We start from the raw sequence: 72089 nt of genomic DNA on the forward strand, positions 1-72089 counted from the left end.
TCCAGGCACTGATCCAGGGGGAAGTGCTAGAGCTTCCCCAGTGGGTCACCCACCCACACCCCCGCGGTAGGGAGGGCAGTGGCCCTCGGTCATCTAATGACACCAGTGTCCACCGCACGCTAACATCATTAAAGGCCACCAGGCTCGGTGGAAGCAAATGGCAAAGGAGAAAGAGGTAAGTTTCTCCTTCGGCCGCAGCAGTGGGGTTGTCCAAAAGGTGCATCGGGGAAATGAAAGACTTTACCTTTCCCTCAATGTCTCTTTTCAGCACAGCATACCAAGTGAGGTATAATTTTTATTGGGAGACTTGGGGGAATGCTGACTGAAAGGAAGTTTGTGTCTCCCCTCAGATTCCAGAACTTTGCATCACCAAAATGTGAGGGAAAAGTGGTTTTAGACAAATCTTGAGGTTTGCAAAGGATTCTGGGTGACAGAACTTGGTGAGAACCCTACACGTGACCCCACTCTGGATTCCCTAGGTGTCTAGTTCTGAAAAGTGTGTGAGTTTGCTATGTTTCCCTAAGTGCCGGCTGAGCTGGAGGCCAAAATCCACAACTAGGTACTTTGCAAAAAACGCGTCCGATTTCATTAGGAACAGGTGATGTGTGCACATTGAGTTTTGGGGCATTTCTTCTCCCTGGCACTAGGCCTACCCACACAAGAGAGGTACCATTTTTGTCAGGAGACTTGGGGAAATGCTGGGTGGAAGGAAATGTGTGGCTCCCCTCCGATTCCAGAACTTTTCAGCACCAAAATGTGAGGAAAAGGTGTTTTCTTAAACACACTTTGAGATTTTCAAAGGATTCTGGTTGACAGAACCTGGTGAGAACCCCACTAGTCACCCATTTCTGGATTCCCCTAGATGTATAGTTTTGAAAAATATGCAGGTTTGGTAGATTTCCCTAAGTGTCGGCTGAGCTATAGGCCAAGATACTCAGCTAGGCACTTTGCAAAAAACACATCCATTTTCATTTCCTGTCACGGGCACTAGGTCTACTCACACAAGTGAGGTACCACTTTTATCAGGAGTCTTGGGGTAATGCTGAGTGGAAGGATGTTTGTGGCTCCCCTCCGGTTCCAGAACTTTGCATCGTTGAATTGTAAGGAAAAAAGTGTTTTTTAGACATATTTTGAGGTTTGCAGAGGATTATGTGTAACAGAACATGGTGAGAGCCCCACAAGTCACCCCATCCAGGATTTCTCTAGGTGTCTAGTTTTCAAAAATGTACAGGTTTGGTAGGTTTTCCTAAGTGCTAACTGAGCTACAGCCCAAAATCCACAGCTAGGCACTTTCCAAAAAACACACCATTGAAAAATGTGATGTGTCCATGATGCGTTTTGGGTCGTTTTCTGTCGCGGGCACTAGGCCTACTCACACAAGTGAGGTACCATTTTTATTGAGAGACTTGGGAGAACATAGAATATAAGAAGAACAAGTATTATTGTAAATTGTCTTTCTCTACATTTTGCCTTCCAAATGTAAGACTGTGTGTAAGAAAGAAGTAATTTAAAAAAATGCCCTGTAATTCACATGCTAATATTCTGGATCCCCGAATTCAGAGATGTGAAAATAACCACTGCTTCTAAACTTCTTATATTGTGCCCATTTTAGAAATACAAAGGTTTCCTCAATGCCTATTTTTCACTCTTTATATTTTACCTAACAAATTGCTGTATACCCTGTATAAAATGAAAACCCATTGCAAGGTTCAGCTCACTTATTGGCTCTGGGTACCTTGGGTTCTTGATGAACCTACAAGCCCTATATATACCCACAACCAGAAGGGTCCAGCAGACGTAACAGTATATTGCTTTCAAAAATCTGCCATAGCTGGAAAAAGTTACTGGATAAAACGTACACAAAAATGGCTATTTTTTCAATGCAATGTCAATATTGTTTTATTTCAACTCCTACTTTCTGTAGGAAAACCTTGAAGGATCTACACAAATGACCCCTTGCTAAGTTCAGAATTTCTTCTACATTTCAGAAGCGTTTAGCCGCCTTGGATCCAACATTGGTTTCACTCCCATTTCTGTCACTAACTGAAATGAGGCTGAAATCACAAAAAATAGTAAAAATGGGGTATGTCTCAGTAAAATGCCAAAACTGTGTTGAAAAATGTGGTTTTCTGATTCAAGCCTGCCTGTTCCTGAAAGCTGGGAAGATGGTGATTATAGAACTGCAAACCCTTTGTTGCTGCCATTTGCAGGAAAAAAAACATATGCTTTCTTCAGCAGCACTTTTTTCAAATTTTTCCCCCCAAAAACACATTTTTAGATGTATTTTTGCTAATTACTTGATCTCCTCCAGAGGAACCCACAAACTCTGGGTACCTTTAGAATCCCCAGGATGTTGGAAAAAATGATGCAAATTTGGCATGGATAGCATACGTGGGCAAAAAGTGTTGAGGGTCTAAGTGCAAACGATCTCAAATAGCCAAAAAAAGGCTTGGCACAGGAGGGGGAAAAAGCCTGGCAACGGATGGGTTATAAAAACCTTTTAATTTTTGTATTATTTCTTACTATCATCTACAGAATAAATTGTTTATAATGCTATATATAACAACATTTCTATATTGTTTCATTTTATGATACTCTGCTCCACAATATGTTTGACACAATATTTTGGTAGTTTACTTAAAAGGTATGTAAAAGCAATACCTGTCGAAGGTAGCGTGAAAGGGCAGTCTGTAGGCCTAAGCCCCGGATACTAGTGCTGCCACAATATGAACCATTAATTTAATGTATTTTCAAAATTGTTTATTTATTGATTTTATATTGATTAAATTACATATTTATGTAATTACACATTTATTTATGTATATATATATTTATATATTTTATTTACATTACTTGTTTAAAAGATACATTTTAATTGTATTGTTATTTTTTCTATCATATACCAAAAAAATAGCTTATAATGCTAGATATAAAAACATTTATATTGTCTCCTTTTTTGATGATATTCTGTTCCACAATATTTTTGACACAATATTTTGGTAGTTTACTTAAAATGTATTTAAATGCAATATTTCTGTGGATGAGATTTTTGACACAATATTATGGTTCACAATATTTTGCCATGCAACCACAATGCCTCCAAAATAGAATACAAACTATTGAAATGAGGCTCTTTATAACAGATGGATATGTAAGAGAGAATTTGAATTCCTTAATAAAAGTGAAGGGAGGAGGCCCCTTATTTATATACTACTGAAAATCCACAAAAATACAGAGAATCCCCCAGGGACGCCAATCGTTTCTGCATGTGGCTCAATTTTGGAACCATTAGCTCAATATATAGATATCTTCCTCAAACCTTTTGTAGTTCAAACTCAGGCATATGTCCAGTATTCGATGGACATTATTAATAAAGTTGAAGGCTTACCTTTCAATAAATATAATCAGTTCTTGGTGACTTTTGATATTGAAGCTCTCTACACCAATATTCCTCAGGATGAGGCCATTGAGGTGATCAGATCGGTTTTAGATAAGAGATTACCTCTGATCAACATCCCCAAAGAATTTGTGATTGCTCTAGCCACACTCTGTTTGAAACATAATTTTTCTATCTACAAGCAGACCATGTATTTACAAATCAAGGGACTGGCAATGAGTTGCAGCTTTGCACCGGAGATAGCTAACCTTGCGATGGATTTCTTTGAAACCAAATGGGTGTATGAAATTTCAAACCCCTTTAGAAATAACATCATAAAATAGCTTAGATGTATAGATGACAATTTGATGATTTGGGAAAAAGATAGAACAGCCCTAACAGCCTTTCATAAATGGTTAAACCAACGTACGCTAGGCTTTAGGTTCACGATGAACTGTGATGCGAAGAAAATCAATTTCTTAGACTTCTGGATTATATCAAATGGGGGCTCTCTAGAAGTAAGCCTATATAAGAAACCTACTGAGCGCAACACTTTGTTGCATTTTTCTTGTAGCCATCCTAGAACTTTGAAAGAAAACTTACCTTATGGCCAGTTTCTTTGTATCAGAAGGAATTGCACCAATAAGGATGACTATTTTGAAAATGCGACTGAATTGGTGAAGAGTTAGAAGAGGCTACCCTAAAAAACTGGTGAAAGCCGAATCTAAAAGGGCATGGTTCACACCCAGAGAATCTTTATTAACACCCAGACTATGAATGAAAGAGAAACCCTTGACTTGTGTTATAACAGATAGTCCCAAAACAAATAAAATAAGATCTATTATTGAAAGAAACTGAAGGATTTGAACCAGATCGGACATTGAGAAACCACTCTTTGCTTTTAAACAAGCACAACATTTACACGAATATTGTGTTAAAGCAGCTTACCCTGTGGAAAAGAGAAAAGATCTCAAAATTATGCTTCAGCTCCCTTCATTAAGGGGCCATTATAAATGTAAAAACTGTATGGCATGTCAATTTACAAGTGAAACTAAAGAAATAATGTTGAATGGACAAACACATTATCAAACGTGTTTTGCTAATTGTAATACCAAAAATGTGATCCATTGAATTAAATATCCATGTGAGCTGATATACATTGGAGAAACATCACAGCCAGTTAAAACCAGAATTCTGGAACATAGACCAAGAATCAAATGTGCAATAAGAGGAGTGTCAATGGTGGAACATTACAGTAAACTCAATCACAAGCCAGATGACATATGGTGGACAGTGCTTCAGGTAGTACATGCTAAACAAGATGGACGACCTATATCCACTAATCTGGTCAGAATGGAGGCCAGACTAATTGAAAAATGTGGAACAGCAAGATGTGGCCTAAATGATTTGGATGAAATGCAGGCCTTGATCTAGAAGGACTTTTTAAATTATATTTATTTACAATATATAAGTGTATGGTGTATTTAGTATGGTGTATCTTAAAGATTTGTCATAGTAATTTTACTTTGGAACTATGTCTTATATCTTTACTAGAATGATAGAACACACTGTAAAAACAAGACAACTCCTTTGTTTTCTTGAGAGTACAAGTTTACAAGAGGAATTTGGGGTTGCAAGAAGTATAGTCTCTAGAGGCATTTTAATATTCTGCAACACTTTAAAGGATCAGATGATAGAAGATAATAAGAATTTTGACGATTGAGGCTGACAATAATTAAAACTTTGCAGTTACTTTGTTTTCAAAAAGGGCTGTTTTTTTCATTAAAAGCACATAGAAAGAAGAGACAGTGGTTGCGCTAAATAGAGAAAGGGTTTTTCCTCCCTTAAGATGGCCACCATAAAAAAACATGAAGGGGAAGGGGAGCGGTTCCGACATGAACGGAGACCACTAGAGGGGCCCCAGATTATACATTTGAAGTACCAGAGGTGTCCTAGGATAATGCGTGTTTTATGGAATCGCGTCCATGAGGAGCTGTGATGTGGCCTTTAGGTTAGTTATGGCAGTATTTTGCAAAATTCAATACAAGTGGATAAGTGCTTAATAGTCCCCAACAACTTTGGGATTGTGAACATGAACGCCTTGGCGTTTATCAAGAGGAAAGCAATTGTTTTAACTTTGTTTCCGCACTTGGTTTGCTCTTTAGGAAAGAGATGATCATGAGGGGAGTGGCCAAGATGGCGGCCACGACGGATGCCTGATATGTAGGCTCCGTCTCGGGCCCACCAAAAATCCTGGCGGCGCCTCCGGAGACGCTTCTGGAGGTTGGGCGCTGTCCCCCGAGCTCTGGGGTTCTAGCGGCGTCCCGCAGAAGACTCGGCGAGCGGCTCCCGGTGGCTTGCGGGACGCGCGCGGCCTCTCCATTGAAGGATCCCCGGCTCTCGTGTAGTGAGAAGAAGCGGTGTGCGGGGCTATCCGCTCGGCAGCGCCTGGGCCGATCGGCCCCAACGAGACACAGCAGGGTGCAGTGAGTGGGCAGAAGGGGCTGCTGGGGGGGGACACTGCTTTGCCGGCCCCCACCTGGTCTCTCGCTTCCTCCTCCTCCCCTCCCCCTCCCTATTGTGCAGATGCCGCGCAACGCTCCTAGGGGAGCCGCGCAGCACCATTAAAGACCCGGGCCCGGGATAGCGGGCTTTGGAGGCCCTTTTGAGGATACCTGGAACGCAGGGGATGGCTGAGGAGGGCCCCCCATGTGAATAAGCTCAGGAACCTGCTGTGGAGAGGTGCCAGCCCTTGCCTGGGCTGAAGGGCCGCTTATACAAGATGGTTCTTGGGGCCTAAGATGGTCACAGTTGGCCCACACTGTGATCACACAGAAGCCCCCCCTCTTGGAGTGCGGAGGGGTGGAGGAGATCAGCGGAGAGTTAGTGGGGCCGAGGACCCTTATTCAACACACCCCCTAGAATGCAAATACTGACCCGGGGACTCAGACCCAAAGGTGGAGTACCAGGCTGCAGAGACTGTGGGTTAGGTCTTGGCAAGTGCTGAATTAACTACACGAGCGAGCAGCCTGTCGGTGTTGTTGGCTTTTGCTCTGGCGGCCGCTGCTGTCTAAGGTGAACAGAGTGAGGGCGGCAAAGTTCAGCAGGAATACTGTTGCAGCAGGAACGCCCCAAAATCGCAGCAACTTTTCTTACCGGGCACCCGGTAGACCTGCACAGGGAGTGCCCCTTAGTCGACCCAAAGGAACAGACCCCCTTTGGAAATCAAGGTGCATTATTCACAGTAAAACACTCAATCAAATACAACAGAGTATCGCCAAACAGCGATCATGGCAGGGAAATCCAAAGCAGCCAAAGCCCAGGAGCGGTCCACGCTCTGGATAACATCAGGTGAACAGCAAACAACGCCCAGCCCGTCGTCCCTGGAGTCCACGTTGCAAGCCCACTCAACTCCATTTGAGAAAATCCTGCAGGGGATAAAGGATACCAAATCCTCACAAGCGAACAGAATTGATACAGTGTCCCAGGATCTTAATCTGTTAAGAGTGGATCACCGTAATTTGACGGATAGAGTTTGTACAGTGGAAGATACACTGAGCGGTCTCAACCCACTAGCACTAGAAAATCAAAAACAGATTTGTTGCTTGGAATCCGAGGTGAAGGTCCTGTGGCGCCGGACAGAAGAGGTGGAGGGCAGATCCCGATGCAATAATGTCCTCTTCTTGGGGTTTCCCGAAAGATCAGAAGGTCAAAACTCAGAACTATTTTTGGAACAATGGCAATGAAGTAATGCTGGGTAACCCGTCAAAGTTTTTCTCAGTGGAAAGAGTACACAGAGTACCGGGGAGACAGCCGGCGCCGGGGATGCAGCCTAGGCCACTAATAGCCAGATTTCTGAATTACAGGGACAGAGACGCAATACTGCAACACTTTCGTAACAAAGGCCCCATCCAGTATGAGGGCTCATTTATCACTGCTTACCCGGACTTCACTCAAGAAGTACAGAGACAATGTAACTCCTTTCTGAAAATTAAACAACTACTTCGGGAACACAACATCAAGTATGCTCTAATGTTCCCTGCTAAATTACGAGTGATATCAGAGGATAAAACGCATATTTTTCCCACTCCGGAAGACGCATGGACATGGTTGCATGCCAAGGGGCTGGCACAACCCCAGGAGGGCACGGGAGATGACGGGGAATGGATCACACCACCAGATCAAAGGAAAACCAGGAAACGCTCTAAATCACAACCCTCTGTAAAACAAGCGGCAGCCAAGAGGGCAAAGGTACTGCAAGAGACGTCCTTGCACACTCAAAACTCCTTCGGCGCGCTGCGCACTAATGCAAGTGACCACACAGACTCAGACTCAGTGAGCTCCGACTCGATGATACTAGAGGCGCTAAGAGGTCCGAAGGTAACACCCAGATCAGCGGATGCACTGTGATCGCAGTAAAGGGTTGGGGTGAAGTGATCTTATCCCTCATTGGTCACCACCGTGCTATCACGGAATACTGGTGCGGAAGGTCCAGACAGCACAAGTGGGACACGACCATTGCATATAAGTAACGAATGGCTGTCTCATTCAAGGGATAGCTGAGTAAGATATATCTCTGCACATGAGGTGCTGTTGGGGCCGGCGTGTTCTGGAGGCGCTGACATATGTAAACTCTTTTTGGATTTTCTATTATTTGGCCCAAGGTGGTGGCCCCTTTTAAGGGTCACCTCCAATTGCTATTATGCCTCCCAGAAGGTATCCGCATGGATACAGCTTTTTTCTATTAGTAGTGCAATGTCGATTTTGTTTATTCAAGTTCAGCATTGCTGTGGGGGAATAGTTGGGGTGGGGGATGAGGGGGATTGTAGATATTTATGTTTTTTAGGTCTTTTCAAACAACAAAACAGATTGATGCAGCTGCCAGTTAATGTTACAAGCAAGGAATGGGGGAAAATAATGGAGGGCGCGTTGGTGGTTCAATCCGGGGTACATGTGCAAAGTTGGTACAAAAGCACATGGGGCAGATTTCAAACCACGTCATGCACAAATACAACATAATTACGTGGAACGTGCGGAGAATGGCGACGCAGGGTAAAAGATATTGGCCCTCATTACAACCCTGGCGGTCGGTGTTAAAGCGGCGGTAAGACCGCCAACAGGCCGGCGGAAAAAAAATGGAATCACGACCATGGCGGAAACTGCCAACATAGACAGCCACTTTAACACTCCGACCGCCACGGCGGTACAAACAAACAGCATGGCGGTCACCGCCAACAGACAGGCGGAGGACAATGTACCACCCACAGTATCACAACCTACCAATCCGCCACCTTTTCAGGGGCGGATTCACCGCGAACAAAAACACGGTGGAAACAGGACTTCGAAGGGAAAACGCTCACCTCTACACACCCCATAAGGAATCCGGACGCCATGGAAACCGAGCTCCAGATCCTGCCAGCCCTTACCTTCTTGCTCCTCTACCAGGAGCACGAACGCCGGCGGCGAAGACCACGGTGAGTACTGCACCTACGACACAGGGGAGGGAAAAAACAGAGACACACACACGCAACACCCCCACCCTCACCCACTACAACACACACACTAATACAGCATGATACATTACAGTTGCAGCCCCCAACCCCCCCCGGAAGAATGCAAAGACAAAAGGAAATTAGTGTAACCATTGTAATATATTAAAATCCAGTACGCAAACATATATATACACTATAAAAAAATATATACACCAAGAATAGTAGTCCAGGTAGTGCTCCATTGAAGTCCGCTACATGCCCACTGTTCAATCCTGGGGAGTGCAAAGCCACAGTCTCTCAAGTCTCTACAGTGGGTGGGTTGCCCTCTGTTCCATCCTGGGGAGTCCATAGCCACAGACTCTCAAGTCTCTACAGTGGGTGGGTTGCCCACTGTTCCATCCTGGGGAGTGCAAAGCCACAGTCTCTCAAGTGGATAACAGTCTCCACTGGTTCTGGAGGGGGCATGGTGCCCAGAGTGCTTCATCCTGCCAAGGACTGAGGTAGTGGATGCCTTACTCCATTGGTTCTGGAGGGGGCCTTGTGCCCAGAGTGCTTCATCCTGCCAAGGACTGAGGTAGTGGATGTATCTCTCCACTGGTTCTGGAGGGGGCCTTGTGCCCAGAGCACTTCATCCTGTCAAGGACTGAGGTAGTGGATGTATCTCTCCACTGGTTCTGGAGGGGGTCTTGTGCCCAGAGTGCTTCATCCTGCTCGTGACAGACTCAGTAGCGTCAGTGCCCTTGGCGCTCATGGGCCAGCGGTGCTTGTTGCGGCTGTGTCCTTGGCAGCGGTGCTTGTGGCAGCAGTGTCCTGTTCAGCGGTGCTTGTGGCAGTGGTGTCCTTGGCAGTGGTGCTTGTGGTGGCAGTGTCCGGTTCAGCGGTGCTTGTGGCGGCAGTGTCCTGTTCAGCGGTGCTTGTGGCGGCTGGGGTCCTTGGGAGTGACTCAGCTGCTGGCGGTTCTGTCTGGCCCAGTGGGGCTGGTGCTGGCGGTCCTTTATGGCCCAGCGGGGCTGGTGCTGGCGGTCCCTTATGGCCCAGCGGGGCTGGTGCTGGCGGTCCTTTATGGCCCAGCGGGGCTGGTGCTGGTGGTCCTTTATTGCCCAGCGGGGCTGGTGCTGGCGGTCCTGTCCTGGGCAGCTGGGCTGGTGCTGGCGGTGGCCTCCTGGGCAGCAGGGCTGGTGCTGGCGGTGGCCTCCTGGGCAGCGGGGATGATGGCGGTGGCCTCCTGGGCAGCGGGGATGATGGCGGTGGCCTCCTGGGCAGCAGGGCTGGTGCTGGCGGTGGCCGCCTGGGCATTGGGGATGATGGTGGTGGCCTCCAGGGCAGCGGAGATGATGGCGGTGGCCTCCTTGGCAGCGGGGATGGCGGTGGCCTCCTGGGCAGCGAGGATGATGCCGGTCTTCTCCGCCGTGCTGCTCTTCCCAGACTTGCTGAGTTTCTTGTGCCCCTTCCCCACCTAGGAAGGTTTCGCAGCTGACTCCACACTCCCACCTGTACACGTGGGAGTGGCTTTGGTGGCTGGAGACTTCCTCCTCTCCCACCGGGCACTGGCCAACTTTTGATGCTTAACAGGTGGGGGACTGTCCGTGCTGTGGCTCCGTGCCATACTGGCTGCCCGGTGCACTCCAGATTCCGGTGACTACAGGCACCATTGGTCCCGGAGATGTTGTGGCTGAGGTGCTAGGTTTGGACCTGGAGAGTCGGGCCCTAGGAGACTGACGGGGTGGGGGAGGTGAGGGAAAGAGGTCAAGGGTGGACAGGAAAAGTTTCTTGGGAACACTGGGACGGGTAGCTGGAGGGGGTTTGGGAGTAGAGGGAGAGGTTGTGGTTGTAGGAGGTGTTCGTTTGGTGACTTTGGGTGAAGGTGCATGCGCTGTAGGCTGTCGTGAGGTGGATGGCTGTTGGGTGGGTGTGTGGCTGTGTTTGTGTATCTTGGGATGTGGCGTCACAGTCACACTGGAAGAGGACCCTGGGGACGTGCGAATGGTAGTAGGGGTGGTGACTGCACCTGAGCGGGGTGTGGTGGTGTGTGTGCTGGTGATGGAAGTAGTGGCTGTAGATGTAGTGCATGCAGGTGTGAGTGTAGACGAGACTGGGAGGGAGGAGAGAGACGAGGAGGAGAGGGACACAGTGGAGGCAGTGTATGTTGGTGTGTCTGCATGTGTGTGATGCTTGCGGGAGTGCCTGTGGGATGTGTGGTGCTTATGTTTGCCTGAGTTTCCCTTGTGTGTTGATGTTTGTGCATGCTGGTCTAAAGGTGTGCTTGGGATAGGCTGAGGTAGAGGGGATTGGGTCTGGGTGGAGGAAGTTGGAGGGGGGAGGCTAGAGACAAGGACAATAGCTGCCATCAGTGCTGAGGCCAGAGTCTGAAAAGCTCGCTGAAGGGCCGCCTGACCAGAATGAATGCCCTCCAGGAATGCATTTGTTTGTTCCAACTGCCTTTCTACACCCCGGATGGCATTCAAAATGGTAGACTGCCCCACAGTGAGGGACCTGAGGAGGTCAATAGCCCCCTCACTGAGGGCAGCAGGGGTGACTGGGGCAGGGCCTGAGGTGCCTGGGGCAAAGGTGATGCCCACCCTCCTTGGTGAGCGGGCACGGGGCAATGGCTGAGGGGCTGCTGGGTGGACGGTGCTGGTAGGGGGGGTGGTGGCTGTACCTGAACATGCGGGGGTAACAGATGTGGCCGCCACCACAAGGGAGCTCCCATCAGAGGACAAGTCCGTATCACTGGTGTCAGCTCCTGTCCCCGCCGTGGAGCTCCCCTCGCCCTCTGCCCCACTGGTGAATTCCGAGTCTGTAGTCTCGCCCTCCAGGGCTATGTGGGATGCAGCTCCCTCCTGCTCCGGTGCCACTGCTCCTCCGCGTGATGATGCTAATGCACACAAGAACAGGGAGACCACAAAAAGGGGGGGAATGACAAAGAAAGACATGTTGAGTGCATGCATTACCGCTACCGTTGGCGGACACGACAGACACAGAAGCCCCCTGCACTACGCCGTGCACTTAGGGTCCACTGTTCAATCCCTGGGACATGGCCTACAAAACTGTGGCTGACATCTGCACACATGGATGTCACAGGAGCCTGACTAGGTGTACTTGGCACTGTACACAGGTGGGGTGGGGTGGGGTGCCACAGGGTCTGCCAGAACAAGGGGATCTAACTAGCACACTCGCCCTGGACTAGGGAAACCCACAGCCCACCTCCCCCACTCAGACACCTCCACTACATGCTGAATCAGCTGAATGGAAGTGTACTCACCCCCTTGTGGCTGCTGTGATGCCCTCAAGCGCCCATCTAACTCCGGGTTCGCCACCGCTAGGATCCTGAACATCAGGGGGATCATGGTGCGATGGGCACCCCTCCCACATTGGGAGGCCATCCCCAGCTGGGCCTCGGCCGTCTTCTTGCTCCAGCGGCGAATGTCCTCCCATCTCTTGCGGCAGTGGGTGCTCCATCTGTGATAGACCCACAGGGTCCGGACGTCCTTGGCGATGTGACGCCAAACATCCTTCTTCTGGTGGGTGCTGACCTACTGGAATTGTACAGGGAAAAAAGGGAAGTTATTACCAACTGCAGTGTCACAGTTATTGGCCCCCATCCCTACCCTTGCCATGTGGCACATCCACTCACCGTCGTTTCATGCACGCCTCAATCTCCCCCCCCATCTTTCATCCACCCCACTCCACACAGGCATAGCCCATACAGCCCATACAGCATGCTCCCAGTGTACTTACCTGTTTATCTGGAGGACCATAAAGTAGCGTATACTGGGGGAGGACCCCATCCACGAGTTTCTCCAACTCCTCTGATGTGAAGGCAGGGGCCCTTTTCCCAGCTGCACAAGCCATTGTCTCTTCCAGACAGAGGTCACAGCAGCACTTGCAGTGTAGGTCCTCTCCTGTCGAAGATCAGGTATCGAGTGATTGAACAGCTAGAAAATGGCGGTCACGTCTGCGGCGTTGCGTACCGTCACCACCGGCGTACATCGTCATTGGCTCCTGGACCCATAGGGTCCAATGTTAAGCAATGCAGAATTGCGCTGCGGTCTTCGACCGCCTACCGCAACGGCCAGCGTAGTTACCTCACATCTCATTGTCCCACTTTACAGGTCAGGCAGCCGCCATTTCAGGGGCCCACATGGCTTAATTTTTAACTGCGTCACATATACCTAGGCCTTACCTGAACACTCATACAGGCCAAATTTCAGATTATGATTTGTGTTCTGTGTAAGCTGTGGGTACGTACCTCTGAGTTGGTTGACTCTGTGCTCGATGTTGTCCTTCATAGGCACCGTCCGCTGGGACATGTGAGGAGATGGCGGCATCCTCCCGTGTACAGACCGCTGGTGGACCTGTCGACAATGGAGGAAAGACATGTGATCATCACCTACAGGCTTGATCGTGCCACAATCCTGGAACTGTGTGCCCAGCTGGAGCCAGACCTGATGTCAGCTATCCGCCATCCCATAGGAATCCCCCCTCTACTGCAGGTGCTGTCAGTACTCCATTTCCTTGCAAGTGGGTCATTTCAAACAACAGTGGCCATAGCATCAGGGATGTCCCAGCATATGTTTTCCAACGTGTTGTCCAGAGTGATGTCTGCCCTTCTGAAACACATGCAGAGCTACATCGTTTTCCCTCAGGTGGAGGATTTGCCTACAGTTAAAGGTGACTTCTATGCCCTGGGACATATCCCCAACATCATAGGTGCCACTGATGGGACACATGTGGCTTTGGTAGCCCCCCGCAGGAGTGAACAGGTGTACAGAAACCGGAATAGTTATCATTCCATGAATGTGCAAATGGTGTGTTTGGCAGACCAGTACATCTCCCATGTGAATGCCAAATTCCCTGGCTCAGTGCATGACGCTTACATCCTGTGGAATAGCAGCATCCCTTATGTGATGGGTCAACTCCAGAGGCACTGTGTGTGGCTATTAGGTGAGCACCTGGTAGCAAGTCAGTGGGAATGGTTGTCTGGGTCTGGGAATATCCCTACAGGTTAGTGTGTGTCTAACAGTTGCCCTCATCATTTGCAGGTGACTCTGGTTACCCCATCCTGTCATAGCTACTGACCCCAGTGCGGAATCCCAGGACAAGGGCAGAGGAACTCTACAATGAGGCCCATGGGCGGACTCGGAGGATTATAGAGCGGACCTTCGGCCTCCTGAAGGCGAGGTTCAGGTGCCTCCATATGACAGGTGGATCCCTATTCTACTCAACAAAGAAGGTGTGCCAGATCATCGTGGCCTGCTGTATGCTTCACAACTTCGCTTTGCGACGACAGGTGCCTTTTCTGCAGGAGGATGGTCCAGATGGTGGTGTTGTGGCAGCTGTGGAGCCTGTGGACAGTGAAGACGAGGAAGCAGAAGAAGAGGACATCGACAACAGGAACTTGATTATCCTGCAATACTTCCAGTGAGACACAGGTAAGAATACAAACCTGCCTACTACATGTACTTTAACACTACTACCTCTCTACTGTCTGTCGTTTTCACCCAGTGTATGGTCACTGAGTTGTCACTTTCCCTTACGATTTCACAGATGTGGGTCCCACTGTGTGACATCTGCTTTGTTTCCTCATGGACTAGAGCTGTGTGACATAGGTATGTTGACATTACAATTGAAAGAGCATTTTGTCAGTGTAATTGCTAATACACTATTTCGAAATCACAGACAGACTCCAGATTGTTTTGTGCTTTAAGGGTGTTTATTTCAGTGCTCAATATTGGAGGGGGTTGTAAAATGGTGAGGGGTGATGGTGGAGGAATGTCCATGGAGAGTCCAGTCTATTAGTCTCACAGGTGCATTGCCCAAATGGCATAGGAAGAGGAGCTGGGGCAGTTTGAGGATGTACAGGGTGACAAGGTGGGACAGAAGGATGACATTCAGGGTGGTCTAGTTTCTTGGCGGGGGTCTTGGCATCGTTCTCTGTCTTTGTCCTGGATCTCAGGGACCGTTTGCGGGGTGGTTCTCCCTCTGCAGGGGGTGGGGTGCTGGTGTGGTGGTCCTGTGGCGGTGACTCCTGTCCACTAGCGCCAGCGGAGGTGGTGGGCAGTTCATCGTCCAGGCTAGTGTCAGGGGCCCCTTGTTGTGCCACAGTGTCCCTCCTGGTGTTGAGGACTTCCTTCAGCACCCCTACGATGGTGTCCAGGGTGGAACTGATGGATCTGAGTTCCTCCCTGAAGCCCAAATACTGTTCCTCCTGCAGGTGCTAGGTCTCCTGAAACTTGGCCAGTACCATTCCCATCATCTCCTGGGAATGGTGGTAGGCTCCCATGATGTTGGAGAGGGCCTCGTGGAGAATGGGTTCCCTTGGTCTGTCCTCCCCCTGTCGCACAGCAGCCTTCCCAGTTCCCCTGTGTTCCTGGGCCACTGTCCCCTGGACCGTGTGCCCACTGCCACTGCCCCCAGGTCCCTGTTGTTGTTGGGGTGGTGGGTGAGCCTGGGTTCCCTGTAGTGGTGGACACACTGCTGATTGACGTGTCCTGGGGACAGAGGTATCGGCCCACTAGGGGGGTGCTGTGCTGGTGTTTCCAGAGGGGGGAAGCTCTGTGGAGGCCTGTGACTGTGTCAGGGGAACCGACTGTCCAGATGTCCCCGATGGGCCGGGCTGGTCATCTAGATCCAGTTGGACAGAGCTGCTGTCATCACTGTGGGCCTCTTCTGTTGGTGGTGTGGACATGTGTGGACCCTCCTGTCCGGTGACGTTGGGTAGGGGTCCTGCAGGGGTATAAAAGGATGTTTATTACATCTGTGTGTGCCATGGTGTGCAATGGGTGGGTGACCGTGTACCCCAGTGCTTGCATTCCTGTGTGGGTCCTTGTGTGATGGTGGTTTAGGGGGGTGTAATGGTATGTGTAGTGGCCATGCTTTGGTGATGGTTGTCCATGGTTTGTTGTTGCATGCAGGGCTTGGTGTTAGGATGTATGGTTTGTGATGTTGGGACATTTGTGAGGAGTTGGAGTGATGGGAGTGAGGGTGAGGGTGGGGGTATGTGAATACATGCAAGTATGGTGGGGGATGTAATAGTTAAGATTTGACTTACCAGAGTCCATTCCTCCATCTACTCCTGCGAGGCCCTCAGGATGCAGAATCGCCAAGACTTGCTCCTCCCATGTTGTTAGTTGTGGGGGAGGAGGTGGGGGTCCGCCTCCAGTCCTCTGTACCGCGATGTGGTGTCTTGAGACCACAGAACGCACTTTTCCCTGTAGGTCGTTCCACCTCTTCCTGATGTCCTCCCTATTTCTTGGGTGCTGTCCCACTACATTGACCCTGTCCACTATTCTGCGCCATAGCTCCATCTTCCTAGCTATGGAGGTGTGCTGCACCTGTGATCCGAATAGCTGTGGCTCTACCCGGACGATTTCCTCCACCATGACCCTGAGCTCCTCCTCAGAGAACCTAGGGTGTCTTTGCCGTGCCATGGGGTGGTGTGGGTGATGTGTGTAGTGATAAGTGGGGTGATATTTAGTGGTGTGTTGTGTGAGGTGCGTGGAAGTTATGTGGGTGATGATATTGTGTGCCTGTGGATGCTTGGTAGTTGTTTGTAGTGTCTCTCTCTGGCCTTCTCTCGGTAATTTTGTCATAGGGGTTTGTGGGTGATGTGGGTGTGTGTTTTATATTGTAATGGGTGTGTGGGAGTGTTGTGTGTATGTGTATCAGGTGTGTGTATTTCGAATTGTCAAATATGGAAGTGTTTTGCAAATGTGTGTGTATTTTGAGCGCGGCAGTGTGTACCGCCAATGGAATACCACGGTTGAAAGACCGCCGCATGGATTCATGTGTCGTGATAGTGTGGGCGTATTTCTGTCGGCGTGACGGTGGAGGTTTTGTTTTCGCCAGTTTATCACTGACCTTTGGTGTGGTGGACTTGTGTGGGTGTCTGAATTTTGGCAGATTCCGAGCAGTGGGTCATAATGACGGTGGCGGAATTCCGCTGCCGCAGCGGTGTGTTGGCGGTCTTCTGCACGGCGGTAAACGGCTTTTTCCGCCAATGTTGTAATGACCCCCATTGTGTGCACGCCCTTCTTAAGCACCAGGGGATACACATTGCCATCCTGCAAGAGACACACTTACTAGAGGCCGATCTGAAAGTATTAAGGGGGCGCTGGGGAGGACAGATTATAGGCACATCATACTCGAACTACGCCAGGGGGGTACTGGTGTGGATAGCCCAGGGGGTACCGTTCGTTCAACACACACACAGAATAGATCAAGGGGGCAGATATGTGGTACTGGAGGGGCAGCTGGATGGCAGACAACTCACGTTAATCGGGATCTACGCCCCTAATAGTGCATTGCCTGAATTTTTGTGTACTCTGTCACTGGCCTTGCTAGTCAACACTGAGGCACCAGCTGTGAGGGGAGGGGATTTCAATAGCACACCGGACATGACACTTAATCGTTCCACCCCGCCCCCGAGAGGACTACCACACAGGAACACTACCGGTCCACTGCTGACATGGGCAGGGGACTTGAGACTACATGATCTCTGATGCACGAGCCACCGAACACGAGAATATTCGTTTTATTCCATACCCCACAAAGTGCACACTAGGATAGACATTATATGGGGCATCCACGAAATATGCTCACTAGTTAAGGACGTGGGATACCTAGCTAAAACATTATCTGATCACTCCCCGCTTCGATTAACGCTGCAGTGGGGAAGAAGAAGATCCACAATCCCTACTTGGCACCTGCAGGGGGAGGCCCTCCTAGACCAGGCTTTCAGGGTGGAATTAAATACAACGATAAGGAATTACTGGGAAATTAACAATGGCTCCACAGATACAAGAGCAACGGAGTGGGATGCACACAAAGTCATTGTTTGGGGGCATTGTGTGTCTGCCAGCTGGGGGGTCAGGCGCACACTGCATGTTGAAGTCACCACATTGGAAAAGGAGTTGAGAAAGCTGGAAATCGCAGTGGCACACAATGGGGCATCGCAGAGAGAACTTGGGAACATACGCTTAAAATATAAGGAGGCACATTTAACACTTCTCCGCCACGACTACAATTATTATTTAATGCGATTACAGACAGAGGAGATAGATCTGGGAGACTGCTGGCATAGCTACTCCGAGAGGATCGCCAGCAAGCTCCTATAGGGGCTATACAACAGGCAGATGGAACTATGGCCACTAGTCAGGAAGCAATCAACAAAGCGTTTGAGAAGTACTATACAGGTTTATTTAAGGGACGGGCACAATGCACTGTCCAGCAACTGGGGACCTTTCGAAGGGGAGAGAACTTAACACAATTGTCACAAGCAGATAAAGAGACATTGGAGGCTCCCCTGACAATGGCAGAGCTAGAAGCGGCCATGGCACAGACGTCTAGAAATAAAGCGCCCGGAATGGATGGCTTGCCAATAGAATATTATACTATTTATTCAAAATATTTGAAATCACATTTGCTGGAGGTGTTCGAAGAGGCATGGTCTCATAAATTACTCCCATACTCACAGCGAGAAGCATTAATAGTGGTCCTGCCTAAACAGGGCAGCGATCCTACAGATGTTAAGTCATACAGACCACTCTCGTTACTAAACCTAGACTGCAAAATACTGGGCAAAATCCTGGCAAACAGATTAGCTACCATAATACACACCTTAGTACAGAGGTCTTCAAACTGGGGGGCGGGCCCCCCCCACTAGGGGGGCCTCAAGTGATCCCAGGGGGGTGCCAGACTCTGGCCAAAAGAAGCATTACACAGATCTCAGGCCTTTTCTTTAACAGAGACATGTTATTGCATTTTTAAAAAGGCAACAGTACTTAACTGCAATGTTCAAATAGGTCTAGACATATTTAAACATTGCCATCTTTATAAAATAATTGTGAAAAATTTGAGGGGGGCCCCAATGATTTTTATTTTGCAGCTGGGGGGGCAAAGCATTAAAAAGTTTGGAGAGCGCTGCCTTAGTACATGAGGACCAGAACGGCTTCATTATAAAACGCAACACATTCTTGAAGATTCGCAGACTGCTGAGTATAACGGGGGATACTCCACCAGAGGCACATGATAATGTGGCAATGTCACTGGACATTGAGAAAGCATTCGATACACTGGGGTGGGACTACCTATTCGCAACGATGCAAAGTATGAGATTCGGACCTAGCTATATAGGCTGGGTGCAGACATTATACGCAGAAACCAGGGCCAGAATGAAGACAGGAGGCTTCATATCAGAAAGCTTCCCTATTGAGAGGGGCACCAGGCAGGGCTGCCCACTATCTCCTTTATTGTTTGCCATAGCGATGGAACCACTGGCAACCAGGTTGTGCGCGGAGGGGGAGCATTGGGGAGTGCTCAGTGCAGGAACTCGCCATATAGTTTCGCTATATGCGGATGATGCGCTGATATACGTGAGAAGGGGAAATCAAACCATACCGTTGGTGATATCCCTATTAAAGGAATTTGGAGGGATATTGGGATTGAAGGTGAACTGGGATACGTAGTGTGTGTTCCCACTGACCAAATGGCCCACTGAGAAAAGGGAGTCAGCACAAGTAGGGCGCTTGAAATGGTGCTTTGACACCTTCAAGTACCTAGGAGTTCATATATACCACAAGCCTGACGACTTGAGGGACGCCAACTTGGGGCGCGCACTGAACTCTATAAAGGGGTCTGTTCGTTTCTGGTGTGCTCTGTCACTATCGGCACTAGGCAGAGTGGCAATAGCGAATATGTTACTACTCCCCCGACTTCTATTCTTTTTTGTGGCATTGCCGGTCATAGTGCCTAAAAGTTTCTTCTGTGAATTAAATGCAGCCCTACTGAGACCTATATGGGGAGGGGTTAGGACTCGAGTGGCTCTAGCCACACTACAGCACCCACTAAGTGAGGGCGGACTGGGAGCCCCAAACTTTGAATTGTACTTTGCCTTTGCACAGCTGCAGTGGATCCTAAACTGGATACATAGACCCGAATCGGCTGAAACTACATGGATCATGAAACAGCTATGTGGCAAACCACTGCTCACATGGCTGTTAAATACCTTGGTTAAAGGGTCAGCCAATAATCCATTAATGATAGCCGCACACGAATGCTGGACAAGGTACGTTCAAAAGGGTCGAACGGGGATTCCATACTCCCCCCTCATCCCACTGGGACAAATCCCAGGAAGGGGGAACATAGCTGGCATGTATTCCGCTGCAGCTTGGGCAGAGGAGGGCATACTAACGGTGGGAGGCTGCTTTGAGGAAGGAAAGCTAATGTCGTTTGAATCTATGAGAGACCTCACCTCAGTGGGAACGGGTCAATTTATGGCATATTATTCTATATGCCATTTAATCAAGAAGGCGTGGACATCGGGGGACCAGGAACCTATTACTTCCCTAGCGTTGCACCACATGTTGTCATATGACAATCAAAACAAAGTTATAACAAATACATATAAAGTCTTAAACCCATTCCCCGTAAATGGATTAGAAAACGTTAGAACACGATGGAACACTGTGTCACCGAACCAACTGACAGCGGAAGAATGGTCCCAAGCCCTAAATCATACCCGCAGTGTGTCAAGAAACCCTAGGTTTCGATACACTAAGGCCCATATTTATACTTTTTGACGCTAAACTGCGCTAACGCAGTTTAGCGTCAAAAAGTTTTGCGCCGGCTAACGCCATTCTGAAGCGCCATGCGGGCGCCGTATTTATTGAATGGCGTTAGCCGGCGCAAGCAGACCGGCGCTGCCTGGTGTGCGCGAGAAAAACCACGTACACCAGGCAGCGCCGGCGTAGGGGGAAAATGGCGCATGGGCGTCTTAAAATGGGGCAAGTCAGGTTACGTCGAAAAAATCGTCGTAACCCGACTTGCGCCATTTATTTTCGACGCCCATCCCCCATCAACATGACTCCTATCATTGTAAAGATAGGAGTCATGCCCCCTTGCCCAATGGCCATGCCCAGGGGACTTCTGTCCCCTGGGCATGGTCATTGGGCATAGTGGCATGTAGGGGGGCACAAATCAGGCCCCCCTATGCCAAAAAAAATTATTAAAAAAAATAAAAAAATACTTACCTGAATGTCCCTGGGGTGGGTCCCTCCAGCCTTGGGTGTCCTCCTGGGGTGGGCAAGGGTGGCAGGGGGGGTCCCTGGGGGCAGGGGAGGGCACTCTGGGCTCATTTTGAGCCCACTTGTCCCTTAACGCCATGCCTGACCCAGGCGTTAAAAAGCGGCGCAAATGCGCCGTTTTTAGCCACGCCCACTCCCGGGCGTCTCTTTTGCCCGGGAGTATAAATACCACGTAAAGGCCTGGGAGTCATTTTTTAGACGGGAACGCCTCCCTTGCATATCATTAACGCAAGGAAGGGGTTCACGCTAAAAAATGACGCACATTCCGGGAACTTTGGCGCTATTCGCCTCTAACGCCATAGTATAAATATGGCGTTAGTTGGCGTTAGTTTAGCGTCGAATTTGCGTCGAAAAAAACGACGCAAATTCGGCGCAAACGGAGTATAAATACGGCCCTAAATTTAATTACACGCATCAAGCATACCTCGCACCTGCGGCGGATTTTCAATGCCCTCGTTGTAGCTTCCCATCAGCCAATTCTTACCATATGGTCTGGGAGTGCGGACCCTGGAATTGGAATGGCGGGGGTGGTGGCTGATATTTCAGATATCACGGACCTTATATTCATGCCGGATCCCTGCTCCTGTTTACTGGGAGTCAGGAAAAGGGATAAAAAACACAGGTACATACACAGGTTTGCAGACCTAGCTTTTATAATGTATAAAAAGTTGATTGCTATGAATTGGAAAGCCCCTAAAGCACCGGATCTGAAAACATGGCGGGCCTTAACATTGCACTGGGCACACACAGAATATCAGGTACTACGTGAGTTATTAGATGAAGGTCAGAAACACACTGGGTGTGATGCCTGGGAAACATTTGTCGCCAAATTGGAGGTTAAAAATGACGAGCGCCCACCATGAAACCTGATAGTAACTTGAAAAAGTAGATAGTGAACAGACCATATATAACTCCGCACAGAACATGGATGCCCCACACAGAAGTATCATACACAATTGGTGCATACACACACAAACAGGCAACACTTCGGTTTGAACCCCGACTCACTTGCGAATAGGATGTAAAATATAGGATGGTTTACGCCAACTGCTAAGTATGATACTAGATATAACATGTGATTTATCTGTGCGTTGCAGAACACAAACGCTGGGAATGGGATTAGACCTGAGTTGTTATTGTTATTTACGTTTTATGTTATATTAGATCAACTAAATTCTACTATGACAAACTGTAATTGCTGTTGTTTGATGTGCAGAAAACAATACAAAGATGTTTAAAAAAAAAAGGAAGGAGATGATCATGATCAAGTTTTTGTCTGACCATAGTTAAGGAAAACAGGTACGGTTATCGAGTTTTTGTTGGCATGGTGGTGTCAGATGTGGTAGCAATGCTTTCAGATACATTATATTGCCCGCACAAGAGATCAGGCACTTAGAAAGCTTCCGGACTTAAAGATTATCACTCAGCCATCCATGAGAATCATTAAGTTTTTAATGAGGTCAATTTGTGGAGACACTACTTGTGTTTTCAAGTTTTAATAGAATTCCTCACAGTGGAGGTTTCAATGGTTCAAAGTTGTTCTTGTGGTAATTTATTTGTTTGTATTTATTAGGTACGTCTATTTCCGTTAGCCCTGATAAGGCCTGTATTTAAAGTGGGCTGAAACGAGTTGACCTTTTAAAGAGAGGTTGCGAGGAAATTAAATACGCCCTATAAGGATTTTTTCACACCTTTCCTCAAATATGTATGAAAATAAGGATGATATAGAGATGTGTAGACAATGCAACCATTTCTTTGTTGTGGATTTATATTGAAAGGTTTGGTGATAACCACACAGCCTTAAAATAAGGAGATGATTGAAGGACTACTGTTTTATGAATTTCATTATTTGTTTGTTTGTTTGTATTTTGATTTATGTGTAGTACACGTTTATACAGTCTATATGCTATTCTTGCGTGTGAGCAAAACATAATGAACTAAGAATATGTAATAAAATTGCAGTTTCAATGATTGATGTATAGTTTCATTGTTTGATGTTAAGGATTGTATTTTTTCCTACTATGTTACCACTCGTCATGTTTTGCTTAACTTTACCCAAGTATAGTGGGGTTAATTGGGAAGACTCCTTTTTTGTTCAATACAACCACGATATCATCATAAATAATGACGACTGTATTCCACATTTCTATGTTTGTGTGTACTTACGGGCTTTTTGGCAATTCTCATTCTTCCCCTTTTAACCCTTCTTTGAAACTTGTCCCCCGTGTAACAACTTAAAATGTCCACACACTTATTCGCCCATATCTTTTCTTTCATGCTCAGCAGCAAATGGCCACATAGTGCATACTATACCCCCATGTATGGCAGCTTCTTCCCCATGTCTTCCTCAGCTTCCTGCTCTTTGTCCTCCTTACCAGTATCTGCTGAGTGCCACCTTAAACTCCCACATCTTTTTTGGTCTCTCCTGCTCACTGTCTTTGACACCTACTCCGACTTTAATTTTTTTACAGTCTCCACTACTTGATTTTGCCTATCTCTTCTTATTTCACCTCTTTCTTCCTTTTGGCCATTCTCCTTCTAGTTCGATACTGACTCTTTCAATGCCTTCAGAAAAGTAGACCATCTCTCAGTCCTCCAGGATCCTCCCCCTCCTTCTTCCCCGCTCTCTCTTCCCTGCATTGCTCCTGCCAGGATTTCTTCCCACCATTCATCAGCATACTTACGCTCCAGTCCATCGGCTTCTCCTCATTCTGGCATTGTTCTGCATGCCCGTTTTCTGCAGCTTCACTGTGTGTCTACTGCAACACACTCCCCACCCAAAAAAACTGGAGCTTTTTCTTACGTATTTAACCTGGCCTGTGTCTGCAAGTTGCCTTATCTCTAGTTATGCTTCACATGTCCTTTTGTGTCCTGATCCCCTTTTTTGTCCCTCTTCTGTCTGTCGTTGAGCCTCTTTTATCCTGTTCTTTTTCTGACATTAATGTAATTTCTCCCTTACTCCTCATTCCTACCTTACTTCTTACTTCCTTCTGTCAACCCTCCATCGTCTTCCTCCTCTGACTCCCCTTCTATCCCTTCCACCAATTGCCATGCCACAGAACTCATCCTCTTGCCTCGCTGTCTCCTCGCTCTCTAGCTCCCAGTGCCTCAGTCTCCTTGCTGCCATTGTTATGTACCACTACCAAACTTGTTGCTATCCTTTCCATCTCCTTTTGCACTCCACTCACCATCCATGTCATTCACATCAGACTCTGCCATTTGTGTTTCTAGTTTCGGTGATCTTCTTGAGGTGGGGTGCACCCTTCCCTCCTCTGATGTCTCTCTCCTGCCAACCAGCTACTCCATATCATTTATCTTCATCACTTGCATGTGGGATGGGGTCCTGAACCTCTCCCCCAATGTACCGGAATTCTAGACAGTCACACGGGCTAATACTCACACTGAATCATTCCTAAAAAGTCTTGGGGGTGTGTGGTCCTTCTGTGCTGTGTTCCAACCCACAAGGTCAAGAGTGTTTTTCTCTAGCAGCCCTGCGTATGCTGGTGCCTCTTCCACTTCTGGCTGTATCAGTGAACCCTTCCACACCCTTCCACACCCACCCACAAACACCCCTCCCCCTGACACGAGTGGGTGGTGCCTTCTGTGCCAGGGGCTGGAAACGTCTGCCTCTTTCAAACCTTCTCTTGGACAGTGCCCATCCAGGGTCACACATCTGGCACGCCCCCTCCGGTAGCTATGATACAGAGGCCCTACCCTTCCTTTACGGAGGGCCATGATCTGTCCTGGTCACCTGATAAAAGAGAAGGGAAATGACCCCAACAGTAGCATGGCCAAACTTCTGCTTCACCTGGGGAATGTTCCAAATGCCAGTATTGCTGTTGACACCACACACATGTAGCCCTCCTGGGCCTAGCATCCATTCTCTCAGTGTTCCTCAGAGCAATTGCTCTGGCACGAGCAAAAAGTGGTGACGAAGTAGCAGTGGCTGTGCTACCACTGCATCTGTGCCTCCTCTGCTTACATTTCCCCTTGAGAAGAAGGGGTATTCTCCACTCTGCCCAGGGCCCTGCAGGAGGTTTGTTCAAGTGCAAGGGCCTAATAGTTGCAACAAGACCCAGATCTGTAGGGAGCCCTCTGCGCCCCAATTTTCCATGTTTTCTAATTCCTAGTTGAAGATTAAGGGCCTATTTTTCATGCCTGCACTAGGGGCCCTGGCACCTTGACTATATGACTGTTTTAGAGGGGAATAGGAGAGACAGCAAGCCGCTTCTCTGCGGTGATTGTTGTTAATGTTAGGGATAAAGAAAAATATTTGTATACATTTAATAGGTGAGGCAGTACACAAAGGAGTGATAAATTGACAACTCGAAATTTGGCAGTCGGAGTACTCTCACCATTGCAAGAGTAAAGTATTCTGCCATGGGGACAGCACATACTCCATATGCCCATGTCTAAATCAGTCCCAAAGTGTTTCTTTACATATAGGGGGTCATTATGACCCCGGCAGACACCATTAATATGGAATAAAGTACTGCCAACAGCCTGGCGGTACTTTTCTCCATATTAAGCCATTGGGGGTTTGGCTAAAGCCAAACCGCCAATGTACCACACAGACAGCCGTCACTTGCCCACCTGCGGGATTATGACCCCGCCTACCGCCAGGGCGGTAGGCACTATCAGTGACAGTGAATCCCTTCCCGGTCACTGATAGAGGTCGTCCCTACCCCCCTCCCCAGATTCACCCCCTGCCCCCCTGCCTCTACAGACCCCCCCACTACATACATGCACCTTCATTCACAAACACATGCATACACATACTCATTCCCACATTCATCCACGCATGCACACATCCACACACACTGACATACATACAAGCACACACACATTCACACAACACAACATACACGCACTCACACATCCATACATGCACACACATACAACACGCAACACACCCCCGCATACACGCGCGCACAGACATACCCCCCCCCCACACACACACAACACCCCCCACCCCCCTCCCCTGTCTGAGCACCCTACTTACCTGTTGTCAGGGGGTCCTCTGGCAGGAGACGGGATGGGGCGCTGCTGCCAGCAGCAGCATCCGCCAGCACAACACCGCCAGGCGGTATCATGGGTCATGATACGGTCTGCGGCACTCTACTGGTGTGGCGCTGCTGCTGGCCTACAGCGCCACCTTACTGCCATCCACGGCATGGCCACAGCTGGATTTCCGCCATCCTTCTGCCAGAAATCCTGCTGTGGTGATAGTAGGGCGGATGGCTGGTAGCCGCAGCGACGGCCTTTTGGCAGCTGTCGCCATGGCGGTAGGCGTTTTTTACCGCCGGGGTCATAATGTGCCCCATAGCAATGAAGGCCATGCAGCGGCATGTCCTTTTTGATAACCTGTAAATAATATACGTTTTTGCCCTCAGTGGGTTGAAATCCATTCTGCAATTTAGCTACTGTGACCTACACATTTTAAGCACACTGTTTTATATGATTTGGTTATAGTAGTACCTACTTTGTCCCATCTAAAATGCTCTTGACAGTGCCTAATTTGTAAATGAAAACGTGCTGGTGCCCAAAGCCCTCCACTTAAACACAGGGTTGCTGCAATTAAATGTGCGGACACGGAATACTGAGGCAGCCTTATCCTGAATCCATCTCGGGCCTCTTTGATTCATTTAAAGCCACTCCTTGCCCCTTCAGCACACTCTTGCAGCGTTTTGCTTCTTCCCATTGTGACGCTTTTTCGTTTTTCTCTTTCTCCGTCTTTCCCATATGCGTCTTTTGCTCGCAGTAAATGGTTGAGGCCGAAAAATAAGCGCAGGCGCTCAAAGATAAGTGGCGGTCGACGCACCGGAAACAACAAGCACAAATTAAGCTCTGGTTCTTGCAAACAGGAGAGATGACTTGTTGGGCTTGAGCTTGTCTGGAGCGACGGAGACTGTGGTGGGAGGGACGGCTCGCCACAGCCCATTTAACAGGTCAGCCTCCTGTCACCTGCTGTATACCCTGCTAGATTAACAAATAATTGTGACAGTGTTTGCCTACACCGAGAGAGTGCTTAATGCTCTGTAATCATCACAGCCACAAGCTTTGATAATGATCTTAATCTGCTAACCGGAAAGCCTCATTTGCCCCTCCCTCTGCTTGCCCACACACTCCTCCGTCATCCTCCATTCATCATATGCACGCTGGATGTGCAACTGAATCGGAGACGAACAAACAAAGCCGGCTATAATCTGCACCTGGCAAATCAGGGGTCATAGGTCACGCGAAGTAAGCAGGCCAGGGGTCACAGATCGCGTGGACCAGTGTCAGGAGACACGACCAGCTTTCGAAGAGGGGTGACGTTAAACAATCATCATCCCTTGCATTGCTTGCAAAAAGTCTGAAATCGTGTACTAACTTCTCTCAGTTCACTGGCGTACATTCTTTTATGAGTACAATCCAGTTGGTTGTTGTGACATATGTCATACTTACAAAGCAGGGAGACCTAAAGGCGAACAATATCAATAGACTTTTAATGCATTCAACTTTTGCGCTTTTTACCCTTTATTCGAAAACAAATTCCATTAAGAAGGTCTTAACAGAGGCCAGCCCAGCAGGCACTAAATGACAAGCAGAATGGAGCTGTCAAGTCTTGAACGGTATTTGAATATAATTTGACTGATTTTCCATGAGTTTCTCCGTTATTAACTGAGTAGTTCTTAAAAATATAATTGCTTAGCCTCGGAGGTTTGAGGTTCTCTGAAAAATCACAGACCTGTTTTTGAACTCCACTAAGCAGAAACTGAGATTTACATGTACCTGCAACTTTGCTGTGGTTGGGCCTCTTTATTTATAGACTGGTTTTGCAATCTAAAAACCTGCAGCGGAAGAGAACAAATAAAGATTGACACTCAACAATGAAGCAAGCATTAGCAATGCGAATAGGTCTTGGTTGTAACAGAAAAATGTCATTATGTATGCACTCTTTCATTTATACTTGAACTCATGCATCCATTCATCCACCCCGGCACATTATCGCTGCATTCATTCTCATATCCTCAATAAAACATACACAAACTCGAAAGCATATGCAGCATACATTAAAAGAATAAAATAAAGTGTATCACTTAAACTTGGAGTAAATATGCTTAAAAATACAATCAATTGGGCGTGCACCCGCCATGCAGTCTTATTATACATAGTATAATATTGTTTAAAAGTCCCAGCATGGCCTCCATGTTTAGGAGCATCCAGGACTGGTAAAACAGTGATGCACTATGCACAAAGCCGTTCCTAAATAGCACTTGTTAACTGAGCAAAGTTAAAGAAAAACATCTGTGTCTGTCGGTGGTCTTGGTCCTTTATCGAATACCAACTGGTAATTTGTCTTGCTTGATAAATACTTTTGCAGTGGTAGACCTTGTGTGCTTTTAATAGGTCTCTAACTAGAGTGTGCTTTGTTTTTGCAGAGAGTGACCTTTGGGGTTCCAGGAATTGTATAAAATGGTGATGATCCAGCGAACATGACCCCTGCAACAGAAAGGCTCCTTGATCAGGTTCACCTACGCAAGAGCTGGAGATGTTTTTCCAGCAATCTAGAGGCAAAGCACGTGTTGGCTGGGGAATGCAGCTTAAATATAGCCACGCCCAAGATGGCTGCTAAGAACTGCTGGATCTCATGAGATCTCTCTTCCCATCTGTAGTGAGAGGTTGCACCGATCCTGCACAGCAAAGAAAACATCACCTTTAAGTATTTGAGCCACTTAGAGATCACCATTCCCCAAACAGGAGGAATGATGGCACAGGGGTGCCAGGCATTTTGACAGGTAAGGACACAGACTGGACATAAGTGTCATGGTATAGGAGAAGTGTTTTTTTGATAGTTCCCCCTTTAAAACATCCCGCTCAAGACTGATGTGACTTGTTTAGTTTTTTTCTGGGTGGTGTTTATGAAAAGTGAACCAAGCAGGATGCATGATGTGCATTAGAAATGGGTTGCCGGGAAATCTCTTCAGCACTGAAACCCTACCAATCCACAAGGTATTGCATTTTTATTTTTATTCTTTGGAAATCAGAAAAGATTTACCCTCACATTTTAAGTAATCATTAATGAAGATCGGTGGTGGTAGACTGGAAAGTGTAGTGCCTGGAAGTATGGTAATGAGTAAACATCAAAGGCTGGGTGACGTTCATCGGAGTTGGTAGCCTTCATTTTGCAGAACTGGGATTCAATACCATGAGAGCCTCTAATTGGCCCACAAATCTTGGTAGGAATTTATTTTTTCCATGCTGATATACATTTCTAGGAAACAACCCCTATCATCAACTGTGTGAGCGGTTTTGTAAACTTGAAACTTGAGAGATTTCTTTAATTCCGAATATGCTGTGTGAAGTAATGTTTTACGTTTTTTATAATGTTCTTGGATGAAAGGTAATTTACTTTCCATATGCAACTCCATTGGGTGCTTTTGAGGTGCCAACCTTGCAAGCAAATAAAGGAGAAATTTCCCAAGGGTACTTGTCAGGAGTTGTTGCAAATCATGTCACCCACAAAACACTGGACCAAGCTTCTTCATCTTCTACAGTGTATAGGAGACAGCACAAGTATTGCTTAATATTTTGATTTGCTCTGTACGCTTGACCATGCGTTTGCAGATGATAGCTAGAAGACAACCATGCATCCATGTTTGATGATTCACACAAGCAATTCCAAACTCATGACATAAATTTAATTCCTCAGTCAGTACTTAATACGGGTGGCAAGTCCATGCAGTTGCACAGTCCTATTCCTGAAGATTGTAAGCAATTCGAGTGTTGATGGGATCTTTTCAAAGGGGAAAAGATTTCCATTTTTGCAGATGATCAATAGTGGTTAGAATGATTTTAAAACATGTCTTGGCTTTCTTGGCTTTGGCCAACTCTATTTCGAAGTCCTGGCAGTGGTTTTCCAAGGTTTTGGTGATACTGGAAGGAGACAAAGTAAGCCAGAAGGAGAGGCATGTGAACACTTTTCTTGGGCACACATGGAACAGGTTTTAACATATTCATGTGAACCTTTTGGACACGAATGACCACCTAAATGTGTTTTTAAAATGGCAGTTTTTTGGGGATATCTCGTTCACCAGCCAAGTTTTTGTGAGAACAGAGCTGTGAGGCCTGTTTTGTAACAAAGATTCCAGTAAGAAGCAACCTTTTCCCATAGATGTATAACCCACCCTTTTCTATTAATGGTGCTCTGTTTAATAACTACTGGACATCAGTTCTGTTGAATATTATTTATCTGAAGTTTTTTTAAAAATCTGCAGTTAAAATCATCCCATGAAAACAATCATCTGGGAATAGAATGAAATGGAATCTTCTTTTCTCATAATACCTTTATGGGCTGCAATTTGAGACAAAATGAGTAGACCCCCGAGGTGAGGGGATGGGTCCGTAAAGCATGGAAGGTTGGACCACTATGTATCAAATTACCAAAAAGAGACAACACAGCTTGTGGCTCAATATTAATAGTTTTTGCAAGCAAAGTAGTCAAGGAAACTCATAAATTGATCATCACATTTTCAGTAAGTGAACTTCATAATTAATCTCATCAAATATTTCATATGCAGTTTAATATCTTATGGGACACAAATCTCTAACATGTAGGCCTAAAAGGGCATTTTGGACAGATCATGAATACGGTCAAAATTAACATAAGTTGCATATTGTATTTTATATTCCCATTCATACAGTGCAGCACTGATGAGTGCCAAACAAATAAACAAGTTCAGAATGGATTTCCTGAATGTTAAGAACAAACTAGGACTGGGAGTCCAGAGAAAAAGGAAAACAAGTGTGAACCTAAAGTAAAGAGCTAATGTGCTCTCAAAAGTGCAGTAGCGTGGATAACAAAAGGAGCACCAAGACCCAGAACATAGACCCCTGAAGACTGAACTTTTGAGAGAAAGAGATACTCTGATTGAATCATCTGACCCCTTCACCAACTCCTCTAGGTGCGGACTGAAGGTTTGTTGAATGCAAAAGGTGGGTAGTCTAAACTTAGCGAGTACCTACCGCAAGAGTTATTGTCAGTATTATTTACAAACAATACGGTAAATGCACATGCAAAAATTTATAAGTGTGGATACGACTAGCTTATGAGGAAAGAAAAAAGTCCTTTCCAGAACATGATACCTTTGATATAGAGGGATTAGTTAATTTGCAGAAGATGCTGAAAGAACCAAAGAATGGAATAGATGCCAAACAGCGGCTTCCCGTTGTACAATGGCATGAAGAAGCGCACAAATGAAAACATGAATCTTAAGTACAGCGTACATAGGATACTCAAGAGAGAAAAATGCAATATCGGATTTGCCACAGGGACAGAGTTTGGGCTTGTGCTTCAGCTACTCCACTTCCTCCTTATCTATCTTGCTAGTTCTCCAAACCAAAAGACAAAGAGAAAGATAACAAAAACACAAGGGAGGAGGATTTGTTGGACTTGTTATCAATACTGGCCAATGGTTCTGGGGAGTGCAGCTTCTGATGCACCTCGTAACAGAGAAGCACTTGCAAGAATGCTGGTGGCTAGAGCACAAGGAGGGGATGTGAAAGCAAGCCCTATGATGTGATTTTGCTAGGAGTCTATCAACCAGGTCAGTCAGTGGCTATTTTGTGCAGGGATTATTAAAAAAGTCAGTTGATAACCATGTTCGTTGGAGGGAAAACTAAGACACTAGCAAATTGGTGACAAATGGCAATCACTGCCTAACTCCACTGTAGCAAAAAGAATGACAATGCTAAACCAAGCTTAATGTCTTGGAAATTGTAAAACATGCAGTGAGTGATTAAAGGAGTTGGATGAGGAAACCCTCACGGGGGAGTGTGTGGAAAAGGAGAACAGGAAGGTGGAAGAATTTGAAGATGGAATGCAATAGTCTGTGGAGAGGTCAAGTAGTTAGAAAGTTCTTGTTTTGCATGTGGTCAGTTGGGCTTTGGAAGCTAGATTGTCCCAATACTCCATCCAATGAGCCCAAGCTTTTGGACCAACCTGGCTACCACCAAATTGCTCAGAATCCTTACCCCAAATTGAAGGCAGTTCCAATGGTTCGGACAGTGATATGCAAACGCTAATCTCAGTGGATCAGAAGTTCCATTTGTTAAATGTGCTATTGATGGTAAGTCACTTGTCCTATTGGTACTCGTGCAAGCCGTTCAGCTCTCAAAACCTCTGCATTCTCTTTTTTGCCTACCGGCATGTCCATAGATACAGTTGGCATTTCCAATTAGAGAGTTTTCCCCCACATTAATTATCCAGTGTCCATTTCAGTAGGTCCATTTCTTCCTAGTACAATTTCTCATTTTTTGTTATTGTTATTCAGTAAATTGAACTGCATTGTCTTTTGTACCCCTGAAGGGGTGTTCATGAACACAGCTCAATGTCAAAACATAAGATACTTGCATTATTACATGAAAACTTGAGCTGCACAAAAGCAGCAGACCCAATTGCTATGCCCCTTGATTTAACAGAATTACTTTTTCAGGTACCATTCACATTGTGATCCACAGGGACCAACAATGTGGCATTCATCTTCTCAATATAACCTGTAAAGTTGAAGATTGACTTACAGAAAACTTTGCAGTGGCGTCTAAAACCTGAGACGTGGGAATTCATATCCATGTAATGGCAGATTTGATTCAGCAAAGGCTTCCGCTATCTATGATTATTAGATATAAAAATGTGATTCTGAAATGCAAGGTGAGGAAATCCAAGATCTTAGCACTATTAATAATGTAGTGATCCCAAGTTACCCTGTGGTCCACAACCCGGCTACCATTCTCTCCTGCATCCCTTCCAATGCCCAATGGTTCACCCCGGTAGATTTCTGATCCACTTTCTGATCCATCCTTGTGCATGAGGAGAGTTAGTTTTTCTTCTCATTCACATTCCGAATGTTCCAGCTTTAATGGACCTGTCTCCCTAAAAGATTTACAGAGTCTCTCTCAGCATTTTCACAAGCCCTAAAGGAGGATTTGGACATGTTAGTTTTCCCCTTGGAGTCTACTCTACTTCAATATATAGAAAATGTATTGTTGGTGTGTGTTACTCTAGATCAGTGAAAGGAAGTTCTGCATTTCTCCTTATCACTTAGAATGGGCACAAGTCTTCAAAAGAAATTTTTTATTTCTGCCTTCACAGAGTGTGGTACCTTCGTTATCAAATTTCCTCTGGCCTGCTCCACTTGTCAACTGACAAATTGAAGCCATCTGTAAGTTACCATGTCACCTAACTGTGTCCTAGGAACTTACCTTTTTGGGAATGGCAGGGAATTGTAAACAGTGGATTCAGGGTTGTACCGAAGGGCCAAACCCTTGCAAGAATACATTAGAAAAGCTACTCCTGAACCCTTTCAGTAGTCTGGTGATGCAAATAATGCGTTTTAAAAAATCAAACTAGCATTGACCTCTAGCTTTAATGCTACCTGATTCCCAGATCCTTTATATTGTACTGTCACAAAAGAAATAGAATTGCTGTTGGGGTGTTTGGTTCAAAGTGACAGGGATGAGAAAAAGCGATAGTTTATTACTCAGCAGTTTTGGACCTAGTTGCAGCTGTACTCCCACCCTGTTCATTATCTGTGGCGGCTGCTGCAAATCTTGTTGAAGCATCTGAAAATATTGTGCTGAGCTCTCTGTTAACTGTTTATGTTCTACATTGTGTAGTTGCAATCCTCATTACTACAAACATACTATACTTCTGCACAGCATGATTTCCTCAGTATGCAAATAATGTTGTTTTCTGCCTCTCATATTACTCTCACCTGCTTTGAACTCCACTTCCTTTATACCTCCTAGCATGGATGGAGATCTACATGACTGTGTATTGGCCAGTGCCCATGTCACTAAAGCATGCAGTGATTTGACTGATATGCTACTAAATGACTGTGAATTTACATGTTCTATGGTTGTATCATGTCTCAGGAATGATACTTTAGTAGCTGGCTATGCTGTTCATATTCTATAGCAATTTGTGGAAAGCTGGCATTTACCAACTGTGAAATCAGCTCAAGTTGCAGAACTCATCACTCTCACTCGAGTTTGAATCTTAGCCCCAAAAAAATACTGTTACTGTATACACAGACTCTATGTGTTGAGGTGACATACGACTTTGGGTTTCTCTGTCTGCAAAGGCATTTCTTGACCTCAGAAGGTATTCCTGTTGAGAACAGGTAATATGTTTTGAACCTTCTAAATGACTTGCAGTTGCCAGAAAAGGTGGCAGTGATGAAGTGCATTGGCCACCAGCACCCTCATGGGTCACATCAAGGGTCAATGCCCTAACTGATTAATCTACTATGTTATCAAGGGTACTTTTTCCAGCTATAAGAAATTTTAATGACCACCCCTTGTAACGAAAGAGAGGTAGGCAGGCAGGCTGTTTAAGCTACTTCTACGTTCTTTTTTGGCTGTAATTATGGTGTTTGGAATTACTGATACTTTTGACAAAATAGGAAGAAATGCAAAAATTCAATAAGAAATAGCAAACTCAACCACATACCCTTACGATTAGTAACAGCAGTTATATGCCCATTTCAGGATGGCAATCCAAATCAGAATGTATAGCAGCAACTGGTGGGGTCAGTGCCATCGTAAGGACTGAATGTTGCACTCACCTTCCCAACACATCTCTTAGTATACATAAGCAGATAGATAACATTGATGAGTGTAAAGAAACTGCATGAGACCCAAAGCAACCCTGACCTAAATCACAGTGACATTTGGACGTGGTTGGGGAACGTTTTGGATTTTGGGGTATGAAGAAATTTGAATCCATTATTGCTTTTGTTTTATTTCTGGTTATGAGATATATTGCTCTTAAGCTAATAATGTGCATCATCCAACACTGCTGTAAAATAAAAGACGTGATAATGATAAGATTTATAAAGAAACGGTGAGGCTGTATTCTATCAAACTGTTTGAGGGCTGTACAACCTTAAATCCACTCGGTATCATGTCCATAAACTTCTATGTAGTACAGTCATATTCACTAAATTTGATAATTTACTAGTGTTTTATAAGCAAATATAGATGTGTTTTTGTAGTGGTTTGAAGTTTCCTGTGGCATTGAATATATTTTCTAAAGTTGTCATGGGTTAAGTGGCTCAGAAGCCAGAAGACTAAGGGGTATACCCACATTTCATAAAGCTGCAACTTTCTTTTAATTCTTGGCAAGACACAGTGGGATTTAGGAGAATAAGAGCCTAGTGACGTTTGTATGAATGATATCTTCCTTACAAGGACGTTCACCACTTGCTTGAGGAGAAAATCCAGACAACTGCTCATAAGGAAAGTTTTTGCCCAGAATAACACATTTCTGCCACCTGATTAAGCGCAATTGACATGTGGTTTAATTTTGATGTATTTGTAGCTCTTTGCTTCAACTGACTGTTTTCTAGCATGGGCCTTGGTCAATTCAAATGACAATTGTCTCTGATCTTTTGCTATGCTGTCTGCTATATTCCATTAAGTGCTGGTTTGATTGTAGGCCTCCCAACAAATTGTCATTTTTTTAAATTCAAGGGTAATGCATAATTAATAGAAGTTATGTAAGGTATGGTGGCATGGTTTAAAATTTGCCCAGACATTCTCATGATCATGATGTGGTGGAAATGAATGTGTTATATTTTTTATCAAACATCATCCAATTCAGAATAGATTATTCTTCGAGGGGACCTTCAAGGGTGGAAAAGTTAACCATTTCAGAATTCGGATTGTGAGCTAAATTGGTCTAGACTTTTTTGGCTCGTATAACTTGGGAACCATAACATTTTTCTTTGCAAAGACTGAAGTTAAATCTTTTTGTTTAGGGCTTCAATTGTTTTGTGATTGTGAATGGTCAACCAGGGAAGTCCAAGAATTATCTTTGGTGCATCAATTAAGTCAAAAATTAATTCACCAGTGCGGTTTTACTTATAAGACAATTTCCAAAAGCTGGTTTGGTGATGAACAAGACGGGAAGTTAACATCCTCACTAGCTGCAGCATGCACTGCTTCGATTTTGTCTTTGATTTGAAAAGGGAAAAGTTTTTTTGCAAACTGGATGTGAGTAAAATTTCCAGTTGTGCTGGAGTCTATTAAATCTTTTTATTATTTCACTAGTGGAGAGAGTTACTGAAATGGTCAAAAAGTGATACACTCCATAAGATGACAAGTTTTAGGTCGGTGTTATAGACAAAACCAGCAGTATGCCCACTCCTCCACCCACTGAGATAATTCGTTTTCTGACAACAGCTGAATTCCAAACATGGACACATCCTTGACTTGATTCATCTTCTTTGATTTGTTAGGACACTCCTTAATGGAATGTCGACTTTTGCCACAGTAAAAACACTAGTTCATTTTACTAAGTGGGCCTCAAATTCACCCCATGTGCTGCATGGGTTCAATGGCAGGTGTGGTTTTAATGCTATCTGTCCAGGGTTTATCACTGATCACAATTATTTTAATATCTACATTTTGAACTTTTTGAGACAGTCTCTATAGTAATCAATGGTTTAGTTCATCTACTAATTCTATGAATTCTGTACAAACTTAGGGTGAAGCCACCAGTTGAGAGAGGAGATCCTTCAGGTCCTTTCTGAGGTTTCCTTAGAAGAGTGAGATTCTGTTGTTCTTTGGCCTGTTAGTTTCTGCCTGCAACTGATTGAAGGTGGTTTTGTTGAGTATCAAATCAGGTGAACCCTGTTTTAAATGTGGGAAAAAACGGCCACAGCACACAGAGAGTAATGTCCAACAATTAAACCAGCAACGATATTGCTGGTGTGGTACTGTAGGTTCGGAGAGGAATTGTGTTGAAATGAGTCTCAAATCCGGTTTGTAGATGTTGTCTTTATTTGTAGATGCTTAGAAAGCATTAAATCATCGTGTAGAAACAGCCAACACGTGTTTCGTCACACAGGTGACTTTATCAAGGCTGGGGCCGTTGGTTTTAGAGTAGGTAAGTGGTGGTGTATGGTGACGAAGTATCTCTGTACTTAATGAATAGGGCTGAGTTGGATGGTACAGAAATGTAATTAGAATGGCTGCGCCAAGCAGCTACAGGTACGTAGGTAAGAGGCTTGTTTGGTAATGAAGATTGGGGAGGCCCTGATAAGCCTGAAAAGTAACCAGTAAGAAGCGAAGCGGTGAGCACTCCAGTATTCGTACGAGCGTGTATTGTGACAATACTTCGTCACCATACACCACCACTTACCTACTCTAAAACCAACGGCCCCAGCCTTGATAAAGTCACCTGTGTGACGAAACACGTGTTGGCTGTTTCTACACGATGATTTAATGCTTTCTAAGCATCTACAAATAAAGACAACATCTACAAACCGGATTTGAGACTCATTTCAACACAATTCCTCTCCGAACCTACAGTACCACACCAGCAATATCGTTGCTGGTTTAATTGTTGGACATTACTCTCTGTGTGCTGTGGCCGTTTTTTCCCATTGTCGTTCTACGGTACTCCTAGTACCCAATTGGTGCCTACCGGGCAGTAAGGCACCTGGCCGATTTGCACCAGACTTTACTCATATTCAATTTATCTAAACTATCTATTTACTGCCTGGAAGTGCGGCGCCTCTCACCCTTACTGCCCTTATTTCTTTTCTCCCTGTTTTAAATGTAGTAGTTTGTTATCTGTTGTTTGAACAAATGTTTAACAGGAGAACAACTTCCACATCTCTTCCTTAAAAATATGGTAATTATTTAAAAGTGGGTCATCCCATTTGACAAAAGAAATTGTGTCTTCTGCTATGAAAGAGAGGATAAACACTATTTTTGAGGCCTCATCTGGAAAAGCTGTCAATTTGGACATAAAAAGCAGGTGACAATGTTTCACAAAAATCCCACGTTTGAAACTTTATCTGGGAAAGAATTTGGGCAGGGCTAAAAGAATACATTTTGGGGTCACCACCTGAATCTGCATGGCACCTTTTGGGCAGAAGCTCTTGCTACTAAACGAAAACTCAACACCCCTTCCCCCACAACACCTGGAAACTTGAAACCTATCTCTTGTCTGAATAGATGTTAAGGTCTAGCCTCTAATGGTGTAGGTAGAGATCATTCTCCGGGGCAAGGGATCGCTTATTGTGCTTGCATTGCTCTTTCCTCTAATCTTAAAGTCTGAGGGACTGACTCACAAAGGTAATTTACACTTTTGGCAAAGTGTACACTTTGCAGTACATTTACTGCTTTTGATATACAAAAGTGGAAGTTGCATGGCTCTACTCCCAGAGTAAAGCAGTTGGCGTACTCTTGTGTGCATGAGTGAGGTCCCAACCTAAACTCTACACTGACCTTCCCAAGCCCCTATTACTCCTCCCTAATCCCATCTCCTCAGCAATTTACCTGTCCCTTTTCTCACCCACTGCCCTGTATCCCTCTCACATTTACTACTAAAACCTATACTTACAGTGCATAAACCCTGTAGATGGGGTGGAGAAGTCTGCACACATAATTATAGGTAAACTTACATTTGTAGTATATTGTGTAGTACTACAAAAACTGCTACAAAGTCCAATGTGTGACTCAGTCTCTGATTATTTTCCTCAAAAGATAACAAGATATTGACAATGTTCTTCAGGGTAAAAATCCTGTGTGTCTATATTGCCTGGGCAAGATTTATTATGTGAGCTTTCCCTTCTGACAATGTTCAGGATGCTGGGGCACTTGCCATTTTTTTCCAGATGGGCTCCTTAAGATCTTGCAGAGGAGATATGTGTCCAACTCTCTCCCAAACTCCTTTTCCTTGTTTCTTGTCTAGTTTCTCACAATGGTTGAAGAAATTGGGACTCAGGGTGGGTTGCTTTTGAAGTGTCTTTTGCAAATCCTCTAGTCGTGATGAACCTTAAGAGACACAACACAAATTGTCTTTGACAAGGTTTGCCTTAACTCTTATTATGAATGTATTGTTAAGTCTGATTAATAAATGGGCGCCCCCAAAGGATCAATCCTTACTACCTGTAAGAGATCTTGTATTTTCTCTTCTCTTTATTTGTTAGGTCAATGTGACTTCATTGTTTTCATGATTCAACGAGCTAGAGGGGAGTTTTGTTGTCCTTTTGGACAGAAAGACAAAAATTGCTACATCAAACTACACACTGTAAAACACTACGTAATGTGCAATCTCAAAACCCCCAAAAAGTAACACTTACCAGTTATTTAAATGTTCATGACAATCTGCATAATCTTTTGGATTTTTGGTAGTGCCGATCTTCTAGTTGTTTCACGAGACTGACATTCCTCAAGCCGGTGTTTTAACTGAGCAAAGAACTCCACGACGGATTAGAGAAAATCTTCTCAGTCTCTTTTTATACTCCTAATTGTTCTTTAAAATATCAACTGGAAATATGTCATGCTTGAGCAATACCTTTGTAATTGTAGACCTTGTGTGTTTTAAATTGGTCACTAATCTTGAGCTCTTTTTTTCAGAGAGTGACCTCTGGCTTTCCAAGAAATGTAAAAGATATTGAGGATCCAATGAACATTAGAGATGTAATGGAGAATGGCTCTCCTAAGGTTCAGGTAAGTGGGAGAGGGAGCAGGAGATGTGGATTCTTCAGGAGTCTCAAGGCAAAGCATGTGCTGACTCGTGGGTGCAGCATAAATACTGCTGTGTCACAGATGAATGAGAACTGCAGGATCACATGAGATGTCTCTTCCTATCTGTAGCAAAACCTTGCATGTACCCTGCACAGAAAAGAAAACTCCACCTTCAGATTTTTTAGCCACCTAGGGCTCAGCATGTCCCTAATAAGAGTGATCGAGACCCGGGGCGTGAAGGGTAGGGCATGGACGAGGGACACCTGGACAGCTGGGCACATGGACTGGTCATGGGGTGTTGACATTTGATGCTGGGCACATAGACAGGTCATGCTTGACATTATATTACTGTTGTCTAAACAATATACAACCTCTCCTAAAATATATTCATAATGATTATCTAAGTGCAGATCTTCTTCCCTAAGGGTTTGCCAAAGGTTTTCAGAGCAGTTAATCAACGCCAAAACCCTTGTCTCATACTGTAATCTGTGAGATTCCATGTAATAGAATACTCGTTTACAGTCTTTAGCATAGTGTAATAACAATCAACCATTAAACGCCTACTGGCTTTAACAGTTCTTAATCACAATAAGTAGGTCATGCCTATTTCTTTTTTCATAACATTTCATGCTAAAAAGAACAGATCTATGGTATCTGAAAACAGTGTCCTACTGAACCAACTAGGTTTACTGCCTTTATCTTTGGCTTGTCACCACACCCAACCCATGCCTACTGTATTGTCCATGAGTGTTACCATAAGACAACTATCAGGCATACTCTCATAATGTTGCACACTCACAAAATTAGAGTTCATAAAATAATATACAAGCCTTCCTAAGAGGGCCAAACATGGATTAATAGACCTTAATCCCCCAAACCCTTCATTGCCAAGGGGTAACCTGTTCCCTTGCCTACTGTGGTAATCTGTGAGATTTGATGGAATAAAATACCTCTCTAAAGGCTTTAGCAGCAATCCAGCCTTAAATGTCTTTTGGCTTGTATTTATGTTTTTCAAGATATACCAGTCAGGTTAGAATCTTTGTCATAATTGTTCATGATAAAGAGATTAGGCCTATGGTCATGATCATTCACTTGTTACATTAACCATTTTAGCCTCGCTGTATTGAGTATTCGCTATCTCACAAGGCAAAAGTGCAATAGAACCCCCATTTTGTAGCTGAAGCATGCAGCCTCTGCTCCAATCAAATGCTGTACTCATGGGTTACTGACATGGGTGGGTCAGAACTCCTCTCCCTGTAGTGATTCTTAAATGTATTTTCCTTTTTATCACATAAGCTATACCTAAAAACATGCAATGTGTCCAGTTGTGCTGAGAAGAACTAACTGAGGGAATAAAGATTCAAACGAAAGCAGTTAAGGCAGAATGGTTCCACCTCTTATTCATCTTTATTTCTGCTTACAACAATGACTATCTTCAACTCTTTTTCAGTTTTAGAAATCTTAATTCATTACTTTATATACTATGCTGCTTTTGTTGCTCAAATACTACTACTACCACTAATACTATGGCCCATATTCATACTTTTTAGCGCCACATTTGCAAAACTTTTTGACGCAAAAACGGCGCAAACTTACAAAATACAATTTTATTATGAAAGTTTGCGCCACTTTTGCATCAAAAAATTACGTAAATGCGGCGCTAAAAAAGTATGAATATGGGCCTGTATCTGCTCCCACTACAACCACTTTTACCACTATTGGCCATATTTATATAGAGTGAAACACCAAAGAGAGTTGAGTAGTTCAAAAGACAGAAAGGTGTAGATTTATGGCACCGTTTCAAGGCAAGAAAAGAGATTTTGAAAAAAATCTGCTCCTTTACCTGAATGCTCTGGAAACGTTTCCTAGCTTCAGAAGTATGGTATTGTTTAATACAGGCCTACCACAAACCAAATTACAGCATTCTGTACCTGATGTAATAATGTGGCCATGTGACCATAATTCAAAGCACTGCTGTGCTCAAGGAAAGCATAGTGGCACCACCCTAAACCACTGCATGATGGGAAGCAGAACAATCGGCAATACAAGCAGTAGTTTCAAATGCTAGATATTTCAACAATTAACTACAGTACAAACATGAGCAACAAAGGGGCTGATTTTGATCTTGGCAGATTGATTGAAGTCAATCAGGATAATGGAGTAAATTACTCTAGCGTCCTGATGGAGTATCCGCTTGCCAAATGTTTAAATGTTGTCAGCACGACAGAAATTTCACCTATTGACAGGAACCGCTATCCAGGCAGTTTCTGACAATACATTGGATCTTTGCCCCACCACACATGACAGAGGCATCTGGTAAAGTTTCAAAACTTTTTTTATTTTCAAAAAGAAAACCCCAAAGTGCCCTTTTCTTTTTGAAAACGAAAACAATGTGTGCCTCCCTCACCAGGGGAGTTTTCTCCAATGACAAGGGGGGTATTTTTAGTTTTTTTACTGCCCTTTAAGGCCAGGGTTTTCCTGGCAGCGATTGGCAGTAAAAGCTGCTATGTATATTGCCATCTAAATTGGGCTGGTGGACATATAGCCATTTCTCCTACTGCCATACTCATTTGGGCCATCAGAGATGTTTGGTCACGGCAGAGACAGAGAAGATGTTGGCAAACTATGGTCCACCCCCATCTAAATTCCACAGGCAGACTTTTGTGACAGAGTATGCTTACTGCCAATTAAAACATCAGGCCAAAAACATCAGCATCAGAAACCCATTCATTTGGAGGTCACTGTCTTATATTCAGTCCTGAGTACAAAGCTAATACTTTTAAAGGCAAGTAAATTAATCTTTGACTTCAGTAGCCTTAACAAAGACCCTGGTGCCAATCAAATAATTGCAAAATGGAGTCAACTATGTCACCGGAGCATAACAAGAGCAGTTTATTAAACGGTGAAAAGAGCAGGTAGCGTTGAAGACCCTTGCTGCACCCCACAAGTAGAAGCAGAAATTGAGAAAAAAATTGTCTCTTTAATCTCTGGCATCTATTTGTGTTAGGGCCAGATTAAAAGCTCAGCAAAAAAGTACTCCATCACAACAGTCACAGAGTACCTTTTCTGCCATACGGAAGACTCACCCACCTCATTTAGAGTCTGGCTGACCTTGCGTATGTCAGTGGCGTCGACTACTGTGTCCCCGACAGTGACATACACCTTCGACTGAGCAAGGGATGTCAAAGATTTTGTCATTTGTCCACCTGTCATATTGTGAGTGGGTGAACAAATGGCAAGTTCTTTCTTTCACTTACCACCATCCAAAATGTGGCAGTAAGGTAAAGGAAAAGGACATTACAATGACTCGCACGACATGGGAAAAAAAAACTCCCATGGCAAAGGAGTCACTGTTTGTTTCATTTCCTAAAAGAAAATCCTACTTTGAAATTTACGGAGCAGTATGGAACACTTTCAATTATTGACAGGAACCACAGTGACTGACGTTCCTGGCAATGTAAGCAATGTCGACTGGGGCAGCAAATATCTAAAACAATTGGAGTGTGGTTGCTCCGTAAGCGTGACGGAATTTAATACTGCATCACTCTGACAGCGTTACTGCAATCTGAATCAGGCTCTAGTGTTTAAATCAGAGCTCTTTGGACCTAAACAATACACCAGACTCTGAACATAATGTACAAAATTGATTCAACCCCTAAATTCCTGCTTCAACACAACTGCTTATTCTTTCAATATCAATCTAATCAACCACTCCTATATTGTGGACATCAGAAAAATGCGGTATGACATTCCTGTGCCTGCTACCAAGGGTAACTGAATAGATGTCTTAATGAATTTCTAACATGATACACCCTTGACATCGTATTCCTCTTAAAGGATTGTTCCAGCCTGCAGGGTAAGTGTTGTACGTGGGGGGCTAAATAATAACATTGCATATCAGAGACAGCCAATTCACCTTGTATGGCACTTTCAAGTATACTCAACAACCCAAGCTGGAGCTCCTCCCATATCAGAGTGAAAAGCAAGTTGTCAAGTTCAGAAATATGGCCTTGTAGGAAGTCAGAATACACAAAATATAAAGGTGCCTGAGGAGGATCAATATTTTGGTCAGATCTACTTTTCCTATTGTGGGCTGTGGAAGACCCATCCAGGGGAGCAAAGAGTGTGGTAGGCCCCTCAGCCTTCATCCTACCACTACGTCACTATAAGCATATGTATAGTACACCATTACGATTTCCAGATGTGTTAGTTCTCCGGTCTGCCAAGTCAGAGGGTATAGTTTTGTTCAGGTGTGTCATTGATTCCAGAGGGAACAGCTAGGACTTAGTCCAATTTGCGCTTAACTCAGACAGTGATCATATTCGTCTTATGTATGTGGTATTTCCCTTCAAGTTGTTTCAGGATCCCTCAAATAGATAGGTGTATTGTCTGTAATCGGGGACGCTTCGGGTACTAGTTTACTTATCAATCCAAATTCATTCTAAACATAGGTTTTGTGATTAGTGTGATAAAGGACAATGCTGTCAGGTACACCTCTTCAGTGCTCAGCTTTCAGCTGGGTCCTTACTCCTTTTCGCTCTTGCTTTGTGCTGCAAATACACTGATCAAATGTACCCCATCAGGTAATGGCCAAAGTTCAATAGCTCCAACAATTGGAACAGGAATCGCCACTGCGCTGTGTCAAAGGATTTTTCAATGGCCAATAAAACACCCGCCTAGTCACCAACATATCCAAGTAGTGTTGACATAGGACTACCTTTGCAAACTATCATGTTACAACTAGGTATATAACCCGACTAGTCTGGTTGCACCAGCTGTGGAAAAACCTGCATGATCCACTTTGCAGTGGCCTCTGTGACAACTTTTTCAGTGGGCTTTTCCAGGGTATCTATGGTTTCTGGGCTTCAGTTGTGAGAAATGAGTTTGTTTACTATTGCCATCCTGAAGTTCACATATTATTGTCACTCCAACTTGAAAACCATAACACACCTTTTCACGTCTTAGCTCTCAATATAGTAATGGCAGAGCAACCAAGGCTCCCTCAGGGAAGTGATATGAGTTGCAAATGTAGAACTCAGAAATACGAAGCCACTGTCCTGTCAATGTTTTTACTTTTAAAAGGAAATGTGCTTTAATCTACACAAAGCTAAATACTGCACAGAGAATCACAAATACATGCACAGTATGCAGTTGGTAAATTCGTATATACTGAAAAGTAATCACAATCATCTTGTTAAGATGGCTTTTAAAATCCATCCTATGTAGGGCTTTACAGATATCTAATGAAACGTTAGACCCATAGATTTTGTTAGACAGGCACTGATTCAATAACGGAGGCCTAATGCCTTTGACCACACGTGCAACATGTTCAACATAAGGATATTAGCTTTCCTGTAATCATACTAGCCATCAAAAACCAAACCTGTTCACTTTGGCACATTTTCATAGTTACCTAAATGATCATTTCATATAAAATGGATATTTCACCAAATATTTTCACTAAAAACGAACATTCTACTGAAAAGAACATTTTATCACAAAAACGTGCTTTTCATTCTTATATTTGACTACAAAGAAACCTTCTGGGGGGCAAACATAGCAGGATATAATACTCCATGTGACATTAGGCAGGCAAGCTAATGGAAGCTTTTGAAAAACGGCATCCCTTTCACTAGAGTCACTGGTCCTTAGTTCCAGGAGATTTAGGGCCTGATTCTCAAAGGTAAACTTAGACCTGAAGGCTACGTTTGAACCTGCAATCTAAGTTAGACCTGAAGACTAACTTTAGAGCTGAAGTCTAAGTTAAACCTGAGGTCTAACTTTACACCTGAAGTCTAAGTTAGACCTGCAGTCCAAGGTAGACCTATAGTCTGAATTAGACCTGCAGTCTCAGGCCTGAAGAATAACTTTAGACCTGAAGTGTAAATTAGACCTGAAATCTACGTTTAGACCTGAAGTCTATACTTAGACTTCAGGTCTAGAATTAGGCTTCAGGTCTAAAGTTAGGCTTCAGATATAACACAGTATTCAGGTCTAAAGTTGGACTTCAGGTCTAACTTTGTCTTTGGGTCTAAACTTGGACTTCAGGTCTGAAGTTAGATTTCAGGTCTACTTTTACCTTTGTGAACCAGGCCTACTGAATAGCATACCTTTTGGGACTTGGTGGAGGCCCTTTGGAGCCTGGCCCTGGCTTCTGACAGCTCCCAGAACACTTAATTTTGGTATTTGTCATGCCCTTGCCCTCTTGTGTCATCCTATGGATTTCTGTGGCTTCGTGCAAGACATAATTTGGGGGTTCCTCATTGGAACCACTTTGAATTTTATTACCCATTTTCAGCTAATTCAAGCCTGAATTATGCCAATCAAACTTTCAAAAATGGGGTCACTCATGAACAGTTGAAATATGCCTTTCCTGTAAAAGGTAAAACTGTTTACTATTTGAATTGGCAATAAGTTAGAACCAAAAAAATATATGTTTATAAATAAAAAAAATGTGAAATGTGCCGTGCCCACAGCCCCAAACAATTCTTGCCATGAACAGGGGCAAAGAAAGACAGTTGAGGTGGAGATAGGAAGAGAGAATGACAGAGGTTGCCATCTACACACAGAGTGAACTGAAAAAGGTTTGCTTTTCTAGGGGGCCGCTTAGAAAATTGGGGCCTTGTACATTTGCCCAGTTTGCCCTGTGCTGGGCACCACAGCACAGAAAATTCACAATTCAAACATGGCACAAGGCCTTAGGAGACTTGCTTCTCATCTAACTATTGTGGCAGCCCTGCTCAGTTGTAAACTTTTCTCCCAGTCCAAGGGCGTCTGGGATGAGCAGCAGCTTTCCAGTGTGGCCTGCATGGAATTGAAGGGGCAGGCTCATATGTGGTCTGACTGGCTTCCCTTTTTGCCTTGAGAGTCTTCTCCTGGCCAGCTGCTTCTTGCTCTCTTGGCCTGCCCGTTCAGCTGCTCCTTGGGTGCAGGAAAGCAAAGAAGAGCATGTTTGGTGCTGCCATGCCTACGGGCCCCCTCTCCTTGCATGCCACTTGGGTCATGGCTGGTGACCAAATAGGCAGAAAGAGCAATGGCATTCCTACCACTATGAAAGGGGGTGATTTGAAAGCTATAGTGCAATGGTGTTTCATGTCTCTCCTTGATCATCTACACTCCATTGTGGATATCAAAGAATCCAATGAGCACGGTTAAGGCTTACTTGCTGTGGTGGTCTCACATCTCTTAAGGCACTCCTGGGGACACAAAAAAGTGCCTCCATGAACAGACTGTTTAACTGAGAATACATTGGCTCCTGGTGCATGGATCTGCATGCAGTTTTCAGCCTTTTGCTTCTGGTAGTTGGATCTAACTGCCAGTACCACTTTCCAGGGCACTTCTGATTTTCAGGATTTGGTGGATGTTAACTCTTTGCCCTTTCTCTAAAGTTGATATCTGCTTTTCTAGATCCTTCTGGAGGCACTCTTTTAATACCTTTGCTCTACAGCTAGTGGAGACTCTTCCTTCACTGAGCTTTTTAAGCAGGTATAGGTCACAAGCGCTTTGCATGGATCAGTAGTAACCAGGCAGCTGGGCTGAGGACTCCATGCGTCATTCTTCTCCTCTGACAGATGCAGTCCAGCTATACCCTTCCTCTAGCAGGCATTTCCCCATTTTCACCTACCAGTCCATAGCATTCCTAGTGGGGTTCTTGCCCAGGATGTCCCTATTAAGAAGGAAGCCATCAATAAGAGACCTGAGCTCCATTGTTCAAGTAATTCAGATCCATCCTGCTGGATGGATACTGTGATGGGCTCATGACAGCATTGGTACACTGACCTAGGTTTCTACTCAAAATGTATCTGAGGTTTGCTGATAAGAATGTGTATTGCACTGTTCTCCAGTGGGACTGATTTCAAGCAATTCGTGATATTTTGGGTATCTCTTACAGACTGGTGCAGCCACAAAATGTGTCATCTACTGTCTGTGGGAAGGAGGGGTTGAGCTGAGAATTCCCTATCTGAGAAACTTGAAATTAAGGCACGAAAAAGTGGGAGGCTTCCTAACTCATCATATTTCAACTTGGTGGTGGCACTTCAAAGGGAAGAATGTAGCAGAAAGGTATCAGGGGCTGTGCTTACACTTCAAAGAGGTGCCTGTTCCTCTCACTGACAGGGCATCAAAAATGAATTCCTATCCCCACACACAGTAAAGCAAAAAATTACTCCATGCTCACCATAAACCATGCATGCAACACGTACAGTTCAAAAACACTCTCCAAACATGTCCCCAGCTACCTACCCAGAGCCCCTTGCCCTGGCTGTCCAAAGTCAAGTGACATTATATTAAAAGGCATGCACTACAGGTTGCAGCTCATGGTGCAAATTAAACAGAGCTTACAGTGCATGACACTCTTTTAGAAATGCGCCAAAATGTCTCAAGTCAAAAAGCAATAATATGGCCATTTTCACATATTTAGAATCCATTTCCTGACAGCTCTCTAACTATTTTCATGTCTACATTTATCATCAAATGGGATGGTAGTATGTCAAGTCTATTACGTCCTTCACACGTTTTCACACCAAAACTGTTATGGCCTCCTTTATTACGACTTCCAATCAAATATTCCTTACACATTAGCTGGAATCTACCCAAAAGAAAGGCAGAATTGAAGTTATAAAAGCACGCTAGAAGTTGGTTAGTACCGTGGGTGTGTCCTCACTTCTTATTAGTAAGGGAGTACACCAATTTGTCCTGGGCCAAGTTCTGTCAAGCTCTTGCTCCTTCATTAGCCATCCTAATGATGCTTGCTCTAAATACTAAGACAGCGTTTTACCTGATTTGTCTCCATCTCTGTGTAATCTTTCTTTGTAAGTATGAAACGTTGTCTAAGATCATATACTGGTCACTATATGGGCACCTATGTGCCATAAATTCACATAACAGCTCAGATTTCAGGGCAATCTCAGTCTCCAAAAGAGCAATTTTCCATTTGGCCTTGTCAATCTCCAATGACCATGATACTCGATGAGCTTTGCGAAAACAGGCACCCCTCATCGCCGCTTTTTTGTTTCCCATTCTAGTACTCGTTTCCACCCTAATTGGTAGTAAGAGGTATTTGGTAGTATCACACACTCATAATTTTTCACTTTTCACATGTGAGAACTTAACAGAGTATGTTTGAGGACTAGAGCCTGAAGAATGGGAATAAGTGTGAATCAGTGCACACACACACTGATTCCCTAGGATGTAAACGATCCTCCGTTGAAGACTTGTAATGATGCAGTAGTGCTCTAGAAATATACCCCAGGGTTTTGGTAATTCTGGGAGAGGTGTTACTAAGGCACTTAACTCGATGTTACAATGAGGGCTTTAAGGCAGATATTTTAAGTATCTTTTTTTTTTTTTTAATCAAATTCAGCAAGCAGCCCAACTGCACACCGCCTTGAGCCATGTGGAGTGGCAGTGGTCCACACCAGCTCTCCAAGGGTGGCCAACCCACAACAGCCTGCTGCCCCTGACCACAGTGCTGCCTGCTCTCTGTTCTCTGCTTGTGTGCCCCCGTCCCATCCCTCCTGCCCTCAGTGGTCAGCTGGTTGCCCCAATCCAAGTCAGTTTGTTCTCTGTGATCAGTGGCTGCCCCTGACCCATTCCTGTCTACCCGCCATTCCCTGTCTGTGCAACCCTCCTCCCTCCCATCAGCCCTTTTGGTTCATTGTGCTGCCACTGGCCCCTCCGTCTGCCCTCCCTAGTCGGCTTGCTCCCCCTGTCCCACTTCCATCAGTGATCAACCTAAAAGTCATACAGTTTAAGAGCCCATTCTGATCTAGAGGTGAAAGCCTTGTATCCATGGGTTCATAAACAACTAGACTTGAAATGATGTGCAACACTGAAGTTATTTAGATCGAGAGGTGACAATGAAATTCTCCTTGTAGCTAAAACCAGCTGATATAAAATATGAGACATGCTCAAAGGGCCAAATCACAATAGCATTTATGCATATTAATATAGCAGTACTACTTCACCTATTAATGCCTTTGTGAACCTATACATACATGCCTTTGTGAATCGATCCCGAAAAGTCCCAGCTCTCTGTTAATAAAATTGCAAAGAGTGCAATATAATTTCTATTTCTACTTTTTCTATATGGATATTCCCTGAATGTTTCCATTTTATATGTTTAGGAGCGAATTCACACAGGCACTTATGAATATGTGAGGTGGTACTACAGTTGTATTAAACCTCGCTTTCTCGAGGCATAGTAGGTTAGAGAAATCCATTCCCAAAGTTCACAGCGTCTGTATATCCATGCAACCCTCTGCATGTTTAATTCTAGACTTAAGGGGAGTTCCTTTAACCCTAAGGCCCATCCTTAGAGAAATGGAGCTGTGCATCCCAGGACCAGATTTGAAATTAAAATGAGCCCTGGCGAAAAAAGTTCACACCAGTCTTACACGGTAGAAGGACGGAAATAGAATGGGGCCTAAAAGGGATGGTTGAGTCATGGCTGCCCATCCAGCTCTGAATCCAGCCTCCCATCCTGCATGCTACCAGGGATATGCCAGAGCGGCTGAATGGCCAGCCCGGCCCTGGTGCATCCTTCTGTCAATCCAACCTCGATTTCGGACCTTAGATTCCCTGATCCTATCCAGTTACAGCAGAGCAAGAGTACGTCCATCCAGGGACAGAGTAAGAGCCCCACAGTCCCACCCAAAACAAGGATTTTTAATAATATATACACTTCACCGGATGGCGCAAAAGAGTCCATCGTAAATATTCCACTCAGCATTTCCACCGCACGAAAGTCCGTGCGCCGTGTAGTCTGACGGGTTTACCTGCGATTTATTAATGATAATCCCGGGGAAAGCTATTTGTAATCTAATGTACGAGGAAGACATTCCCGTGCTGAGAGGGAGTGATAACACACCATTTAATAATGTTTATGCAGCCGGTAATTGGGGAAATGAGTGATAATATGCTGTGTCTGAAAGCCTAATGCTGTTTACCCTGTGAATTAAGCTGGTCTCCTCTTCAGGTTGAGAGGATTCCTTTATGCAGAACCACACATGAGACTCTAAGCAAACAGGCCCTCCCCCTGGGAACCGGCTGCCTGGCCAAGCTGGGCAATTTTTCATGCAAAGTGCACAACGTTCAAAACATATGGAGAGGTCTGACATTAATAAAAATAATAGCCTTGTTGGAATGATGGGAGGTAAGCGCCCCATTGCGATAGATTAAACCACTTTTATCCTTTTGTCGGTGCGCCAGAAGTGATACCATGCAAATCAACAGTTGAATGAGAGTGGAGGAGGCAGAGCTAGTGCGACATTTCAGGTTTGGTCACATTAGAAACTCAAAAAAACAAAACTAGCAGTGGCAAAGCCAGTACGCCTGGAGTTCTCTTTTAACCTTTAGATTTTGCAACTTTGCCAATGCTGAGTGTTTATTTTGCATTACAGTGATTTAGGTATGATTGCACGCCATGTATGAAAACAAGAATAATCTAAAAGCTGTTGATCAGGGGATAATGAGTGAAAGTAGGCTCGGTGGAATTGATATATACTACAGTTAATTCAGACTTTCCCTGTAGGAAGAGCGTTTTTTGTTATGCTAATAATTTTGGAGTTGTTTGACATAGCCTCACGAAATTTTACAAGTTCATCCACCTCCTGGAAAGTTTCAGGGTGACCCGAGAAAAAGGGCAAAAGTTTCGAAAACAGAAATCCCCATGCAATTTCCATAGTGCATTTGAGAAAGCACTACATCCAAGATGCCTAAACGGAGTTGCCCTAAACAGAAAGCTGGATCTTTATGCAGAAAGTGGGCGTTTTGTGATTTGGTGTAAATTTGTTCAGTCGTTTTTGAGAAATAAAATACTTCTGGTTTGTTGAGGAGGTTTTTTTCTGAGGAAGTGCTCTGATTGGCTGAACTATAACTGGCAAATGTCTGTGTTTTTTTGGTTTTTAAATGTCTTTTTTTTTCTCGTAATTTCAGCACTTAATTATAAGGTTACTTTAGCTTTTGATTGCTGAAGTGAATTTCTAAGGCTTTTTTTTAACATAAGATGCAATCTATTACCGTACCTAACTATATTGTCACTTCAAACTTAAGTTTTTCCAGTGAATTTCATGAAAGGATTTTTCATATTACCATAGCTAACTATAACATCTCTTTAACAACTGTTTTGTTCCATGGAACTTCTGGATTTTTGGATCAATTCAGCCATCATCCCCGCTGTGCAAAGCCTTGGCCAAGGCCAACCCCTCATTGGTGGCCAACCCACCACAGCCTCACCTCTGTAGTCAAATCAAAATAAAAAAAAATCTTTATTCGGATCTTTCATAGATATCCATAAAAGAGTATATGTACAAAGTTAATTAATAAGTTAAAAAGATAAAAAGAAACATCAATAAATAGCAATAGGATATATGTGCAAAAGATGATCATTACAATAATTGGAACCTCTAAATATTTGCATACCTGATCAAATAGTCGTTTGGTCATCTAAAATATTATTTGCCGAACTGTGGATCAAATAATAGCAAATTGGATATATGTACATAAGATGATCAGTAAAATAAGTAGAACCTCTTAAAATTTGCATACCTGATCGGATAGTCATTTGGTCATCTAAAATGTTATTTGCCGAGCTGTGCAAATTTATAGCAAAGTGCTTAACAGTTAGAATCAGATATTTCCTTTCTTTTATCTTTGCAGCAATTAAACGATAAATAACCATACATATCAAATCAGACTGGAGTAACTGCAGATAAAAAATAACTTCCTTACACTTCCTGATATTTAGTGATTTAAGAAATGGCATTAAAAAGACCTTCCTCTGCTCTTTGTACAGCTTACAGAATAAAAACATATACATTTGTGATTGTTCTGTACGCATATCACATGGAAAGGATATTATGTCTCTATTGCGGTACACCTTAATGGATAAGACACTAAAAAATGGGCCAGGCCCAGGTGAAAACTTGTCAGGAAAAATCTATGGTGCTGTGGGACAGTTATGAGATATGGTTTGATTTTGTATGTGGTAAATAATGGAAGATAAGCTATCACCATGCCTTTCCCCACTGTGCAAGGCCTTGGCCAAGGCCAGCCCCTCATGGGTGGCCATCCCATCACAGCCTCACCTCTGTAGTCAGCTTGTTGCCCCTGCACTCGGTGCTGCCTGCACTCCATTCCCCACCATTGCGCCCCTGCCCCTTTCCTTTTGTCCTCAGTGGTCAACTTGCTGCCCCTGCCTATGTCAGTCTGTCCTCTGTGGTCAGTTGCTGCCCCCGCCCCATTCCAGACTGTCCTCCATTGCCCTTCTGCGTGCCCCTTCTCCATTCCATCTACCCTCCATGGTCAGTTGTTTTGGTATTGACCCTTCCATCTGTCCTCCTTAGTCAGCCTGCTGCCCCTGACCCACTTTCCCCTGCCATCCGCTCTCTGTGTGCGTGCCTTTGCCCCTTCTCTCCCTGTTCTATTGCACTACAACTGTCACTGTCTTCCATTGCTGCCTTTACACCAACCCCTTTGTTCTCCATCCTCAAGCCATTGTTCACTCAATCCCTGGTCTGTTGTGCTGCCACTGTCACTGTGCTGTCACTGCCCTTTTTAGCTGCCACTGCCCTTTCTCCTACCCCTGTTCTGTTTGTGCACACCTCTGCCCTTTCCCTCCCTGGCCCATTGTGTTTCCACTGCTCGTGTACCGTCACTGGCCTCTGTTGCAACCTCCTCCCCTGTCTCCCTGCCCCTCTTCCTCTGTCCCCTTATTCCTCGTTTTACATGTGCCTGTCCCTACTATTTTCCTCCCTGGGCCATTGTGCTGCAACTGTCCAGTCTTTCCACTACCTTTGATTGCTGTACCTGGACCTACCCACCTCACCCTATCCCACTTTCTCCATGTTTGTGCCCTTATCCAATTTCTTCCAGATTTGTTGGGCTTCCACTGACCCTTTTCTTCCACTGCCCTCTGTTACTACTCCTGCCCCCTCCACTTTGTTCTCCAAGTGCATACCCCTGCTCCTTCTTTACCTGCTCTGTTGTGTTTTCACTGCCTTGGTGCTGTCACTGCCCTCCTAAGCTGCCCCTGCCCTCTTACCATGCACTCTTGTTATCAGTGCACCTGTCCCTAACCCCTCCCTCCCTATTCTGTTGTGCAGCCACTGCTCCTGTACTGCCACTGTCCTCTTTTGCTTCCCATGCCACTCCTTCTTCCCTGTTTTGTTTTTGCGTGCTCCTGCCCCCTAACGCTTCACCTAGGATGCCCCTAACTCTTCATCCCTCATTCTTCATGTGTGTCATCCTGGCGGCTGCCTCTGCCATCTGTTGTTGTTGCCCCTATTCTCTGTGTGCTTGTCCATTTCTCCTTGCTCGCTTTTCCATTGTGCTGCCACTGCCCTTGTGCTGCTTCCGTTGGTGCCCCTGCACCTTCTCCTTCCACTCTCCTTCTGTGGGTGTGTGCCTCTATTCCCTCCCTGGTTCATTGTGCTGCCATTGTCACTGAGATGCCACTGCCCTCCATTGATGCGCCTGTGGCTAATGTGGTAAGAACGTGCTTGAAAAGTCAGTAGTATAGTCTTGGAAATGTCAGAGTACTGATGTGACTATTGCCCCTTATTGCTGTTCCTTCCCCCTTAAACCTTATTCTCAGTGTGCATGCCCCTGAATCCTCCCTCCCTAGTATATTGTGCTGTCATTGCCCTCCCTTGCTTGCCCTGCCATTCTGTTCTATGTGTGAACGACCCTGCCCCTTCCCTCCTTTGTCCATTATGCTGCAACTTCCCCTGTGGTGCGTAGCCCTTCGTTGCTGCTCTTGAACCCCTTCCACCTCGTTCTCCATGGATGTGCTCCTGCCCCTTACTTCCTAATCTGTTTTGTTGCCAATGCTCGTGTTCTAACACTGCCCTCTGTTGCTGTCCCGGCACCCCTGAACCCAGTTCTCCATGTGAATGACCCTGCCCCTCCCTCCCTGGTTGGATGTGCTGCCAGTTTCCCTATGCAGCCCCTAACATCCATTGTTGCCTATGCCCCTGTGAGGCTAGATGTATATATATTTAGGGTGCTCTCCCTCGAATGTACGAATAATTGCACGTGTTTTGTGTGTCCCGACATTTGACTCCTGAGTTGTGAGCCTCCATTACACGCTGAGTGTCCTGCATGGAGGATATCTTAATACTTGATTTCTTGTACCTCTGCCAGCATTATTATATTCTTTTAACTATGTGCTAAATTACTGTAGTGACTGCGCTTTCCCTCTTGCTTGTGTTTACCTATGGAGCTGGATCCTAGTTGTAGGATGGAAAGCTATTACACTTCTGTTCCAGACACTACCACTGAGCATGATAACACCGCTTGTTCACTATGTGCCACTTTCATTGTGTGTGAGTACCTATTGTTATGACATTGTTATGACATACAGCAGAGTTCAGTTGTGTGCCTTTCTTTCCCTTCACAGGTTGACCCTTAAGATAGTCTAGCCTGACGTGCAGTTTATTTTTAGTAAGTGACTGGAGTCTAATTAGATTGACAGTTGTTCACATATTGAGGTCTTGTAATTGAATTAATAGGAGAAGTGTTCAATTTAGTGTTTTGGTCCTGATGAAGTGTCGCTGGATCCACATGGACCTTTTGAGACACGAAACATGTTGACCCTGTCCACAGGGGTTTGAGATAGTTTCCTACCCCCTGACTTTACCTGTATTGAGAGAGTGTCTGAGCATTATCTCATTCCCCACTCTCCCCTTTGTGTTTTTATCATTTTGGCCACCACCCCTTCATTGATCATTAAACTTAAGGTGTCCTGTCTGGGTTTTGAGCCAATTTTAACTTCCCTTCCCTCTCCTACTTTCTGCAGTGCCTGTAGGTGGGCATTGACTTTTTTGTATCTCTTTCACCACGGCACAGAGAAAAGATCTCCGGCAAAGAGCCACCTTGCAGGGGTCCCCGTCAGACATTGCAGCGCCAGTCTGACGAGGAGCTTGCCCGATGATGAAGCATGATACCCAATTGGGTGTGTTGGGCATTTACTTCTAACATAAGGGCTGCCCTGTGCTCTTTCCTTTTTTCTGGGAACAGTGTACTTATATTTACAATAACTATATATTTTGTTTAACAGCATTTGCGCAACCACTCTTCTGATACTGCAAGGGGCTGTGCCTGGTACCATGGAACCAGCTGTTTGATTACATGGAACCTGCAGTCTGAATTTTTCTTTTTTGGGTGCTTTTAATGGATCACAGGGTCCTTTGGGGCCCCACTACTCGCCACATGGCCCTCAGGGTCAGAGTGTGCCCACCCTGCACTGTTAGGGACTTTAGAAAAAAAAAACATTTAGGGATCGAGTCACTGATAATATAATAGCGGCTGCATCATTTTGGTTGTAGCTGCGACCAGCCAATCAAATCCCTTAGTACCACGTGACCGGTCCTTGTTTCACAGAACTGAAAACACACAAGAGACAAAAAGCTCGCTATGCCATTAAAAGGGTCCAATTTTTTTAATGTAGATGCTGCGGGATTCTGGCAGGACCAACAACCCAGATCTAAGTACTGTTTGAATCCTCTCATGGCCACCCATGGAACCTATTTAAACACAAATTTCTAATGATTGACTGAACTGATTTACACCACATATTGAAAAGAATATTAATGCATACAGTTCTACCTTTTGACTAGATTTAGTGTAATTATATTCAGCTGTTATTTCTGTAGCTGCATTACAACTTTCAGGTGGGATTTAACATTGGAAGTCAATGTTTTTGGAATTCCCTCTTTTTCTTGATCCCCGCTCAACGGATCAACCCAAGACCTTCCAAGACAGAGCTGATGTGGGTGAACTTCTTATCAGAAAGTTTTGTGAAGATTAATCACACAGCACCAAAGACATTAGCAAAACAGCCAATGCTCTTTCTATGGAAAGTCTGACCTAACTGTATCTGTACTTTGGTGACTGCAATAGTGTGCTAAAATAAATATAACTATCTATAGAAATTCATCCGATTTTTTACCATTAATAACTTTGCACCAGTTTGACAAATCGCCACAAAACTTTGCAAACCTATAAAATGTTCTACATTGGCGGGGGATGCAATGTTTTATGATGATTGGATGGGGGGGCAAAGAAAAAAGGGGGGGCCCCAAAACACATTTTTCCACCAATGCATTTTCCATAGACTTTTGTGTTGCATGTGGCCCAAACATGACTGAACAGATTTTATTGAAATTTGGCAGCAGTATAGATTATGATGTGTAGATTATCTTTTTAGGTAACGTAGGTTAGTACACTTAGCTCCTCATTATGACCCTGGTGGTCTTAAGGCCACCAGGGCCACGGCAGCGGTCAGACCACCGCCAACGTGGCGGTCCAACATCCACAATAACGACTGTCGCAATTGCGCCACAGTCGGACTCCCAGCACCGCCACTTCTCCTCCACTGGAGGTGCTGGTGGTCCTAATTCACCAGGGCAGCGCTATGAGCAGTGCTGCCCTGGGAAGTACAACCCCCTCTCTGTCAGCTTTTACATGGAGGTAGCACTGCCATGTAAAGGCCTGCGGAGCCGGGATGCAGGGGGGCCCATGGGGGCCCCTGCTCTGCCCATGCACTTGGCATGGGCAGTGCAGGGTGCCCCATGGCCAGCCCCATCGCACATTTCACTGTCTGCTTTGCAGATAGTGAAAGTTGCAATGAGAGCTGGTGCACCCTACACACCACAAAATTGCAGTTGGCTCAATTATGAGCAGGCGTAAATGTTGTGGGTTGCTTCCCGCTGCACCAGCGGGCAAAAACTCTGTTTCTGCCCCCTTGTCCAGCAGCAATCTCGTAGTAGGGGCCGTGGGAATGGGGCCGCATTGGTGGTTCCCTGATGTGGGACTATGGTGGACGGCCTTTTCCGTCTGCCTAAGTCCTTATTAGGGCCTAAGTATTTTTAAAGCTATAAGGCATTTAAATTGATGATATCTGTGGCAGCCATATTTTTGTAAAACCTTACAGTATTTTGTGAGAGTACTGCTAGACATAGAGATGACAAGTCATTACGTGATTGGCTAAGACCTGCCTTTACAGTTAATCGCTTTAAGTTAAAGCCTGCCATGTCATTTTAAGTATACTTTGGCTGTGTTCTGGGTTACGGCCTTAGATACAGGTAAGCGTTATATTTTATATTTTTCCCTACCTATTACCACTTATTTAAAGTGGTAATTGGGAGGGAAATTATTTAAAAGTTTATATATATATTTTTTTTAAATCACAGGGTACTGCGGTACTACTTCAGAAGTGCCACAGTATCTTAAAAAATGTAAAAATAATTAAATATATAAACATTTAAAAAAAACACTGTACTACACTATATTTCAAAAATATAATGTAATTATGTGTATTCTAAATCTTTTACATATTTAATTCTTTACCAAAAAAGTCTACAAATCTACAAATTACTGTGTTACTTAAGAAAATAAATACATTTGCTGAAAATGTATAAATATTCTGTATCAGCATTGTTCACCAATCGAGTGCACTACAGTGTATTTTTACATTTTTAAATATATTTGTTTCCTGTAATTACTGCAGTAGTTTGTAGGCTCCCTGTAAAGTGTTTCAAAAATATATAGAAAATTATATATCAATAAATTTCACTACCTATTACTACTTTAATAAAGTGTTACTAGGTAGAGAACAACAATAAAAACTACTATTTACCTATATCTAAGGCCTTAACCTAGCACATACCCAAAGTGTGCTAAAAGCGGCATGGCTACCTTTTACATTTTGTAAAGACAGCCATTAGTGTATACTGTTTTGTCAATGGGATGTACAGTGGTATAAAGCAAAGTTACTGTGGTGTGTCGTGGTACAATATATAACTAAGGGGCTGATTTAGATGTTGATGGTAATTGTTCTGCCATCAATTTTCTGACTGAAAACGCACCTCCTGCCATGGTGGTCGGCCTGTCAGATTTAGATGTTGGTGGTCCCATAGGTAAAAGTCCACCCACGTCTCGCCGAATCCGCCAAGGAATCCCATCTGCCACTGATGACGATATAGGAAATAGTGGCTGATGGTGAAACTCCAGCTACACTTACCACCATGGGTCTGCATTTCCACCAAGGAAAGAGTGGGGGTCTGACCTCCAAGTCTGACTAGGAGGATTGGGGGGAAAAGGGATGAAAACCTACTTTTTGCCCCATTCCACTTTTGTTTTTGACTGGACATGACTGGACAGGACCCTCCGTCACTACTGCCAAGGGACCACTGAGAAAACACGCTCCCCCATTGCTGGACATGAAGGTAGGGAACCTGCATTGGCTGTGTATATTGGGGGGTCCCTGCACATGTGCATGCGACCACTATAGACATATACATGTCACAGTCATATTTTTTAGGTTTCTGTGACATGCATGTCGGGGACATGAGTGGCAGAGACATGGCTTGGGACACCCTGGTACACAACACATATTAAACACATATACAGAGCTGTCATTATGGTGCCAGTATTTATTGAGAAATGACTGCTGGCAGCACAATGACAGTACATTCACACCTGTCTACTATGTTCTTGTGTGCACATTGCCAGGTGGCCTGTACTGATCATGTTGTGCTGCGAGTTGTGTGTGTGAGTCGGTATGTGTATGTGTGTGTGTGTGATGCAATTGGTTGGGTGAGGTGGATGGAGCTGGTGTGGGTGATGTGGTTGTGTCAAGATGTGTGCCACTTGCTTATGGCACTGATGTTTTTGTGCATGTTGTGATGGGTGTTGCAGAGTGGAATATTCAGGTGAGTGGTGTGTGGTGGTCGTTGCCATGAATGGTGTAGTTGTGCTTGTGTGTGAGTGCTTTTGTGTAGGTGAGTGGGTAGTTGTGTTGGTTGTTGTGGTCGGGCTGTGTGTGTGTGTGCAGTGTCAATGTTGTGAACATTTTGTGTCATGAATGTATGGCAAATGTGTGTTTGCAGCATGCCCATATTGTGTTGCGATGGAATGGCAATGGATACAGATGTGCATACGGTGTGTTGTGTCATGTGTGATGCAGGGGCACACAAGTGGCAAAGGTAGAGTGTGTGTGACTTACCTCTATTCCACAGTCACTGTCATTGTACGATGTCCATTGAGCCCTGCGACGTCCTCCCCCATCAGCGAACCACCGGCAGTACACCGCCTACAGTTCTGTAACACCTAAATACGGCAGGTCGAAGACCGTCAACTTGACAGTCTTCTCGAGTCCACTGTAATATGGCTCGGCAGTGTGACAGCCAAGATCTAAATCAGGCCCTAAGTATTTTCAGACTTATAGCTTTAACACTACTTAAACTATTTACACCTACTAACTAAAAGTACAATTTACATCCATAATATATATTCCTTTCCTGCCACATTACATCTAAACTTGTACACCCACTTTCACTCTGTCTGTTTAAAGTGCCACACTCCACTTTAAGCCCCTCCACTCTATGCCACTCCACTTTATGCTACTCCACTGTAAGTTATTCCGTTTTATGCCACCCCACTCTATGTCACTACACCATATACCACTTCACTGTATACTAATCCACTGTACGCTACTCCACTCTACCTCCTCTCCACTCTACTCCACTCTACACCACTCCACTGTATGCTATTACACAATACACCACTCCATTCTATGACACTACAGTCTATGCCACTCCACTGCCTGTCCATCTAATCTACGCAACTCCACTCCACAGTATTACACTGTATGCAACTTCACTCTAGGCCACTATACTTTGTTCTGTTCCACTATGCCAATCCAATCTATGCCACACAAGTCTATGCCACTGCACTTTACACTATTATACTTTAAGATACTGCACTGTAGGCCACTCCACTGTATGCCACTCCAATCACAGACACTCCACTGTGTAGTATTGCACTCTACACCACTCCACTCTACATATTGCAGTGTGACGTCACTCCAGTCTATGCTATCACACTGTACACGACTACACTCTACCCCACTCCACTCTACCCCACTCTGGTCTGTGCCACTCCAATGTATTCCACTCTATGTTACTCCACACTATTCCACTGTATGACACTCCACTCTACACCACTTCACTGTACTCTAATTCACAATATGCCACTCTTCTCTATTTCACTCCACTGTAAGCCATTACAGTGTTATTCAACTCTACACCACTGCACTCTTCGCTACTTCACTGTACAGCACTCCACTCTAGCCCTCTAAGCTATTCCACTCTGTACCACTCCACGTTACACCACACAACTTGACAGCACTCCAGTGTATTCTATTACACTGTACACCACTACACCCTACCCCACTCCCCTCTACCACTCTACCACTCTCCACTCTTCAACACACTCCACTTCGCCCTATTCTTCTCTCCGCCACCCCAGTCTACACCACTCATCATCACCAATCGAGTGTATGCCACTCCACTGTATGACACTGCATTCTACACCATTCCAGTCTATGCTATTCCATTTTATGACAGTCCACTGTATGCCACTCCTCTGTACACCACTCCATTTTATGCTAGTCCACTGTACACTACTCTACTGCATGCTATTTCACTGTGTGCCACTCTATTCTATGCTACTCCACTCTACACCACTCCATTCTACATCATTCCACTCTACCCCACTCTACACAACTCCACTCTGCACCACTCCACTCTACACCACTCCACTCTAGGCTATCCCACTGTCCTTCACTCACGTCTACTCCACTCCAGTCTGTGCCACTCTTCTGTATGCAACTAAAGTCTACATTACTCTACTCTATGTTTCTTCATCCTACCAACTGCAATCTATGGCACTTAACTGTAGCTATTCCACTCTATGCCACTCTAAACTATGCCACTCCTTTATATGCCGCTACATTGTATGTCACTCCATTGTATGCTACTCCACTCTATGCCACTTCCCTCTATGCTATTCCACCGTATACTACTACATTGAATTTAATTTCACTCTACTTCACTCCATGGTAGCCACTCCACTCTACACTACTCTATTGTAAACTGCTCCACTCCACTCTATGCCACTCTACTCTACACCATTCCACTGTCTGCTATTCCACTGTACTCCACCACGTTATACCACACTTCACTTTCAATGTCAAGCAGCAGATGGTTGATGAAGAATGTTTTATTTTTTGATCCCTGGCAGAGGAGAATGTGGTGGAGAGCTCTGGTCATCTCAAAGGCAGAAGAAAGATTGTCACCTGAGGGACCAAAGAACTCCAACTGAATGCTTCTTTTGGAATGCAATGATGCACAATGCACATTTCAGTAAAGAATAAGCACACAGATATGAATACAGCAATAATACCCCATGTCCCATACTATACACCTCCCCTCTTTATATAAAAAACAACTAAAGGATTAAAGGAAAGGGCTGATTAAAGGAAAGCTCCTTACCGTGCAGCATCAATGGCCACTAAGTAATTTTCAAATATGCACAGCCATTGCCTCCATTTCACTGCTGGCTTCCCTGGATTTTGAAGAAACTGTGGAGGCTGCACAACATTGCTGCTAGTTGCCATGCTAGAATAGTACTGGAGCACAAATAGAAGTATTGAAATGGGTACAGCAACAACTTGCCAAAAGAAGGTTATATCAAAATATCTGGTGTGTGAATTACCGCACACAGTGTCACACAGAGTCACATAATGTGGCACAAGATGCACATATCGTCAGAAAACCAGTACACTGGCACAAGGCAAATGTAATGTACATACGAGTGCACTCCATAAAAACCAATGCACTCCCACAAGGCAAATGTAACACACGTACATGTGCACTATGGAAAAATAATCAGCTGGTTTCCTCTTTTCGTTTCACCATAAAGAGTTATGGCTGCTGCCCGCCGCAGCATCCATTGACAGCAAATACAGTTTCATCAATAAAAGGGATATCCAAAATGTCCGCTGGGAGAGTCACACTTTAAGCATCAGGGCTCCTGGCAGGCCACAAGACATAAAGCGCATTGCGCATTGCAGTCTCAAGCTGCACAGGCTCACTCGCTCCCTGTGACTCTGCAGCAGTAATTCCAGTGGCTCAGCACTGAAAACATTGGTGTTCAAATTAAATCAGCAGGTAATATTGTTACCTTTGCCGAACAGGGCCTTTCCAACAGAAAAATTCAACCTCACTGTGATGGTAGTCAGCACCTGCATAGGAAACAGCATCCGCTCACCACTGCTCTCCACTTTCTCTCAGCACTGAAATGTGCAATAGCTGTGGGTCAAACCGTAGCACTCAAAGTGATTTCCTTTCACTTTAAAAGATGCTCCACTCCTCGTACTAGTGATATTGGGGAATAAAGATGTCAATCAGCAGATTGCTGATGAAGAAAGGTCTTATTTTCTGATCCAAATAGTTACAACTCACGACAGAAGACAGCAAGGTAAAGGGCCATGTTCATCTCAGAGGCAGAAGAAAGAATGTCACAAGAGGGACCAAAGAATTCTACCTACATTCTCCTTCCGGAATGCAATGATGTACAATACACATTACAGTAAAGCATGAACACACAAATATGGATACAACAATATTACCCCATGCCCCATATCACAGCCATTCAACTTCACGCCATTCCATTGCACATTATTCCACTCTACGCAACTTCACTCTATGCTACTCCAGTGTACACAACTCCACTGTCTGCCTCTACACTCTAGGGCACAACTATCTATAATTTTCTGCTGTCAACAACTTCTCTCTATGCTAGTGCACTCTATGCCACTCCACTCTATGCAACTCCACTGTATGCCACTCCACTGTATGCCACTTCAGTCTACGACACTCCACTGTCCGCTACTGTACTCTACTTATCTCCACTCTATGCTATTCCTCTATATGTAATTCCACATTATGCCACTCCACTGTAGGCTAGTGCACTCTATGCCACTCTGCTATAAGCAACTCCACTGTATGTCACTCTACTCTACATCACCCTTTTCCATCCTATTCCACTCTACATGACTGTACTCTATAGCACTCTACTTTAGGCCAGTCCACTGCAGACTATTCTACTGCAGACAAGTACAGTCTACCCCCTGAACTCTACTCGATTCCACTCCATGCCACTCCACTCTACCCCACTGCACTCTATGCCACTCCACTGAATGCTGTGTATGCTATAACATTGTACGCCACTCCACTGTATACCATACCACTTCATGCCACTACACTCTATGCCACTACATTCTATTTGGCTCCACTGTACACTATTACACTCTACACCACTCCACACCACCCCATTCTACATACCTCTACTCTACACCACTCTACAGTATACTATTCCACCATACGCCACTCCCCTCTACACTATTCCATTGTATGCCACTCTACTCTACTATACTTCACTCTGCACTACTCGACTCTAAACCACTCTACTCTGTGCTATTCCACTATACGTAACTCTAATGTACTCAACTCCATTCTACACTATTCCACTTTATGCCACTATAGTCTACGCCACTCCAATCTAAGCCACTCACCTTCATACCACAACACTCTATGCCACTACACTCTATGACAATCCACTCTATGCCACTCCACTCTACACAGTTTCACTGTATTCCACTCCACTGTATGCTTTGCCACTCTTTGTAACTCTACTATACTTTACTCCACTCTATACCACTTCATTGTATACTATTACACTGAATGACACTTCATTGTAACTCACTTCATCCTATTAAGGTACTCCTCTGTACACCTCTCCACTTTGAGTCACTCTACGCTATGCTATTCCACTCTATGCCACTCCACTCTAACACAGATCACTCTTTGCCACATCAATCTACACCGCCCTACCCTATGCTATTCCGTGTACATAACTCTAAACTACACAACAATATTTTATGCTATTCCACTCTGTCAATCCATTCTATGGCATTGTACACCATTTCACCCTACCCTTCTCTACTCTCTTCTACTCCACTCTGCACCATTCCAGGCTACACCTCTCCACTTTACACCACTACACTCTAAGCTACTCCAATCTATGATATTCCATGTATGCAACTCCACTCTGCCACCCTCCACTCTGTGGAATTCGACTGCACGTCGCTACACTATATTCTTTTCCACTCTATGCAACTCCACCGTACTCCACTTCAATCTACACCACTATATGCAATTCCACTGTACGCTACTCCACTGCAACTCAACCTACTTTATGACACTCCACCCTACTACACTCCTTCTTCACTCCACACCACTTCAATGTACTTATTCCACTCTATACCACACCACTATATGCCACTGCACTCTACGACAGTCAAATGTATGCTCATCCACTGTGAGCCACTCCACTCTACTACACTTCATTCTAAACCAGTCCACCCTAAACCACTCCATTGTATGTTTTTTCACTTTACACCACTCTACTCTATGCCACTCCACTGTAAGCTATTATTTCAATCTTTGCCACTCCACTCTACCACACTCCACTCTACGCCACTCCACACTACACCATTCCAGTGTATGCTATTCCATTCTATGCCACTTCCGTCTACTCTACCCTAATCTACGCCACTACACCTATGCCACCTCACTGTAGACTGATCCACTTAACACTATTTCACTTTACTCCACTCTACTTTATGATATTACACTGTATGCTACTCCACTCTACGTAACTCCCCTGTGCACCATTGAACTGTATACTATTCCACTGTATGCCACTCAACTGTAACCCCCCCACTCTATGCCACTCCACTCGACACCACCTCATGGTGTTATTCTACTTTACGCCACTCCAGTATTTGACACTCCAGTCAACGCCACTCCACGGTACACCACTCTACTGTACACCACTCTGCTATGTGCTATTCCATTCTACACCACTCACCTCTGTGCCACTCCAGTCTACAGTACTCCTCTTTATTCCAGTACACTCCACTGCTCCAATTGATGCTATTTCACTGTATGGAATTCCACTATACAACACTCCACTCTACAGTATTCAACTCCACACCACTTCAATCATCATCATCATCTGCTGAAATTTAAACTCGCCTCAAAGAATGTTGGGGCTGCTAACGTGGAAAAGAACAAGGTAGCCAGGTCATGGAAACAGGTTAAAGTAGAGGAATTAGGCCCAGCTTTAGAAGCTGGTTGGGATAAGGCTAAAGCTATGGCCTTGCCCCTGATTGACAGCTTTCTGAAAGGAGTGGAAATGACCATGGAAGAAATGGTACCCCCCATAATTAGAAGGCCCAATAGTCACAAGAAACCAGGTCACCCTTGGTTTACAAAAGACCTCAAACTCCTTCAAAGAAAGTATCGACAGCAGGAAAGACGGTGGAAACTTAATCCAGTACCTGAGGAAAGGGTGGCCCTTAAGTCCACTCTAAAGGCTTATAAAGCAGCACAATTTATGGCCAAATCTGAATTTTATACTACCATAGTAAAGGAGGCTAATAATGCCCCCAGGGAACTTTTTAAGACTATTAAGGCCCTAACTGTGCCCATGAAGCCGGCTGGTCTAGAAAACTCTCAGGGTTTCTGTGACAAAGTTGCTTTTCATTTTGAAAATAATATATTGCAAATACATAGCAACTTTGATACCCAGATTATTCCCGAAGTATTACCCTCAATGATAACAGAGAGTGCTACACCAGAAGACCAGTCACTAATGTCATATTTCCAACCCCCTTCCATGGATACTATTAAAAAGAAGATTCTTGAAATTAAATCGGGCTCCCCTCTGGATCCGTGTCCTCCTTCCATTTTTCACTTGGTTCTGGATTTAATGGCACGGATGTTGGTCCCCATTTACCAAGAGGTAGCTATATCTGGGGAGTACCCATCTATCTGGAAAGAAACGATAGTAGTACCCCTCAAGAAAAAACCAGAGGGGGATAATCAGGACATGAGTAATTTGCGGCCAATAGCACGTCTCCCGTTTTTGGCAAAGATTCTAGAAAAAAATTGAAAACTGAATTGATCGATTTTTTAACAAAAGTGGATGCTCTTGATATCTCCCAACACGGGTTCAGAAAAGGGCAAAGTACAGAAACTGCCCTAATCTCATCCTCTGATACTATTCGAAGGATGGTTGATGAAGGCAAGGCGGCCGTTTTGGTTCTTTTAGATTTATCCGCTGCCTTCGACACTATCTCTCCCACACTATTAGTGTCCCGTTTGCATCATGTGGGTTTGAGGGACAAGGCGCTTAAACTTTTGAAGTCTTTTCTTACAAATAGATGGACCACAGTTAGCTGTGGTGATTTCAAATCTAGACCTTATCTTCTGCCATGTGGGATTCCGCAGGGATCTTCCCTCAGCCCCACATTGTTTAATGTGTATGTAGCGCCTTTGGCTAGTCTAATTCGTACTTTTGGTTTCATTCCATCTTCCTATGCTGATGACTCCCAGCTTATTATTCCTATTAATCAGCCATAGAAGGAGGTTGCAGATCGGTTTAGTAATTGTATGGTGGAAGTGAGTAAATGGATGAAGACCAATTGGCTAAAAATGAATGCCACCAAAACTGAAGTTTTATGTTTTGGACCTGGAAAGAATTTATGGAACTCACGGTGGTGGCCCTCTGAATGTGGTAACTGCCCTGTGCCCACTACTGTTACTAGAAACCTAGGCATCTTGTTCGACTAACATCTGTCTTTTAAAAAACAGATTGATCATGTGGTAAACATCAGTTTATGGTCAATTAAAATGCTCAGAAAAATCTTCCCCTATCTGTAACATGAATGGAGAGTATCTGCTATCCTGGCATTGGTTATGTCCAAGATAGACTACTGTAATGCACTGTTCCTTAATCTGGATAAGGGGCTGATAAAAAGACTCCAATTAGTTCAGAATTCTGCTGTCAGAGCGGTTCTTAATCTCCCACGATGTATATCAGTTAGAGAGAGTCTTAGGAAATTACATTGGTTACCAGTGGCACAGCGTATCCAGTTTAAGTCGCTCTGCCTTACTTTTAAGGCAGTTCATGGAATAGGGCGACGGTACCTGACTTCCAGACTCCTCCTGCATGTACCTAAAAGAAGCTTGAGGTCTTCCCAAGCTCACTTGATTCAGATCCCTCGCACACATAAAGCCAAATGGGGAGACAAAGCTTTTACAGTAGCTGCAGCCAGAGGATGGAACTCTCTCCCACAGAATATTAGGCAAGAATCAAGTTAGATGAAATTTAGGAAAATGGTGAAAACTTGGATCTTTGCACGTTAATTTTTTGGTACATCAAGATCAGGGTCTTTGATTTAGTTTGTTTCAGTTTCTTCTATTGGATGTTTTTCTATCTTCATTATTTCTGTTATTTTCCTTATCCTCTGTCTATTTTTTACTACGTGCTTTCTTCCCAGTGCTTCGATGCTCTCTGAGTAGGAACGCGCTTTATAAATCTCGAATTACATTACATTACATTTTTAATGTACACCAGTCCACTTTATGCTATTCCACTTTATGCAACCCCACCTTACACCACTTTCCTTTATGCCACTCCACTGTAAGTCACTTCACTCTATGCTGCTCCACTGTACACCAATTACCACTATGCCACACTACGATATTTCACTCTATGCCACTCCACTCTACAGCACTCCACTGTATGCTATTACACTAGACACCACTCTACTCTACCTTACTTCACTCTACGCCACTCCACTCTACACCACTCTACTGCACACTTGTTCACTCAATGCCACTACACTCTACACCACTCCAGTTCATACCATTTCACTGTATACCACTTCACTGTGCCTCACTCCTCTCTATGCCACTACACTCTATGCCACTGTACAGTACACTGCTCCTCTCTATGCTACTCCACTCTATGCCACCACACTCTATTGCATTCCATTGTATTGTATTCCACTGTACACCTCTCTACTCTATCACACTCCACTCAATGTCACTACACCCTACACCACTGTACTGCATGCTATTCCACTGTATACCACTCCACTGTGTTCCACTCCACTCTGCACCACGCTACTGTATTGTACTCCACTCGACACCACTAATTTTTTGCAATTCCGCTCAAGACCACTCCACTCTGTGCCACTCCCCTCTATGCCACTCCACTCTTGGGCTATTCTTCTGTAAGCTAGTCCACTTTACCACCCTTCACTCCACACCACTCTACACCACCCCACTTTACATTAATCCACTCCATTCTAATCCAATCCACAGTATTTCATTCCACTCTATGCCACTCCACTCTATGCTACTTCACTGTACTCTCTTCCACTCTACGCCACTCCACTGAACCACAATCCACTCTATGCCACTCCACTCCACAACACTCTACTCTGCTGCACTTCAGTCTATGCCACTCCACTGCACCTTACAGTGTACCTCACTTCACTCTCCAGTACACTATTCCACTCAAGACCACTCCACTATGTGTGACTCCCCTCTATACCACTCCACTGTATGCTTTTCCATTCTAAGCTACTCTACTTTATCACACTTTGCCCAATACCTCCCCCCTCTACACCATTCCACTCTACACCACCCCACTATATGTTATTCCACTCCATTCTATGTCAATCCACAGTACACTATTTCACTCTACACCACTCCACTCTATGCCACTGCACTATATTTTCTTCCACTCTACTCCACTCCACTCTATGCTATTTCACTGTACTCTCTTCCACTCTACGCCACTCCACTATACCACAATCCACTCTATGCCACTCCACTCCACAACACTCTACTCTGCTGCACTTCAGTCTATGCCACTGCACTGCACCTTACAGTGTACCTCACTTCACTCTCCAGTGCACTATTCCACTCACGACAACTCCACTATGTGTGACTCCCCTCTATACCACTCCACTGTATGATTTTCCATTCTAAGCTACTCTACTTTATCACACTTTGCCCCATACCACCCCCCTCTACAACATTCCACTCTACACCACCCCACTATATGTTATTGCACTCCATTCTATGTCAATCCACAGAACACTATTCCACTCTACACCACTCCACTCTATGCCACTGCACTATATTTTCTTCCACTCTACGCCACTCCACTGTACCACATTCCACTATACGCCACTCCAGTCCACACCACTCCACTCTGCTGCACTTCAGTCTATGCCACTCAACTGCACCTTACATTGTGCCTCGCTTCCCTCTCCAGTATGCTATTCCAATCTGTGCCATTCCACTCCACGTCACTTCACTGTAACCCACCCCACTATACGTCTTTCCACTCCATGCCACTCCACTTGACCACATTCCACTCAAAGACACACCATTCTACACTACTCCTCTGTATGCTATTCTACTCCACTGTATACCACTTCACTGTATGCCACTACACTCTATGCTATTCCACTGTATGCAGCTCCACTCTATGCCACTCCACTCTACTTCAGTGCACTCTATAGTATTCCACCCTTCTCAACTCCACTGTACGCCACTTCACTGTACACTATTCTACTGTATCCCACTTCACTCTATTCCACTCTACTCTGCACTGCTCCGTTCCACACCAGTTCACTCTACCCCAACCCACCCCACTATACACTATTTCACTTTTATGCATGCACAGTCTAAGGCACTCCAATCTATGCCATTCTACTGTATGCTTACCAACTCCCTGCCACTCCAGTGTACGCCAAGCCACTGTATGGTACTACACTATGCATCACCCCACTTTTAGCCACTCCACTGTATGCCACCTTATTTTTCACTATTCCACTGTATTCCACTCCACTCTATGCCACTCCACTGTACACAACTCCATTGTTTGTTGTTCCATTCTATGCCACTCCGCTGTACAACACTGCATTCTATGGCACTCCACTTTACACCACTCCACTATGTGCTATTCCATTCCATGTTACTCCACAGTAGGTCACTGCAGTCTGCGCCATGCCACTATATGCCACTACACTCTAACCACTGCACCCAACAATAGTCCACTCTATGCCACTTCACTCTATGCAGCTCCACTGTATGCCACTATACTGTACGGTATTACTCTGTACACCACTCTAAGCTAGTCCACTCTATGCCACTTCACTCTACACCACTTTTCTGTGCGCTATTCCACTTTATGCCTCTTCACTCTATACCACTCAAGTATTGGCCACTACACTGTACCTTATTCCACTCAATGCCGCTCCACTCAATGCCACTCCACTATGTGCCACAACACTCTATGCCACTTCACTGTACGCTATTTAAATCTCAACCACAATACTCTAAAACACTCCAATCTATGCAACTGCACTGTACTCTGTTTCACTCTACACTACACTGTACCACACTCCACTCTACACTAGTCAGCTGTATGCCACTGCACTGTACCCCACTTAACTCTATAGTATGCTATTCCACTCTATGCCACGCTACTCTATGTCACTTCACTGTATTCCACCCCACCGTACACCCTTTCACTCTATGCCACACCACTCAGCCACATACCACTCTACGCCACTTTATTCTACACTACACCATTGTACACAATTCCACTCTATGCCACCACAATGCCACTGCACTGTATACAACTACACTCTATGCCAGTGGTTCCAAACTGTGGTCCAGGGCTCCCAGGGGGTCCACCACGCCACCTCAGGGGGTCCGCGACCACTTAAAAAATTAAATTATATTAACAGATTACTAAAGTGTGTGTAAATAAAGAAGCTGAATGTGCAACTGCATTTTTTTAAACCAACTGTAAATGTGAAGAAAGCAGGTGCAACAAACAGAATATAGTATGGAGGGTGAGTGGTTTCAATTGTATTTAGGAAAGCTCCAACCTTTCTATAAAAAAAATGTTTTTATTTTATTTATATATGTTTGTGAATTAAATAAAATGTGTTATCATTTGTGTATTTTTTTGATGAATGTTTTTTCTGGATTTTTCTATGTTGTTTTACAGTTTAAATCATCATAGTGCTAAGGGTGGGATCCCTGGCTTTAAGTAATGACTCAGTGGGGGGTCCTTGGTTTTTAATAATGATTTAATGGGGGTCCCCGGGTTCCACTAATGATTAAGTGGGGTCCCCAGAAGTCAATAAGTTGGGAATCAATGCTCTACGCCACTACACGCTATGCTATTCCACACTACGCAACTCCACTCTATTATAGTGCACTCTAGGCTATTCCACTCTTCTCAACTCCACTGTACACCACTTCACTGTACACTATTGTACTGTACCCCACTCTACTCCACTCTATACCTCTCCACTCCACACTATTCCATTCTACACCAGTCCACTCTACCTAACCCCACTGTAAACTATTCCACTTTTATGCAAGCATAGTCTAACCCACTTTGGTCAATGCCACTGCACTGTATGTTATTCCGCTGTATGTCACTCTACTCTACACCACTGCACTATATGCCACTCCCTGTTACCCCACTCTTCTGCACGCTATTCCACTCTCCACCACTCCAGTCTATGTCACTCCGCTGTATGCCACTACACTGTACCTCACTCCACTTTACACCATGTCACTCCACTTTATCCCATTCTACTTTTCACTATTCCAGTCTACACCATTCAACTCTATGCCACTCCACTGTATGTCATTCCGTTGTATGTTGTTCCACTCCATGCCACTTCACTTTACCACACTCCAGTCTATGCCACTCCACTTTACACCACTCTGCTGTATGCTATCCATTCCATGTCACTCCACTGTATGCCACAGTAGCCCACACTACTCCACTCTACGCCTTCATGCTAGTCCACTCATC

The sequence above is a fragment of the Pleurodeles waltl genome, chromosome 11 (genome assembly GCF_031143425.1).
Source record: "Pleurodeles waltl isolate 20211129_DDA chromosome 11, aPleWal1.hap1.20221129, whole genome shotgun sequence".
NCBI lineage: Eukaryota > Metazoa > Chordata > Amphibia > Caudata > Salamandridae > Pleurodeles > Pleurodeles waltl.